Raw genomic sequence first — 72089 nt, forward strand, 5'->3', positions numbered from 1 at the left:
TTTACTCATTTTCGTTCTTCACAAACTACGATGTAATAGTAAATGTATGACTGTGGAGACTCCACAGTTTGGGCAGAGAAGTCACCACATAAAAAGGTAAGCCTGTCCTATCTTTTTATGTGCAGAGTTCTCTGACCCTAACTGTGAAGTCTCTGCTGTTGTAAAGTTACTACCAAATTATAGTTTGTGAAGACCAAAAAAGAGTAAACGTACACAAAAAATTAATGTATCTTTGTGAATCAGGCCTTATCTGTTTACCCAAAAAAGCATTATCCTCAAAGACTGCACCCCTTACATCATCATCTTAATAGTTTAAATGGAGTACTAGGTGTATGTGTTCCATTTTATGATGTGGTTTGCTGCTTCCTACCCAGAATACAATAGTGTATTATGGGAAGAGGTTTGATTGTTTCATTGGGGTCAGAGAGGGTTGATGGGTGGGTATTATTCAGACTGTATTTTGGGGTTAGGAGATAAGATGATGGTTATCTACAAAGGTATATGTGGGTTTTAAAATGGAGTAGGGTGCATTGACTGCAGTTGTTACGGGTGTACTATTAAAGTAAGCTGGCAATGGCTTCTTCCTAGTGTGTTTCTATGTTGGGTATTATGATACACAAGAAGGTAGATATGTTTCTGGATATGAATATTTGGTTGCACAACAAGCAACAGAAGACAACAATTTTGCAGGTAATTTTAGGGGAGTTTCACAGTGGACTGCCAATGAAGGCAAGCCACAAAAATTGTCATTTGGTTAGCCCAATTGCACATTCCATGGTGTTACAGAATTTGGAGGTGGTATTGTTTGTCTAGTGGTGATCTGTTGTCTTTCAGGTTGTTGAAAGGGGTCAATATTCATGGTTATAATGGGTATCCCAAACTGGAACTCTGCATTCATGCAATGCTTTATCAAATCTTTCATGTCTGCAAAAATCCATGGATTTGATGCATGATATTTAAAGACTGTGATGTTCTATGGCCATTTGCTGTGCTCATTATTTTCGGATGTATGTGTGCACTGGTTCGTTGAAGTCTGAGTTTACTTTTTCTCTACTTTTTTCCTAACAGTGGCAAGGTGTTGTTTTGTGGATGTGCTATCACTTAGATACTTTGCATGATAGTAGTGACTAATTTTGGGGTCAGGGATGGTGTTGACTTCAAGAACTATGAGGTAACAACATATAAAACAGCATTTCAAGTACAGTCGATGAGCAAGGACTGACTCAAAAAGGGAGTTTGAGATCCGACATATAGAAAAAAATATGAAGGTTTACTAAAATGTAAAGTGCAACACAGAAAATAGAAAATTGCAAATACAGCAATAAGCTCCTTGAATCAATACAGACACATAGAAATCAGTTGCCATGAAGGCTAGTAGATACAGGAATAATTTAATAATAAGCAAAATCAGGCATATAGGCTAAGTCCCAAAGTTGAAGCAAATCAAGATAGAATCGGACAGCATCCCTAGTAAAAGCTCAGTCTCAGAGTGTCTCTCTGGCTCACCCCCAAAATCCAGGGATTTATATAGCCATTTTCAGCATAGAAAATGGTGAAAACTGAAAAGTCAGCACGATGTGTCAAATCATACTGCAGTATTCTAAACCATCATATAACCCAACCATATTAGCACTAACCCACTACGTGAATATTGATTCACCCCTTGCAACTTAATGTAATCTGGAGATGTCGGAACAAACTAGTTACAAAAACAACAAAAAACATTCATGAATGAATGCAATACAATGTGCTAGAAGAAAGCTGCAAAAAGGCTTTCTCCAGTGAGTTCATTGAAATGTGTCATACAAAATAAACAGTGTACATCTTGCTGCATGTGATATTAAATGAGAAAATATAGTCATCCAATGAACAGCATGATAAGGCAGTCATTTCATGAATATGGAGTGAAGACCTAACTGAGGTCTAGTTTAGTTTAAGCCAGAAAAACACATTAAAACACATCATAATGATTTTGTTTCAATGACAAAAGGTTCATGTTAATACACATGTGTTAAGTCAAATGGGAAGCAACTAATATTAATACACATATATAATTGAATTGAGGAACGCTTTCCACAGTTTCATCCATGTAGAGGATTTATTCCAATTGAATTACATCCTTTTGATACAACAAGTTAAACGTCTTTTAACGCATTGGAACCAATTCCCACTATAAATACTAGGCTGTGTGGCACTCATGTGCATGTCTATCCTGCCTCTAATTAATTTTCTATTCGCAGCTGCTCCGTGTACAGTACAAGTGTCTTTTTTTAAGGAGATAGACAGTTTGTTTTCATCCTTTATATGGGCAAATAAAACACCTAGATTGGCACTTAGCTCTCTAAATTACTCTATTGAAGAGGGAGGGTTGTCCCTTCCAAACATGAGACTATTATCATGAAAATGTTACACACATTAGCCACAGATTTTTACTCAGTCAGACCCCCCAGAGTTAGATCATTTTTGTATGAATAAGATCTTAATGGAGTACGAAATCTTTGATCAAATGAGAATAGTCAAGTACCCCAGAAAGTACGGTATAAGGCTCTCCAATGGATTTTTGAAAAAAAAACAACTGTTGGCATGTTATAGCATCCCCAGAATAAATGGATCAACGAAGCTGTCTCATCTTTACACTGCGGAGAATAGATTGCTAGAAATGGGCATTTTAAGAATACGGGAGAACGGAAATACGCAAGTTAGAGATTTTGTTAAATCCAACTCCTGAAAAAAAAAGTCCGAGATAGAAACTCACTCCAAAAATGTGCTTTAATGGTCATTCATTAATATAAGGCACTTTTTGGAAAACAGTGATGCCAGAATTATAACAACACGTATAGGCATAAGTGAAGCTTTTGAAGGCCAGATTAATAGGCCAGTTAGCGCATGGGTGAAACTCTTTGGTGATAATAAATCTCTCCTTTTAGGAAAAAATATGAGACAGATGGTGTAGAAAAAAAGATCTACAGCTTCCAAGAATAACTTGGAATAGAATTAACAAATGGAATGCTACAGTAATAAGAGGCGCTAATTTTAAACGTATGCAATTCTTTGCAAAATGGCTAATTTATAGGACACCATTCTTTTTGCATAATATTTATCCACAAATTGAAGATAGGTGCTTTTACTCTGCTAAAGAAGGAGGACGCACTTGGTCACATACTGTCTGGGATTGTTGCAAAATTGGCAATCTTTGGAAAGAAATGGTAAAATATCTCAGAAATACCATAGACCACTCTATTTCCTTTGATAAATATACTGCAGTCTTGGGATGCTCCCCAAATATAATAGTAAGCAATATAGACGAGGAATGCTTATTTATTTTGGCCTTAGTAGCAAGATTTTTAATCCTCCAAAACTGGCGCAGTAATAAGATACATTCCTTTCAAGCTTGGAGAGCGAAACTTAGTAAAGTTAAAGAATTTGAGAGAAGATATGCATTAAGATCAGGATCGTCTAGGAAGTTTGAGAAACATTGGAGCTCTATTGGAATTTAGTCTGGGTCCTGGATGTAAAGACTGTTTGCAGATTGCCTAATATCTGAGTTTTTGGGACTGTAAGAACAGTAGTTAAACTTTGGAAAGTCTGCTTTATTTTTTTATACTATGTGGCTACTCCTATCTTATATTTGAGCATGTATGCACTTTAATATGTGTTTTTGTAACTGTGCAATTTGCCATTCTTTGTGGATTTTTCTCTGCTGCTAAGAAACACAACAGATGGATGTTTTTAAATTGGCATATTAGTGTATATTGTAATGTTGCTATTTGTTAGATATTTCGAGCACCTATGCACTTTGCACTTTGCATTTTAATCTGTATTTCTATATTGTATGTTGACCTGAACTCTCAATACATTTTTTTTAACAATTCTGAAAATGTCACTTTTAAAAAGTTGGTATTTTCTTCTCCTAATAATATGGTGTATGCAGTCGGATCCTGGGCCACATGACTAGGTAAAGCTGGTAGTTGGTCTTTGTGTATTGCTCTTTGTTAGACCTGGCACCACTGGTGTCGGTCTCCCTCCATTTTTGCTGTTGCCACATGTGTTTTAGCTGGTGTTAGATGCTTTGGGCACTGTGCCACTGCTGCCCAGTGCCACAGTGCGAGTGCTCCCGGCTGTAAATTAATGTATGAATTCGTTATTCCATAATTGGCTGGTTTGGTTTACTTGTCAGACCCTAGTACAGTGCACTAGGAGTGCCCAGGGCTTGTAAACCAAATGCGGCTGGTGGGCTTGCAGCACTGGTTGTGCCACCCACAGGAGCAGCCTGTAAAAGTGCACACAGGCTCTGCAATGGCAGACCTTAGACACAGTCTGGCACTGCCATGCTGACTGGGCAAGTGCACCCACTTACCAGTCCCTAAACCTTCCCTTTTCTTCATATCAGACACGCCTATGGTAGGCCCAAGGGCAGGGTGCATTGTAAGTATAAGAAGGACATGCCCTGGTGTGTGTGGCATGTCCTAATAGTGAATTACAGCCATTTTTTATTTTCACTATTGCAAGTCTACCTTCTCTATAGGCCAGAATGGGCAGTTAGATTATTACATTTTCCAATCCTAACTGACTCAGGGAACATGGTAGAAATTCGAGTTTAGTATACCTGAACTCAGAATGTTAAAATGCATCTTTTAGTGAAGTTGGTTTTAACATTCTGTATTTGAAAAGACCACTTTTAGAAAGTAGGTATTTTCTTATCTAACTATCCAAAGCCTGCATCTGCTAGGTTGTGTATTCCTTGTCCGGTGTTTTGAGTGACAAGGCTGGGGGATTCCAGGAGACAGAATGAGTCAGCCCAGTGGTGAATAGAGAGATCTGCATCTAGATGGGTGGGAGGAGTAGCACCTGGGACCTGAATAGGGCTGTGCCTGACTTCCACAATGCCGGCTCCACCTCCTGGGGTGCGGCTGATGTCCCTGCCCTGCACAGAGAAAAAAGAGAAGTAATCATGTCAACAAAGTGTTCCAAGGCTGTGCTTTCCCTCTACACTGCTGGCTCCACCTTCTGTGGGGCGCCTGATGTTTCTGCCCTGCACTGTGAAAGGAAAGAAGGAGTTATGTAAACAGAGTGCTCCAGAACTGGTTTTGACTGGGCAAAGACCCCTCTGCCCTCAGAGAACAAAGGATTTTGGGGTATAAATATTGAGACCCTGATCCCAAGAAATTAGATCACTTTTGGATAAACCAGAAGAAACCTTTGCTGAGGAGTGGAACCAGAAGAAATTGAGGGGAGACTATCCCTAACCTGAAGTGCTGCTTAGGGATTGGCCTGCAGTGGTTGCCTGACTGCCAAAGAGAGGAGAAAGGGACTTTGTGTACTTTAATCAACTTGTAAGGATCTCCAGAGTTCCTTGGGAAGTGCCTGCTGCTGTTTTGGGCCTTCAGAGGGACTGCGTGTCACAAGGAGCTTGAAGCGCGACTCAAGAGGAAAAAGCGTGTCGCCAGCGCTGCTGCTGCCATCGCATCCTGGATGTTGCCGCTGTAGCTGTCGTATTGCACTGCATCGAGAGAAGCATCTCGCAACGAAGAGGAAGCGTGTCGCCATCACTGCTGCTGCCGTCGCATCTTGGATGTCGCAGCTGTAGCTGTCTTATTGCACCGCATGGGGAGAAGCGTCTTGCAACGAGGAAGAAGCGTGTCGCCGTTGCTGCTGCTGCCGCCTTCGCAAGGTGGATGTCGCCGCTGTAGCTGTCCTATTGCACAGCATCAAGAAAAGCGCCTTGCATCCACGGAGAAGTGTGCCGCCGTCTGAGCTGTTGCTGTCGCATCTTGGATGTCGCAGCTGTAGTTGTCGCATTGTGCGGAAGCGTCTCGCAACGTCGGAGAAGAGTGCCACAGCCGAAGCTGTTGTAGTCACATCGCTGAACAAGGTTGTCGCTGCTGCAGCTGACGCTTCGAATCGAGACTTCTCGCATCATCGGAGAAGCGTGCCGCATCTGGAAGATCTTCACGTTTTTATTTCTTTGCACCAGAACTTTGCCGCATTTCCATCACTGCAACACTTTTGTTTTGGAAGCGTCACACATCGAAAAGTACATTGACTTAAAGTGTCGCATCTTAAAAACTGAACAGAACTAAGCTAAAGCTACAATTTTAAGTATAGTATTGTGGATTTTTGTCGGTTGTGGTCTTGTATTCAGTCTATATAAAGAATACTTATTTTTAATATACAACTGTGAGGCGTCCATCTGTAGTGTTGTCACTTGATTAATGTATGTGGTCGCAAATGCTTTACACACTGCCTCTGAGATAAGCCTGTCTGCTCGTGCTCAGCTACCAAGGGGTGAGCTGGGGTTATTTTAGGAGTGTACCTCCTTACCCTGACTAGAGGCAAGGGTCCCTATTTGTCATAAGTACCTACCTGTGCCAACTAGAGACCCCCAAATCTAACACTCTTGGACAGTGAGACACAGGGAAGTTAGGTGTTGGCTAAATGGGCTACTATGAGTAAAAGGGGGCGGCGCCATCACCTACCATAAGTGCACATCACAAAGGTTCTGCTTGAGCACTCTCCCAAGAATTGTTTCACTGGTCATTTGCGACCCCAGACAAGCTGGGGCTAGAATAAGGAGGAAGGAGAAACCCCTCAGGGGGTTGGATACCTCTAGAAATTTCCTCCACTTAAAAGTGGACACCAGGTATGCATACTGGACCCTCAGACAAAACTCTTCAGTACATTTCTTAACCTGTGGACTATGCCTGGAAGGACGTCTGTGCTGCTGAAAGTGCTAGCACTCTGCAGGACTGCTGCTCTTTAGAACTGCTCACCTGCTGCCCTCTTGCCTGAATTAGGAGGACTGGTACTGCATCTATTAACCCAAGACCCCAAAGGGACTCCAAGGGCTAGCTGGCCGGCCTTCTGAACAGAAGCCTCAGGGAGATAACAGGCTACCAACAAACTTGAACTCAGCCTCTAGTCTCTCTATCTCTCAATCCTTAACAGTGCAGTGTATTCATTGCTTTGTTCAGGGTGTGTTAAAATGCAGTTATAAAATGACATATGCTAGTGCCATAGCCTATTGCTATGCACCAGGAGTGAGAGTACTGCTGTCCTGGTGCTGTCATACTCAATGAGTGTCAATAGGGTTAGGGTAATCTCCGTAGCAGTGCTACAGACCATAAATACCTTACTGCTGCTCATGTTCAGTTGGTTGAGTTTTGGGATGTTCTCACTCATTCAGGGTTGGGCCGGGACAGAAAATATGCTTGGGCACAATAATAAAAGTGGACCCATGAGTGAATTAGACTGCTTAAAAAATTGCCCATGTTTGCAGACTAGGGCAGGTTTGAAACTAGCAAAGACTTGCTGGATAAGTGTTTTGGAAGACTCCAGGGGTTTGAGCTTGCTGCAGATAATGTTTGTTTTAATATGGGGAAATTAACCGTAACAACTTCCCAGCAGACCATAAAACAGACCCACAAATAGCCAAAAAAACAGTCCACACACTGACCTGTGAGATCAGTCCCCGGGCACTGCCTGATTGCCCTATGGACCTTCATTTTGGTAAGTCATTTTTGCTCCTTTTATTTTTTCCTTTCTTGCTGCCTGGCATGTTAGAGCTTTAAGCGAATTTCATTTATACTTAAGATGTTGCATTTACATCATTTGTCGCATGGGTGTAATAGATGTTTTTGTACTTTAATCAGGTTGTCAGTTAGGTCACCCCTACTCTTAAGGGTTGGAAAATCCTGGTGCTACATCCACTGTTATTCTCCACGTGCAGCACATCTTGAAGGTGCGTGTTTGCCCATACACACACATTTGTTGTGCTGCATTGCTGCTGCCTAATTAGTAATGACAGCAATAGCACACAAAAGTTGTGAATTTGGACCCCAAGTCTTCACTGAGAAATTACCATTTGTTCGTGAGGTACTTATACCACACTTTGCCACAAATAATGTAACGCTTTAAGTAAAGACAAAGGTATCTAGTCTCTTTGTAAAGGTATATAAGCAGGACTACCAGCAAACATATGTTGTAGTCATTTCACTGGTCATTTCACTGGTCGCTATGTTGGATTTCAAACTTTTAACTTGCGGGTCTCGTATATTTTTTGTTGCAGGTGCATTAACGCACTAAGTGAATATTAAGGCCCTAATTCTGTGAAGGCCAGTAATCCTGTTTCAGGCTCAAACCAAAGTAATAAAACGATGCTCCTGTAAACTTGAATAAAAGTAGCTTTATTTACACCCACCAGAGAGGCTTGTGGCAACAGCAAAGTGGTGGTTTCAACTGGCATCAGCTTGACCAATAACATTCTTGCTGATGTCATGTAGCATTCCTAACAGGGAATGCTAAACTTTTTTAATGACAAACTTGGTCTTTTGAGTGGTTTCAAACATAAAATAATTTTAAAGGACAATGCGGAACCTGTTGTGCATAAAGCAAGAAAGGTACCAAACCTTATGTTGAAACCACATCAGGAAGAAATTGACATACTACTGAACTTAGAGGTAATTGAGGAGTCCTCAGAGTGGCTCGCGCCCATCGTTTTAGCACCTAAGGATAAAGGAAGCAAAATTAGGATGTGTGTGAACTTAAGAAGTTTGAATGGTTCAATCTGGGTAGATAGACACCCCTTGCCGAATATCAATGAGATCTTGTCAAAGTTAGGAGGGGCTAGTATGTTTAGTGTGATGGATTTGTCGGCAGCGTTTCACCAAATTATGCTTCATGAAGACTCAAGACATTTAACCTCTTTTGTAACCCCTGTAGGAGCTTACAGATTCATTAGAATGCCTTTCGGTCTGGCAAGGGCAGCTGCTTGTTTCCAAAGGGTAATGAAAAATGTTTTGTCACAAATTGATTCTGTACTGTTTTTCCAGGATGACATTCTGGTACATGGAAGTGACAAGGGTAAGTATGATGAGGTTTTATTTGAAGTTTTGTCTAGGTTGGAGAAATATGGGATAACTTTGAAACGTGAAAAATGCAAATCCAGGGTGAACTCATGTGGGCAAACTTAACTCACGGGCCCTCTAATTCTGCTCCCCACACCCCGCCCACAAATTTCTCTAGGTAGAAGATGCATTGGCAAACCCATTAGTTCTGGCTTTGGCAGATTGGTGAGGTTATTCATTCATTCATTCTGACACGTTGGGGGTCCCCTAGAGGGCTGGTGCCCATCTGCACCACATGGGCTGCAGAGGCCTGTGTTATGCCGGTCAATAATCTTTTATTGATGTATGTTGGCTGGTGAAGTTAGCCTTTCTTTTCTGCCTATCAACCAGTGGTCGAAGTGGGCGGGATCTGGGCGGCAGGACGTACCCATGCGTTTTTAATTTAAGAAAAACAGTTCCCTTGTGTTTTTTAATGAAAAGGCAACTGTCCCAGGACAGGTAATTTTTGAACAAATGAAATGCTTCAACAGGAGTGTAAGGCAGGGTGTCCCCTGTGCTAATAAACAGACGCAGCAAGCAGCTAAACAGGCCTCTTGGCAGGGTGGCTGCTTGCGTGAAAGAAATCTATATGTGTACAACTGGTCCATCTGCAAATGTAAAGGGTACTTGGAAGTGGGTAATGGTCTTAATTAATGAACTCCCTTGAAGCTTCCTGTTGACACAGATTTATTCTTTTTGAGTGGTATTGCAAAGAAGTTATCAGCTGAGCTGTGAAATGTGTGCTTTTAAACAGTTATAAAAAATGCACTATGTACAGTCTCGGTATTGCTAAAGACCTTTATTATATTAAACTTTTTTGTAGATTTTATAGCAGGCTATCTTCTACTGTGTGCAATGCAAGTTTAGAATAATGACTTACATATTCACAGTGCTTTCTGTCACTGACTGGGACCTCGTGCCACTAAAGATACACAAGTCAATATTCTCCACTGCACCAACCAGGGCTCAGTGCTGAAGTTCTCTGGTTACAGACACAGACCACTGCAGTAGATTAGCTAATAGTGGTTTCAAAGTTCATATTATATCAGACATTCTGTACTTTAAAGGCGCGTTTCAAATTGAAGTGGAACACTGATGGAGTCCTTTTCATTTTCTTTATTGTTAACAGAGTAGATGGTAAAGAGCGGGAAATATTTTCCAGGATGGAGTTGTGGGAAGGCTCTGTGAAAAAAGGTACTCAATGACGTCTAAGTGCAGTGAGGGCATCTGCTTGCAAAGCGTTCCAGAGTCTGTGAGCTGCACTGGAAAACTGTAAGAGGGCTCCTGCATATCAAACCACCTTTATGAGGAAAGATGGTAGACATCAGTATAATCACACTGGACAGATGTCTATTAAAAAATAGAAATTTAAAGGGAAACCAATACTTTTCCACAATGTGTTGAGCTACTAGACTCTCATGGCTTGTCTATGCATTTCAAATATCGAGTTGGTGGCGACAGCCTCACCTGCTTGTGCTTTTAGGCCCCAATCACTCGGAGGACAATTAACTTTTGGTAGAAGGAAGGCTGCAATTTATTGCCAAGAGGTCCTCAAACCTTTCTTGCTCTGAGCCTCCCTAAGTACAATAATGTGGTCAGCACCCCTCCAAAACTTTATGGCAAGGACACCGGGGGCCATGGTTTATGAGATAATTTCAGTGATATATATATATATATATATATATATATATATATATATATATATTTTTCGAGCAATTCAAATAAACACCGCACTCTTCTCGGATTTTTCCAAGCTTCTTTATTCCATCTTGGAAAGAACTTCCTCACCTACGCGTTTTTTAACCTAAAACTACCCCTCCCACAATGCATCCTAACTGCTAAATGGGCAGGAGGGTATATATACTGAAAAGTAAAAACGGACTTGTTACTACCGTGATCAAGAACAGTAGTCTGTTCGAAACGCGTAGGTGAGGAAGTTCTTTCCAAGATGGAATAAAGAAGCTTGACAAAATCCGAGAAGAGTGCGGTGTTTCTTTGAATTGCTCGAAAAGTTACAACGAGTCTTGTCCTTGACTCGTCACCGGCACCAGCTGATCAGCCGCTCCTCCTCCAGCAAGGGACATTTGTTTTGACAATTTTCGATACGTGAGGAGAGAGACCAGCACCTCATTACTCCGCGTATCTGCATTTAATGACACCGGGAAGCGCGAGGTAATAAGTGGAAAAAAGCCGTTCGAAAGGTGCACAGACCAACTGAAATAAAGACGCCCTGAATAAATACGGACCAAACCTAAAATCGAGCGCCAACCACAAGCGGAGTATAAACAACCAAGTTACCGGCAGAACAGAGGACACACCCACCGATCACCCGGTTGAGCGCTGACGTGAAAGTGCCGGAGGGCATTCAACGTTCCAGGAGACTCCCGGGTAAGTGAACGCCGAAGTGTGTGTATGCAAGCTTGTAACTGACAGTGCTGCAGCGAATGTATTTTGCCAAGTACCAGACTACGTGTTACTTCGCATAAAAGAAAATAAACAATCATTTTCTCGGACAAGCGTCCATCTGGCAAAGGCAGCCAGCCTTGCAATTACAGTTGAAAAAACTTCCCACGTTTAGTAAACAAGTTGTTCGTCAACAACAGTAAATTAACAGACAATTAAATAAATAACACAGACACAAACAAACAGTGTTCTTTGTCTTGTTGACCCAAGTGATTCTTGACAAAATGGAAAAAAGAGCGGCTAAGCGCATGGAAAAAGCGGAGAGTTTATTTTCAGATTCCCAACAAACAGTGAGAAATCCAGCTTCGGACCCCAAAGCAACGACCTCCAAAACTACACACCAACATTAAAACAACTTTTCCAACAGCTAGAAAAATTGTTGCGCAAAGAGATATCGCGCTCCTGGGAAATAATAACATTGGAAAAATACTTGGAACTGGGACTTGTTCCCAGGGGTCTATGTATATTTACCCTACCCAACCATCCGGATACTAGCGCTGCGATGTTGGAAGAATGGGGGCATAACAATATGGACTGTTCAAAAAGAATGATAATGATAATCATAAAACACGCCAAAATTGGGGTAGCGGATCTACACACTAAAATAGAGGAAATAGAACAACAAATAAAAGCCTCACAAGAAGGGGAAGATGAATGAAAAAACTGAGAACCATAATGGAAAACAATTTGGACAAACACGAAAATGAGATAGAAGAACGTAAACAGCGCAAATTCAGGAGGGATCAATATGATTATGCGAATGGTGCAATATTTACATTTGCCAAGCGATTCGATGTTCTGAAGCAACAAGGAACCAATAAACCCAAACCAAAACCTGGGGCAAGTGAAACTGAATCTGACGCTAGTGAAGGAGAACAAAGAGGGAGAGAAAGAACAGCTACTTACAAACAGTTTTCTTTTTTAGAGGAGATGGAAATGCTGTACCACGATCAACAAACCCCGAAAACATCAGAGAGAGGACGTGGAAGGGGAAGACAGAGAGGGCGAGGAAGAGGTCAATCTTCAACTTCAAACCCAAGCGCAAAACCAGAAGAGCAAAGCGCTCCAAGATACCCACTACGCAATCGCACTCTGTCAAAGAAGTAATATCGAAGAACACAAAGAAAAACGATACTGGTCCAGATTTAATTATACATTTATCGGACTATACCCTAACAACCAATGAAAGAAAACTATTAAACAAAGGCTTAACATTCAGCCCAGAAAAACATCAGGATGATGTGGAAACCAAGATTGATATGTACAAATATATCAGAAAACTAAAATTGAAAAAGTTTTTTGCAAAATCAAACAAGAAAAGTGCAAATGAGTCCAGTGTCAATAACAGCTCAGAGGAAGAAGGATATACGATCTCAGATATTCCAGCACTAAAAGTAGCTCATGACCTGGCTAATGATGAAAATGACATATCTATAACTGAAACACAAATATTGAAGGAAATGGATATCCCACATAGCACGCATCCAAAAACAACCTTCAAAAATCCATCAAAATTCTGCCCAGTGTTACATCCTGGCAACAGAATAGATGCGTTCCACAACCTGATTACAACAGAACTAGAAAAAATGAAAAACAATAACAACAGAAGAAAGGAAAATCTATCCTGGGAAGAACGTCAAGCATTGAACTCTCTAAAAATGAACTTGAAAATCGAAATCAAGCCAGCCGATAAAGGCGGGAACATCGTGATACTGAATAAGATTGATTACATAGAAGAGGCACATCGACAACTGCAAGATGCTAACAATTACACAAAATTGAAAGACATTCCAATAGCGACGATGACAATAAAAATACATCAACAAATAAAAGTATGGCAGGAAAACGGTTTGTTGAGTCAAGAAGAAACAAACTTTTTGACAGTCGAGAATCCGATTACACCGACAATTTACTTTCTGCCGAAAGTTCATAAAACATTGCACAAACCTCCAGCCCGACCAATAATTTCCAGCTGTGGTTCGCTATATGAAAACATTGCCTCATATGTTGATCATTTCTCAGCTCCCATAGTGCCAACACTAAACTCCTTCATCAAGGACACTGGAGACTTTCTACGAATCATAATGGACACGGAATGGCAACCAACATATCTTCCAGCCACAATACATGTAGTATCACTTTATACATCAATCAACCATCAACTAGGATTAGAAGCAATTGCTTATTTTCTGAGGCAGAGACCAATAGGGGAACTCAAACATTCGGCTATGTTGTTAGACATGATACACATATGCCTCACGAACAATGTGTTTCTCTTTAATAATGGAATTTATTCCCAGAACCTTGGAACTGCCATGGGCGTTTCATTTTCTCCAAGCTATGCTAATCTCACCATGGGATGGTGGGAGAAACACATAGCTTGGAGAGAAGAAAACGAACCATACACTGCCAAGATAATTCTCTGGCTGAGATTTATCGACGATCTCTTCCTAGTGTGGAAAGGAACAAGAGAAGATTTGCTTGAATATATAATGATCTTGAACCAAACTGATGTTGGTCTACAATTCACGTTTAACATCCAAGAGAAAGAAATTGATTTTCTGGACACAAAAGTATACATTAAAGAGAACAAAATACACACGACCCTTTTTCGGAAAAAAACTTCTACTAATAGCATCCTCCATGGAACCAGTTTTCATCCGATATCTTTGAAACAGAATGTACCTTATGGAGAGTTTCTAAGGATTAAATGAAACTGTTCTGAAACCTTGGAAATGGAACAAAAATTCGCAGAAACGGCACATCGATTCTCCCAAAGAGGATATAGTATGAAAACAATAAAATTGGGAGAAACGAGAGCACGACAAAAGACAAGAACTGAGCCATTGATAGTAAAGAAAAAAGTGGCCAACACAACAACAATTGAGGAGAAGCCACGCTTAATCTTGACATATTCAAAAGAAAGTGCGAAAATCAGAAAAGTGGTCAGCAAATACTGGAGTGTATTGAAAAAAGATCCGGATATTGGAAATGTGATAGGATATGCACCACTGATCTCCTTTAGAAAGGCACCATCAATTGGTGACACTCTAGTCAACAGCCATTTCATAAGCAAGAGAGAAGAAACCTGGCTGGAAAAAAGATAGAAAGGTTTTACCCAATGTATATCGTGCAAGGCATGCAAGATTGGTAGAAACCTCAAATCCATAACGGATCCGAAAGGCCAACCATTTGAAATCCGGAACAAGATCACATGTGAGTCCCATTATGTTGTCTATCTTCTCGAATGTGATTGTGGAAAGAGATATATTGGATCGACAATATGTGCCCTTAAAAAGAGAATGTTAGAACATATTAGGGCTATTCAAAACAAGGACCAAACGTATACGATGGCCAAACACCTCATGACTCACAGAAACAAAACCTGGTTAAATGTAAGATATTCGGGGATAGCAATGATACCTGAAAATGAAAGAGGAGGCAATCGCGTACAAAGACTCAGACGTTTGGAATCCAAACTAATAATCAAATTCAAGACAAAGACCCCCCAGGGATTGAATGGGGACGAGGAATTATATGTACATTTATGAACAAACTGAGATAAATAATCCAAGACAATCACACAAAAGTAAAATGAAAGTCTCCATTGATCAAGACATCTATCTCATAAGACAAGTGTTTGATAGAAATATCGATAGACATATGATATGTTAACTTGAAGCTGAAACCAGACGCATTAGTTTCTTTGAGTACATATTGTCTAGATTTTTGAAATGTGAAAGAGGTCAACTAAGAATATAAGGAGAAATTTAAGTTTGTTGTTTGCAGCGTTGTTTTAAAGTATGTCAGGTTCCTGGACTTAGGTACAAGCCAATGACTTTGGGATATAGCACTCAGCTATCACCCTACATTATGTACACATAAAATTGTACATAATTCTGCAAGAGAGTTGAGATACTCAGCTTGCCTTAGAGTAATTCATTCCTCTAAGCCATAAGGCACTCAGCCCACAATAGTAATAGTGATACCATTATACTGTCATCTAACATATGGCTTGCAACCTGGGAAAAGTTACCTGACATTGGTTTTTTAACCTAAAACTACCCCTCCCACAATGCATCCTAACTGCTAAATGGGCAGGAGGGTATATATACTGAAAAGTAAAAACTGACTTGTTACTACCGTGATCAAGAACAGTAGTCTGTTCGAAACGCGTAGGTGAGGAAGTTCTTTCCAAGATGGAATAAAGAAGCTTGACAAAATCCGAGAAGAGTGCGGTGTTTCTTTGAATTGCTCGAAAAGTTACAACGAGTCTTGTCCTTGACTCGTCACCGGCACCAGCTGATCAGCTGCTACAGAGACCAGCAGGCGGCGCGCCTGTTCACGCCCACTGAGGCGGGCCTCGTGAAGATTAATAGGTGCGTGATTAGTGGTGCAATTGCTTAAAGACAGTGTTGGCCCATGATTAAGTGCTTGTCTTTGCACGAAACGCGTCGGGCACGAAAACGAAGGGAGAAAGGTTTCTTTTGCTACGCTACAGCTTTCCCCAATAAAAGCAACGAACCAGACCTCCAGTATGTGGCTTCCTTTGTTCATTGGATAACTTTGTTGGATATATATATATATATATATATGAATGAAACAAACAACCACCTCCCACAGAAGCTCTATGGAAGAAGGCACAGACTCGAGCCGGTTCCGGATTCAGATTTTTTATTTACTCAGGTCACCCTCAATCCCAAGCATAAGCAGCGACGCGTTTCAGCCTTCAAGAGGCCTTTGTCAATCTAGTTTGGCGTGGTCTTCCACCTGTATTAAGTAGCCCTTCCAACTGGGCTGATGAATAAACATAAACAACATACTATAAAGTATGTAATCAACTCACAGACGAAATACAACATGTATATACTGTCCACAGCTACAAAATCAGCATAAATGCAGGTAAGGCATATCTTCATAAATATTACGCACAATGCATGTATTTAGTTTGCTTAAAATACTGAAAATGCTGCCCGCATGGATAATTATGCATGTGAATCCCTAAAATTGTTTATCACAGTGGGATTGATGTGGGTATTTGAAAAATGCAGCCAAACTCGTAATCCTGTGTTGCATTAATGAAAATATATATTTCATAATTTAAAAATGCCACTGCTGTCAAACGTTATTGTTCATGTCCGCTTTTGTTAGCCAAAGTCCTGAAAGCTCACCTGAGCTGATAACAAGTCCGCAACAGCATGACCTCTGACCTCAAGTTTGAAATTGAAGTGTTTTCCTGCCATAACATCAATGTCACAATCCTGATGAAAACCGAGCACCTGGACTGGATAATTAAAGTCTCATCTCGGGGTTGCATGTTCAGATAATGAGTATACTTGCAACTCAAAATATGCTGAGCAGTGCTCCCAAACCCTTAGGTCTCCAAATCCCATAATGCCACAGAATAGTGAACTGTTAGGTGGATGATGAACATTAGATATTATTATTACAGGGTCAGTGTCAAAGGCGTCTCACACCGGGGCATAGGCATTGATTAATAACAAAAGGGACTCTGACAGTTGGCATACAATTGGTCACAATATGGCATAACCACAGGGGTGAGGGGGATCCATCATCAAAATTGATAACGCCAAAACCACCTCCCCACATCGACGTTGGCGTCTGTGGTGCACAGTCACCAGCTGGTACCAGTCTTCCGGGCAAGGCCTTTCTTGCTGGTGAAAACCAAGATCTCATGCTGGCAGTCGCAAAGACCGCCCGCTATGAGACCCTCATCCCCTGCTGCAGTCAACCTTGTTCCTATATAATTAAATACTAAAAGACCTACAGCTAAAGTCATGTTAGAATTGGTTATAACGCCTTAACTATGTTAAGAAGAATACTCTCTCTCTCTCTATATATATATATATATATATATATATATATATATATATATATATATATATATATATATATATATATATATATATATATATTCACTGAAAAAAACATAGGTTATAGACCATATATAGTTAGGAATTTGCATTTACAAAACCTTGAAAATTCACTGAAAAAACCATGGGTTATAGACCATATATAGTTAGGAATTAGCATTTACAAAACCTTATTTTACTCACACAAAACCATTGAAATTCCATATATAGTTAGTTGCACTAACTATATATCGCGCACCCGCAATCCACTGCTTATGATGTCACATATTACATCATTCATGACATGGTCAGTGACATCACTGATGACATCACTGATGACAACTCAAATGACATCACTGATGACATTATCCAATGACTGTATGTTTCTGTAAAGTTAAAATATGTCTTACATATTGAAGAATGAGTGGATGTATAAGTGTCTGGATGAAGAATTTATTAGGTGCATGACTGACTGTATGAGTGAGTGATTAAATGTGTCTCACTGAGTGCACGGGTTAGTGACTAACCTGTCTTAATTTGTGCATCATTATGTCTGTTGTTCTGTAAACTGCTGAATGTGTTAATCAGTAGCTATATGAGTAACTATATGGGATATTCATTGGTTGCCCAAGTATTTGTATGGGAGTCTAAGTATGTGTGTGAGTGGCTGGGAGGTGTATGACTCTGTGCATAGATGTGTGAGCAGTTGATTCACTAGATGTATGGGTTCAAAAGTGCATGTGGAAACAGCTGTATGGGCGGTTGACTGTGTGCATGAGTGTATTGGTGAGTGAATGGATATCTCAGTGCAACATGTCAAAGTAAGTACATATGTAAAACACAGTACATGTGAGAGTTGACATATATAACCGTGCATAAGAGCCAGTGAATGTGTGAGTGGCTGTATGGATCATTGTGAACTTGTATCAGGGATCGTATAGGAGATTAAATATGTGTTAGAATATGTTTGAATTAGTAAGGTGTGTATAACTGTATAGTTAAGGAAATGGAGGTGTGATTGATTCTTTGCATGACTGACTAGATGTATGAGTAACTCCATGGATGAGTGACAATCTGTGAGTGTCTTTTTACACTGATTGTATCTAAGGTTATATTAGAGTCTGAAGAGGTTCATTGTATTATCACATGAATGATATTAGCAGTGATGTTGTCAGTGATGTCATTTGAGTTGTCATCAGTGATGTCATCAGTGATGTCACTGACCATGTCATGAATGATGTAATATGTGACATCATCAGCAGTGGATTGCGGGTGCGCGATATATAGTTAGTGCAACTAACTATATATGGAATTTCAATGGTTTTGTGTGAGTAAAATAAGGTTTTGTAAATGCTAACTCCTAACTATATATGGTCTATAACCCATGGTTTTTTCAGTGAATTTTCAAGGTTTTGTAAATGCAAATTCCTAACTATATATGGTCTATAACCTATGGTTTTTTCAGTGAATTTCAATGGTTTTTTAATAGCAAATATCAAAAGCTTTAAAATGTCAAGTACGTGGTAGGTAAAAACATTTTTGTGTCTATGCACACTGATGTGCTTTGAACGCTGCCCCCCCTCCTCCCTCCCCCCCTCTTTTCTTTTAGGAGTATTCTCTCTCTGCAGATAGTGAAGGGTAGGTAACTCAGGCCTTTGCCCCCGTTGTAATCCGTCATGCCTGCTTCCCTCTCCATTTGATTTATTGTTATCCAAGCATTTACTGTTTTAGAATTGGTTCTCTTTGGTTCATTCTCTATTTACAAACAAGCACAGAGTCGCAATACTCTGTTTAGTCTTTGCAGATAGTGAAAAATCGTTAGAAACAACAAAAGGAATCAAGCAAAATCAGTAGGCCACTAATGGGATCTCTTTTTGACCTCGCTAAAATAGAAACATTAGGAACAACCCCTCATGAGAAATATGAAACTAGTGAGAGGAACTGAGCTCGACGCCATGATGGCTGCAAGACAGCTCGGCTCCGCCGCCCACCCCGCCCAAAACAACGACAAACACTATGCAAATATTATAAATATATACAACACACCAGCAAAGTAACAGGGTAAAACGTTTTATTAAATAACTATTTACATGGCAGCCTGCTGCAACATCGATCCAAATGCATGCCGCAGTTCCCGGGATTTCTCCCCGTCTACTCTGCGGCCTACGAGATGGAGAGGCCGGGGCGCTGACTAGGCGGGGCCTCCAGCCGCAACCACAGCGCCAACGATCGCTGCTAACAGCCACTGATCTGAAGAACCGCTGCCTGCGATGCTTCTCTGAGCCGCTTGACGGAGGCCCCCGAGGGGCGGTGTGGTGGCGCGGACTCGGAGGGGGCGCTTGACTCCTGCCCCCTCCCCAAGTCTTGTTGCCCTGGTGTGGCCTGAGATCGCCCCCGACATAGGCGGTCGGCTCCCGGGGTCAAGCGGAACTTGTTGCCTTTTGGTGACTCTTCCATTCTGGACCTTGTCCCACAATCCGTTTGACCTGAAGACACGTCCTGCGGTGCCCTGGTCCAACCATCACATATACCTGCGCCGGACACGGCGTGGGGTGCACTGAAAGGGAGAGGCGGCGCGAATGAGCCTCCCCCACCTCCCCAGGTGGAGGTTTCTCAGCTACACCCCAGCGCTTCACTCGGCCACCTGAGTTGCGCCCGCTCCTGCGGCACAGGGCCTCGCTCGGCCAGCTGAATTGCACCTACTCTTGTTATTGCAGCGTCTCACCCGCCATCCGGATGAATTACACCCACTCATGCAGTACAGCGACAGGCGGCTGCCACGGAGCTCAGGAAATGGCGGTCGGCTCCACAGACTTGGGCCTGGCCTGCAAGGATGGCTCTGGGCAACCCTTGAACTCGGATGCTTGATGGCGTGGGGTGCACTGAAAGGGAGAGGCGGCGCGAATGAGCCTCCCCCACCTCCCCAGGTGGAGGTTTATCAGCTACACCCCAGCGCTTCACTCGGCCACCTGAGTTGCGCCCGCTCCTGCGGCACAGGGCCTCGCTCGGCCAGCTGAATTGCGCCTGCTCTTGTTATTACAGCGTCTCACCCGCCATCCGGATGAATTGCACCCACTCTTGCAGAACAGCGAGAGGCGGCTGCCACGGAGCTCAGGAAATGGCGGTCGACTCCACAGACTTGGGCCTGGCCTGCAAGGATGGCTCTGGGCAACCCTGGAACTCGGACGCTTGACTGCTAGGGCATGGGCCCCATTCCCAAAAGCGTCCCCTCAGCCTTGAAGATTCTACAAGAGTCACCGGGGCCCCCGACTCCGGCAGACTTACGGTGGGGAGTGACTGCCATGATTGCTTGCGGAATGGCCACGATTGAGTCACGAGATGGTGGTGCTCTCATGCTGACGCCAGCTTCCGTCTGAAACATCCAGAAACACTATAGACTACCAATTCGATCAGTTCCGGTGGAGCCCCAACGTGACCCGGTAGAGAAGAACTTGCCCTCCCCTCTTTGACTGATGGTTCTTGTTGCCTGTCCCTTCTGTCATATGACGCGCCGCGTTAGCGCACCCGGAAGTGCTCCGGTGCGCGAGGCGCGAAAAGCAGCTACCCGGAAGCGATCCGGGGCGCGGTGCGGATCGCGTAACGTAAGCATAACAGGTCATGTGACTTGTTAATAAAACTTTTCATTGGTTCATTTCACTTTTGAGTTCCAAATGATGTAAGGCTAGGTCATGTGACCTAAAAATAACACTTTTCATTGGTTCGGACTGGGAGGGGGCGCTTAGCTCCTGCCTCCTCCCCAAGTCTCTCTCGGCCAGCTGAGTTGCGCCTGCTCTTGCTATTACAGCATCTCACCCACCATCCGGCTAAATTTCACCCACTCTTGCGATACAGCGACTCTTCCATTCTGGACCTTGTCCCACAATCCGTTTGACCTGAAGACACGTCCTGCGGTGCCCTCGCAATGCGGCCTGGTCCCTGAATGTGTGCAGAGGGACGGTATTTCTCGCTCGGCCAGCAGAGTTGCGCCCACACTTGTGGCCTACGACATGGAGAGACCGGGGCGTTGACTAGGCGGGGCCTCCGGCCGCAACCACAGCGCCAACGATCGCTGCTAAAGGAGGGGAGCCTTGCCGGTGAGAGCCACTGATCTGAAGAACGGCTGCCTGCGGTGCCTCCCTGAACCCCTTGACGGAGGCCCCCCAGGGGCGGTGTGGTGGCGCGGACTGGGAGGGGGCGCTTAGCTCCTGCCTCCTCCCCAAGTCTCTCTCGGACAGCTGAGTTGCGATTACTCTTGCGGCCTACGACATGGAGAGGCCGGGGCGTTGACTAAGCAGGAGCTTCCGGCCGCAACCACAGCGCCAACGATCGCTGCTAAAGGAGGGGAGCCTTGCCGGTGAGAGCCACTGATCTGAAGAACTGCTGCCTGCGGTGCCTCCCTGAACCGCTTGACAGAGGCCCCCCAGGGGCGGTGTGGTGGCACGGACTGGGAGGGGGCGCTTGGCTCCTGCCCCCTCCCCAAGTCTCTCTCGGCCAGCTGAGTTGCGCCTGCTCTTGCTATTACAGCGTCTCACCCGCCATCCGGCTAAATTTCACCCACTCTTGCGATACAGCGACTCTTCCATTCTGGACCTTGTCTCCCCAGAGGTACATCACCTTACACAGACATGCACTCTGATCTCCTTGGTCTCAGTCAAGCATCAATAGTAAGATTTTCATAGGTGAGTGTAAGTGGGGGCTGTTTGAGGACCTGACTGCATTGGAAAGCAATGTGATGCGGTGCCTCCCTGAACCGCTTGACGGAGGCCCCCGAGAGGCGGTGTGGTGGCGTGGACTGGGAGGGGGCGCTTGGCTCCTGCCCCCTCCCCAAGTCTTGTTGCCCTGGTGTGGCCTGAGATCGCCCCCGACATAGGCGGCTGGCTCCCGGGGTCCGGCGGAACTTTTTGCCTTTTGGTGACTCTTCCATTCTTGACCTTGTCCCACAATCCGTTTGACCTGAAGACACGTCCTGCGGCCTGGTCCCTGAATGTGTGCAAGGGGACGGTATTGATTGGATCAAGATGGCGGCTTCACACAAAGCTGACTCAAGTGTTGCTGCTGATGCTATGCAAACAAAAACTGGTTTTCAGTTTGTACATTCTTCAGGATTTTTCCATCCAAGGCTGGTTGAGAGTTTGTAGAACGATGGCTTCAGATTTTCAACATACTACTCTTCAACATTCTTCATAAATGTAACAATGTGAGACTCACTAGGAGAACGGCCGTTTATCTTTCTTTCAAAATGCTGCCAACAATATTTTCTGAACGGAAGATACCATCTTGTAGCATAAAAGGCTGTGTCAAGGGTGGTATTGCCCAGAATGTCTTGTTTTCTAGTGCTCGTAATGACGAAGCCAGAACTGCCGAAAAGGATTCTGGTCCTGCCGCTACTTACTGGAGACATTGAACTATACTCTGGACCTGCCTGGCCTCGACCAAAATGGCGCCAGTATGTGAGCGACTTGCAACTCCTTATGACGTACTAGTTACTTAGCCTTGACGTTATGGGGGATGTATGCGGTCTTTGTGCACATGGCGGGCGGGGAAGGGTACTGACTGGGAATACGGACAACCCTATTGATGTCGATTTTTCATTAATAATTATTGCAATAATAAAGGTTCGAAGTAATGTTACCCATGATACTCGCCCATGGTGTGCGTATAGACGATTTTATTGTAACTGATTCTGTTATACTTTCAATTAAAAAATCAACCTTCACTGATCCTACAACCGTTTGTCACGTTTAGTTTTTTCAATTAAATGGCTCGCTTGTTACATACTCCTATACCCCTGGCTTTTGAAAGACACCATCTTGTACAATAAAGGGCTGCGTCAAGGGTGGTATTGCCCAGAATGTCTTGTTTTCTAGTGCTCGTAATGACAAAGCCAAGACTGCCGAAAAGGATTCTGGTCCTTCCGCTACTTACTGGAGACATTGAACTATACTCTGAACCTGCCTGGCCTCGACCAAAATGGCGCCAGTATGGGAGCGACTTGCAACTCCTTATGACGTTCTAGTTACTTAGCCTTGACGTTATGGGGGATGTATGCGGTCTTTGTGCACATGGCGGGTGGGGAAGGGTACTGACTGGGAATACGGACAACCCTATTGATGTAGATTTTTCATTATTGATTATTGTATTAATAAAGCTTCGAAGTAATGTTACCCATGATACTCGCCCATGGTGTGCGTATGAAGGATTTTATTGTAACTGATCCTCTTATACTTTCAATTAAAAAATCAACCTTCACTGATCCTACAACTGTTTGTCACGTTTAGTTTTTTCAATTAAATGGCTCGCTTGTTACATACTCCTATACCCCTGGCTTTTGAAAGACACCATCTTGTACAATAAAGGGCTGCGTCAAGGGTGGTATTGCCCAGAATGTCTTGTTTTCTAGTGCTCGTAATGACGAAGCCAGAACTGCCGAAAAGGATTCTGGTCCTGCCGCTACTTACTGGAGACATTGAACTATATTCTGAACCTGCCTGGCCTCGACCAAAATGGCGCCAGTATGGGAGCGACTTGCAACTCCTTATGACGTTCTAGTTACTTAGCCTTGACGTTATGGGGGATGTATGCGGTCTTTGTGCACAGGCGGGCGGGGAAGGGTACTGACTGGGAATACGGACAACCCTATTGATGTCGATTTTTCATTATTGATTATTGTATTAATAAAGCTTCGAAGTAATGTTACCCATGATACTAGCCCATGGTGTGCGTATGAAGGATTTTATTGTAACTGATCCTGTTATACTTTCAATTAAAAAATCAACCTTCACTGATCCTACAACTGTTTGTCACGTTTAGTTTTTTCAATTAAATGGCTCGCTTGTTACATACTCCTATACCCCTGGCTTTTGAAAGACACCATCTTGTACAATAAAGGGCTGCGTCAAGGGTGGTATTGCCCAGAATGTCTTGTTTTCTAGTGCTCGTAATGACGAAGCCAGAACTGCCGAAAAGGATTCTGGTCCTGCCGCTACTTACTGGAGACATTGAACTATACTCTGAACCTGCCTGGCCTCGACCAAAATGGCGCCAGTATGGGAGTGACTTGCAACTCCTTATGACGTTCTAGTTACTTAGCCTTGACGTTATGGGGGATGTATGCGGTCTTTGTGCACATGGCGGGCGGGGAAGGGTACTGACTGGGAATACGGACAACCCTATTGATGTCGATTTTTCATTATTGATTATTGTATTAATAAAGCTTCGAAGTAATGTTACCCATGATACTCGCCCATGGTGTGCGTATGAAGGATTTTATTGTAACTGATCCTGTTATACTTTCAATTAAAAAATCAACCTTCACTGATCCTACAACTGTTTGTCACGTTTAGTTTTTTCAATTAAATGGCTCGCTTGTTACATACTCCTATACCCCTGACTTTTGAAAGACACCATCTTGTACAATAAAGGGCTGCGTCAAGGGTGGTATTGCCCAGAATGTCTTGTTTTCTAGTGCTCGTAATGACGAAGCCAGAACTGCCGAAAAGGATTCTGGTCCTGCCGCTACTTACTGGAGACATTGAACTATACTCTGAACCTGCCTGGCCTCGACCAAAATGGCGCCAGTATAGGAGCGACTTGCAACTCCTTATGACGTTCTAGTTACTTAGCCTTGACGTTATGGGGGATGTATGCGGTCTTTGTGCACATGGCGGGCGGGGAAGGGTACTGACTGGGAATACGGACAACCCTATTGATGTCGATTTTTCATTATTGATTATTGTATTAATAAAGCTTCGAAGTAATGTTACCCATGATACTAGCCCATGGTGTGCGTATGAAGGATTTTATTGTAACTGATCCTGTTATACTTTCAATTAAAAAATCAACCTTCACTGATCCTACAACTGTTTGTCACGTTTAGTTTTTTCAATTAAATGGCTCGCTTGTTACATACTCCTATACCCCTGGCTTTTGAAAGACACCATCTTGTACAATAAAGGGTTGCGTCAAGGGTGATACTGCCCAGAATGTCTTGTTTTCTAGTGCTCGTAATGACGAAGCCAAAACTGCCGAAAGGGATTCTGGTCCTGCCGCTACTTATTGGAGACATTGAACTATACTCTGAACCTGCCTGACCTCGACCAAAATGGCGCCAGTATGGGAGCGACTTGCAACTCCTTATGACGTTCTAGTTACTTAGTCGTCAAAAAGGAGGGAGAGAGATCAGTTGATCAGACAGGCACTAATTACCACCCAAAACAAGGGGGGAAGGTCCAGTGTCAGCTTGTGCCCGTGCGAGTCACACGTTCAACAAAGGAGAATGCTGAACTGTTCCTAAGGAAGATTAAACAAACTGGCGTGACCGTAGGTGTCTGTCTTACACCTTTGGGCATCCATTATGTTGGACGTGTTTGCCTCACACACCCGAAAGGGTGTCATGCTTCATCATAGGTGTTGCTCCTCGTCGGGGAGGCGGTGCAATCCCCGACGGGCTCACCTCAGAGAGGGGCTCTTTGGCGGAGATCTTTTTGTCCAACAGCCTATTGGTGAAGTGCGGGTATGTGGGTCAGGGCAGTAAGTTTCCTGAAAAAAAGTGATTAAAATGTAGCAGGGGGTGCCGGAAAACACTTTATTCTGGGGGTCCCCCTACTGCAGTTAAAAAAGTGGAACTAGCTCGCTGGGTGACGGCAGATTAGGTAGCGTAACCCTAGACGAGACTAGAGTGAGGGTTGGTCAACATGTTTCTCGCCTGGGAAATTTCCCGCGATTCGTCAGGATCGTGAAGGTGAAGTTTAAAAGAAAAGAAAGAATAACATGCTGGTGTCATGTGTTTCGTGTAGTTTTACCTCAGGGGTTAATCCTATGCCTAATGGTCTTGGACTAATTACCACCTGAGTAGTCGGCGGGTCGGTACAACGGGGTTGTGCCTACAGTTCTGGCTCAAGCTTCCCATGTCCGTGCGGAATCACCTACCCATCACCGCCGAGCTCAAATAGGTTCTAGTTACTTAGCCTTGAAGTTATGGGGGATGTATGCGGTCTTTGTGCACATGGCGGGCGGGGAAGGGTACTGACTGGGAATACGGACAACACTATTGATAACGCAAAAAAACGTTTTTTTGGGGGTTTTTTTTGCCCCGCGGGGCCCTCTTAAAGCCTCCACATCAAACCTAGGGGGTCAGGGAGGATCTACTATGCCCCCTTATGGTCATTTCCCCCTTCGTTTTGGCCTCCTCTTGTCTCTCGATCCTACCGAGAGACAAGATGGCGGCCGCTCCGGACTGTTTAGAATGTTGACAGACACCGAAGAGCCAATCAGCTTCGCTTCGCAAAGTTCCGTTACGCGAAAAGTATGGGAACCGGAGCGCTACCCGGGACACTGTTACAGATATATATATTTTTTTGAACGTTAATTTATCAAAATCCACTGGAGCACATATATTGAGACCTAGCAAAGGCACAATGGGCTAACAGTTCCTACAATTTTGCCAAGTTTCGTGCAAATCCATTCAGCCGTTCGAGCTAAAAGTGAGGCCAACCGCCCTATGGAAATTAACATGGGACCCCCCTTTTTTCTCGGCCCCCCCTTGATGAACCCCCCCAAATTTTCAGGAGCTGCTCAGAAACAAAATGTGCAATTTTCCTGAAGATTTCAGCCAATTCCGTCCACAAACGCCAAAGTTATTAGACATAGAATTTTCAAAAATCCCATAGAGAAAAAATCCTAACTATATATACCTACTGGCGACCGCCAGTAGGCAATATATATATATATATATATATATATATATATATATATATATATATATATATATATATATATATATATATATATATATATATATTCACTGAAAAAAACAGAGGTTTCAGGAACGTTATAGTTAGAAATTAACATTAAAAAACCATTGAAATTCACTGAAAAAACAACAGGTTTCAGGCACGTTATAGTTAGAAATTAGCATTTAAAAAACCTTAGAAATTCACTGAAAAAACCATAGGTTTCAGGGATATTATAGTTAGTTGAACATTTCCCTTGTACAAAACCATAGAAATTCCCCTGTTATAGTTAATTTAGCTAACTATAACTCGCGCCCCTGCAATGCCCTGCTAATGACATCACATATTACATCATTCATGACATGGTCAGTGACTTCACTGATGACATCACTGGCCAGGGCCTGCTTTTTAAAAAAAAACGGGAAGGGGGCTGCGCGGCCCACCTCCCGAGGCCAGTTTCGGCTCTGGGGACCCCATCCCCTGGGGCATGGCCACATTTAGATTTTTTTTTATAATTCTTTTTAAAGGAGAGGTCTGCGTAGCCCCCCTCCTTACACCACTCAATGCCCCGGGGACCCCATCCCCTGGTGCCTGGCCTCTTCGTTGGGGACCGTGGGGGAGCCCAAATTTATCAGAAAGAGTCCAGAATACAATCGACCGATGACAGTCTGCTAGGTGCACTGGAATTATTTAATAAGGGCATCAATCCCCATTCATACGCCCTATTTGTTTATTAATCAAGTCTATGACTTGTATTTAATGTACTTGATGCATGATCTTATCCATCAATAACAAGATTTTACATTTTTATATCTCCTTTCATTTGTTACGCACGAAGGACATTATATCTCACTACTATTACAGGGCTAAAATATACCAAGATATCCGCAACTGCGTGTTGTCCTGCAGACCAATCATCCATTAAATACAAGGTATCACCTAGTACAGAAGCGGTTAAGCAGCCTATAAAAACTCAGGCTCTGTGTCGCAGTTATACAGTATTTGTGGCCTTACTTTCCTGACGAAGGCGCTACACACGCCGAAACGCACGTCTAACAATATACAGCTCTGCCACAGCTCTGTTTATTGTTTTGTATCTTATGGAATAGAATTGTTTTATATATATGATTTGTATTTTATTTTCTCTAACAGTGAATAGATTGTATGAAATAGTTGTACTGTTTTTATCTTTATGAACAAAGTATTGAATAAAATAACCACAGAACCTTTTTTTTTAAAAACTGTTTCAACTTTATTAATTTTGTTTGTTTGACATTTTTTGTATGAATTATGAGACGTATTTTGCATTTGTTCATTTGTTATTTAACTGTCTAGGAAGATATTCACATGGTGTCCTCCTGCGGGAGCCGACATTGCTTTTCCACTAGGGAAGCTGCTAACATGCAGATCCCCTTGTGGAAGAGCAATGTGGTTTGGATTTTGTAAGCGAGAGCAGGAAACGTGCTGTCGCTTACAAAATCCAAATCAGAGTTTGCTATGACAGGGCAGGAGCGGCACGGCTCCAATCCTGCCATAGCAAACAGCAGTGTCCCGGGGGGTGGGCACCCTGGGACACTGCAGGAGGGGGGTGGCGGTCCCCAGGGCCATTGAGGGCTCCAGAAGGGGGGCCGCCTACAAGTGCAAAGCCCCGGGGATGTGGCTGTCCCCGGGACATGTGGGGGCTTGAGTCCCCCTCACACAGGTTTATTTATATACATTTTAAGGGCCCGGGGGTGGTGGTCCCCGGGCAGTGCTGGGGCCTTGAGGGCTCCTCACACATTTAAAAATTAGCCCCAGGGGATGGCGGTCCTCGGGCTGCTGGGGGGTTCGTGCCCCCGCAACTCATAAATCAAGGTGGAGGTCTGTTGGCAGTGTGGGAGGATTGGGGGCCCCCACACATTTATTTCAGTGCCCCCTGGGACCTGGTCCACTCGGGGGCTTCAATACAATGAAGTTCGGAAGCCCGCGCTTTGTATTTTCTTTTTCTTGCCTGGAATTGCAACATAAACAAATTCTGCTGAGTTAAAAAAATGCTTTTTTTGGCACTAGGAGTCCTTGTGGGACCCCCTGAGCAGACCTAGGGATCAGGGTGTTTCTACCATGCCCCCTTTTCTTGTTTTTGGCGTTTGTTTAACTGTTTTCTACAGAGTCACAAGATGGTTGCCAACACTTCCTGGTTTGGAGTGTTGACAGCCAATTAGAATAAAGCTCGTGGTCAGCAGGGTACGCGGATCCACCGCACCTCTAGATATCGATAATATTTTTTGTTTAATTTCTCTGCAACTACTGGACAAATTTACACCATTTTAAAAAAGGTTACTTTCTGAGCCAAACAGTACCTTTTTACCAAATTTGGTGTAATTCTGTTCAGCAGTTCGGGATGTAGCCCTGGCTAAGGTTTCCTATTGGAAATTGATTTTTTGACTCTTATGTTTTTAATTTCTCAGCAACTACTGAATGGATTTACACCATTTAAAAAAAAGGTTTCTTTCTGAACCAAGCGCTATCTTTTTCCAATATTTGGGATAATTCCGTTCAGCAGTTCGGGCTGTAGCCTCGGCTAAAGTTTCCTATGGAAATTAACATGGAGAAAACACTTTTTGGGACCCTACTTTTTTCTCAGCCCCTGCTTGACGAATCATCCCCAAATTTATAGTATAGGAGCTGACCTGGATAGACTTTTGGTCCTGGACAATTTTGCGAAGATGTTTTAAATGACGCCAAAGTTATTAGCAAATCAAAAAATGCTTTTCCTATGGAAACTAGGTTCTAAATATAACTATGTGGCAGTCGCCAGTAGGTGATATATGTATATATGTGCACTTGTGTGTGTGTGTGTAGATATATAAATGAATAGATAGATAGATAGATAGATAGATAGATAGATAGATAGATAGATAGATAGATAGATAGATAGATAGATAGATAGATAGATAGATAGATAGATAGATAGATAGATAGATAGATAGATCCTAGCTGATAGTAGCTATGTTCTGCTTTAAAGAGCCTACATTTTGTGGGTATATTCCTATGTATCAAGTGGATGACAGACAACCTTGGAGAAGCAGCTCCCTGGATGCTTTTGGTACTAGCTTTCCCCAAATGAACACAGGAGTGCACTGTTTCTGTCATAACATGCATGAGAAGGTGAGTGTCCTCCACCTTTGTGATGTGTGGGCAGAACAGCAACCTGAAAATTATGACCAGTGAAATAAGCAAACGTAATACTCCTGGTAGTCTAGTGCTTTTGTTATGTGCATTTTATAAGGGCTGTGCCAGATCTCTATCATAGATAATTATTATAGTTATACATCAATTGTGCATGTATGAAAAATAGGCATGCCATAGTTACTACAGCAGCTATTAATAGTGAACACAAGCATATCAGTGCAGGCCTTGGAAACTAGAACTTGTCAACGGCTTTACTAACGGAAAACCAGTCACCTGTAAAAAAAAAAGTACTGCACCGCAGATGACAACAGGCAGTACATTTAAAACAGCAGTACCACTCATTTTCATCAATTTGACTCAGCATAATCTGAAATGATTAAATATTAAAAATGATATATCAGCACCCACAGGAAAGCAAAGGCTGTAGTTAAAGAGCCATATGGCTGCAACCCCCTGGATATGACTGTTCACCAAGATCACCTGTATTAACGTTAAAGCTGACTTGATGCCCGCCTTTCTCACAAGACCCATTTTACCTCCTCCCTCACAATGCTTACTGCTTCATTACAGAAAGTATCTGACCCAAAACAACTCCTCCTATCTTGGTGACGATTGACAGGTGCACCCGTCTATAAAGCTGACTTGCTTCCTTTTAAAAAGGCCCACAACAATATCTTTTGTTTTACACTTTTTCTACAAACAGTCGTGGATGATCTGTGGCAAGTTTCACATCTTCTGCCATGAAACAGGCCATTATAAGGGATGGGAAGCTTTCCTGGAATCAACTCACTAAGAAATCTGCCTTCTATTTGTTCCCCAAAATTCTTAAAGGACTTCACTAGCTCCTTAATAATAAAAGGGGTTGGATGTTCTCTGGTAAATGCCTCTGCGCCTTGGCTACCACTGTTGTTACCTAACCTCTGACCTTCTTGCTGCTTACCTGTCTCCCTCCTTAGAGGTCTTATTTGCCCCTGGCTGTCCTATTCTAACTTCTTGGCAAATCCATAGAAATGCAGCGGCTTGCCACATATTGAATAAAAGAATGAATGAATGCAATGCTACTTATTTTAGCACAAAAAACAACCTAAGTAGTCCTGGTCCTTAACATGAGCATCACAGCACACTAGATGGTGATTGAAGTAGTAAAAAGGCAGGTTTTAAGAGCTTTAAAAACAATAAATGTTTGGAGGTGTTCCTTAACCAACACAGAAGGAACTGCCATTTAGGAGCCAAATCGGAAATAGAGCATCCACCAGGACAGGCACAATGACACAATGGAGACCTGGAATAATCAAAAGACTAGGCGAGGTAAACCAGAGTTCTTGCCTAAAGTATAGCGCTCCAAAAGATTGCACAAGAAATTAGGGCTAATGTTGGCAATGATCCTGTGGCAAATACAAAAGCCTGATTTATTATTTGGTGGATGGCCTATCGTTCCACCAGGGGGATAAAGATAAAATAACTCCATCACCCTGGTAGATGTTGAGAAACACTCTCTCATCGAGAAATACTCAAAACTAGATGATAAACCATATTTTTCAGTACTTTGGGTCAATAAATAATGTATTTCACTATTCCGAAATAAATGTATGCCTCTTGAATTTAACAGCAGCATGTTGTTTTACCATAACATTGAAGTCAAAATATCTGAAATACAAAAATATAAAGTTTTAAAATATTGGGAGTAGTAAAGTTTTTTAAGGTAAGGTTGAGGTTTGAAATATTTTTATCAAAATACTGTGGAATTTAATATCATATTTATAGGTTTACATTGTGTTAATTTGTGTTATATATTAGCATGTATATATATTTCAATTATTATCTTTCAATAATATCACTTTTGCTAAATGTTATGTTTTGTGAGTTGTGTGGTTTATTTTGGAATTGGCTGGGAAGTGTTTCTCTAAGAATGTACTAATTAATGTATCATTTTTAAGAATTCATAATAAATATTTTAAACTGTGTTGTTTTATTTACTTGTTTATCTGTCTCTGGTTTGTTCAGATTGTGTGGCTTATTAGGGAATTGGGTAGGTAAAGCGTTTTTAAATTATAGGTTTTTTTTGCAAAGTTTAAAAAAAAATTACATTGTTGATTTAGATTCCTAATGTTGTTTGTTTAATACATCGAAATACATTTACATAATTAAAAAAAATATTATTTTAATATATTTTCTTTTTATTAGGTTAGGTTGCAACTTCTTAAAAAATCAGTTGGTATTGTAGGCTTTTAATGACATTTTGTACCATTAATTTATTTTTTGAAATTACCAAATTAAGTAAAGTGATAATAATTGTTAAATTGTACATACATATTGCAACTATTTTTAAAAAGTGAGGTTCATAATGATTTAATTTTATTTGCTTATTTTTGTTTTAGTTTCTAAGTTTAAATAACATATATGCACCACAGTTATAGTTTTAAAAATGTTTAAAATATTACAACATAATATTTTAACATGATTTATAATTTTGTCAAATCTACTGTTTATAATATTTACTATTTATTATAACATTTAAATACTTATTTTTTTCCAACAAATTTTAAGTGTGATGGCAAAAATGTGGTAGTAGGTAAACATTAATCTTTACTTCCCTAATGAATTGTGCTTTGCTAGTACTAGAGTTTGAATAGTCATTCTGACTCCCAGCATATATTCCATTTCTCTGAAAAAGTAGGACTGGAGTTTGAATATTAACTGTGAACCTGCCACTAACGAATGATATGAATGAATTGTTGGTAGGGCTGGAGTTAAAATAGTAAACCTGCCCCCAAAATATATTCACGCTCCCCAATTTTAGAGGGGCTGGGGTTAGCCTATTGAATTTGAGTCTGCATCATCCACTAAAATATATGCATTTTCAACAAAGTTAGTTGTAGTGGAGTTAGAATAGTATTTCTAACACTAGCCTAGGAAATCTGCCCCCCCATCCCCCACCCTCCTATGTTAAAACTTTATTTGAAAAATGCTTTAATTATATTTTTCAATTAATATTTTTGTAGTAGTTGTTTGTTAATATTAACTAAAATGTTATTTGACAAATATCACATTATTGTTGTAAAAATGTTGTTAGTAGATATTAGTATACTTTTGCTGCTATTTAAAGTCAATATCTTAAAAGCTGTTTGGCTCATTTAATTTTTAGGTATAAAAAGTCGATTTTTGTATTAGATATTTTGACAGCAATGTTTTTGTGAAAACATATTTTTGTAATAGATATTTAGAAGTAAAGCCCTACATAATTAGCATTACTCTATGCAGCATTAAGGAAACAAGGCCAGGACCATTGGCTTCCAACATGCAAAATGAGCTAAGGAAACATTTTCTTGTGCACCTTAAGGCTCAAGAAGCTGGTTGAGTCAGCTTAGTTTATTGGAAAATAAATGTGAATTGAAAATATAAAACGATGCCCAGATTGTGTGCTTTGGCGACAGGAATGAGACTAGCAAGATATCAATCCTCCAAAACATTAACCTCAATTTTGTTGGTGTTATGCTTCAGCTGAATCTAACCCATCCAAATAGAAATTGCAGGCAAACATTACAGAAAGTAGGTATTAGAGATAAAGAGGTGGATGAGTAATGAAGATAAAGAATCAACTGAGTGTCATCAGCTTAGAAATAGAAGACAATGCAATTATTTTTAAAATGAGTGGAAAGCAGGGCAGACACCTGCATAACTTCAAAGGGCACCTAATGAAATTGTGATTTAGAGAAGAACAAGAAAATGTTTGCATGCTGCCCTGCTGGTGGCATCCACAGCATCGCACACTTCTGGCATCCAAGATAGATTACAAGGGTAGAAGACAGTTTCACATTTGGCAGACAAAGTTTTCCCTGAATGAAAGCCTCTACATTTGCTTTACTGGTGGAGGAACCTTCCTGTATACCTTAACCAGTTTACAGTATACACACATCACTTCCCTTTTGTGCTTATAAAGTTTCCTGATGTCATGCTCATTGCACCCTAACTAAGAGCATCATTATGAGTTTGGCCGTGTGGGAGTGGGGTGGTATGCCACCGCCCACTCCTGCACCCCCAAACTCGACTGCCGCTCACCAGATTACGAGTTTCCTCGTTATCTAGTGGTCAGTCCTTTAGCGTTCCCACTGCAGTTCTTTTGAAAAAGGACTTGCAATAAGAACAAAAAAGCAATTTCCTGCAGGGTATGGACTGTTATGTCCATGCTATGTAGGAACTGGGCATGCATGCAGACAGGGGGCACAACATGTGGCCCCCTGAATGAATCACCATGGCCTGAGTCACTAGTCGGCCCTGTATGGCCCCCTTAGTTTTCTCACTACCAGCAGTTTCATGACATGAACACTGCTATGAGATCTCTGGCAGTGAGGAAACTTGTAATATGCTTGGCGGAGCCGCAGCGAGGATCGCGGATCCCTGGTGGCTGTGGCGGTGCCATCAAGGTCTGACCACCGTATCTGTAGTACGGTGGTTGGACCACTGATGAGGCAGGCTGCAACTGCCACTTCACCTCCACTACAGATACGAACCGCTGAACTAATCAGGCCCTAAATCGGCAAGTGTGATTTCTACTTGTGCAAAAAATGTCTCATGATGGAAACTTAGACGAGTATCTTTCCTCTCCCGCCTCACAAAGATTTTCAAATATTGAAAAGAACTTAAGCCTCCGTATCTTCTTCATTTGCTCTTGTAAAAAATGCCCCTTTCCTCTCTTTGTGTTCTGACCATGATAGAATGCACCCCTGTTTGTCTGACAACCTCAAGTTTATTTATTGTATCAGCCGGTCATAAACAGGCTATACAATACACATAACAAATGTGCATGCTTTTAAAATTAATAGCATACTTCAGTGGTTAAAAACCTACCATAGCAATAAGCCATGCTGGTGCTAGACAAATGAAATAAAAATACATAAACATACATTCCGTAAAAATGATCAGAGGGTGACGAATAAGGCGTCATATAAGTTACTAAAGGGACACCAGATTAAAATGAGACAATGTTAAAGTTCTTGCATTAATGGCACTACTACTAGAAAAAGTGCTAGTGCCTAGGGAAGTGTGTAGTCCTTGAAGTGCTAGGTCCTAGGCGACCAAATTATTGCGACGGCCAGAAGTACATCAGTTCCTGGATCACATCAAAGATTTTATGCATACAAGGATTCCCTCCTAGGGAGCATTTCACGGAAGCTATAATAGTGTAACTTAAGAGCAACTAGCCATAACAATATTTAGGTAAAATGTCACAAAAATAAGAATAGAAATTCATAGAAAGTGAAAATTCTTGACAAAGTGGCCCTACCACTTGCTAGTGTCTGAGCTTGAATCAGTCCTTGAATGAGGAGATCTTGTAAAATCATTTTGTTGCACATGCCAGAGGCGATACGGTGAAAATTCCTGGGCCACATTGATAATTTGTGTTTTGTGCCGGCCAAAGTGACCCTAGTACTATAAAATTGTTACAGCTAACCAAACTACATCTAGTTAATGGGTCATAAAGACTCATTCAACATGATTGTGCTTGTCCTGATGATGCTGCTGCTAATAAAGTGCAAATGTCTAGAAGTTAGGCTGATCTGAAAGCATTAGATCGTATGAGAACATATTATTACAATTGGCCAGAAGTGCATTGATTGCTGGTCCACATTTCCTTTACCTGCCAGGACTCGATAAGTAAAAACATTTCAAAATGATCCTAATGCTACAGGTATCTTATAAATGGCAGAATCAAGATTATTCAATTCAATCAAATGTCCCCACCTTTTGCTGCAGATGAATAATGGTGGTTGTGGGACAGTCATTAATATATACATTTAAATTGAGGAACGTAAGAATTATAATAAAATCTCCCCAGTAGCCTGACTAGTGCAACTGCCTGGTTTACTTGATTAATAATTTGGTCAAGATCAGTACGCATACACAGATTTCTGGCATCGTTACAATTTCTTGTGCCGTGGGCTATAAAAAGTGGGCAGAGATATTCTCTTCTGGCTTCCATCGTAAAGTGCAAAGCATCCTAAAGTGCATTATAGATTAACCATCCTGGAGGCTACACTAAGTAGCATGAAAATTCCGGTTAACTCTCAAGGAAGGCCCCCTGAGCTCATCGCCACCCCAACAGCCCCTAAACAGCCCCCAAAAAGCGTTATGAGTTTAGGCCCGACGCAGGTTGCGCTTGTGGCTGCCCCACCACAACCCCAGAGGAATAACCCTGCTCCAACAAAGTCATCTAATCCCATTGGGCCTACCCCCCCTGTAAACTCTGCTCCCCCAGCACAGCCTACAGATAGTGCCGCACTAACACCACTAATGAAGCTTCCCCCCAGGCCACGTAGTCCTAACTTACCACCAGAGGCAAATGACTTTACTGTAGTCATGGCGGGCGTTCCCCCGCTAGAGGTGGGTGAAGCTGAGGATTTTTGTGCCCTAAAAAGCAGGGTAATTAAGTGGCTAAACTTGAACAGACCCTTACCAGTACATCTAAATAACGAAATTATAATGGTCAGAAGGGTTCCATGGGTGGGGAGAACACGCAAATCCATTATAGGGGATTGCATATTGGTGAGCTTCAGGGACGCTGGAACTGTCTCTCACATATGCCAGGGAAAGAATAGATCGCAGGTGTCAACCATTCAAACCCTTCATGTGTCTTTCTTCTTTCCCCCTATCCCTGCCCCTGTACATACGCTTCGAACCTATGATAACTGGGAAAGGGTTGGTCGGAGGGGCGATCGTCACGAATTTAACCCCAGGCCAGTATTCAGCCGCCCAGAGCCACCTCTTCATACATTTAACCGGTTCCATTGTCTGGATGGCCTAGAGGGGGTAGATTGACAAATGGATAATGGTGCTCGGGGAGAAGGGGGTAAAGGGGTCTCGAAAGAAGAGTTGGAGGAGCACAGTCCTGCGGCAAAGCAAATGCCATCGAGTTGGGGTTTGACGCCTGCGCTGGATGAACCTAGGGCTGTAGATACTGGATGTATAGGAGGGGGACATGGGCCGGACACGGAAACGTCAGGGTGTGAGGTACAAAGGGGGCACCATGGGGGAGTGGAGCAGGGGGGCGAGGCATTGAGAATTATCTCATGGAATATAGCTGGTCTGGCTGGAAAATTTAATAACAAAGAGTGGCTCGACTATATTAGGAAATTCCATGTAATCTGTCTGCAGGAGACTTGGGCATTGGAGAATAACTTCCACTTGCAAGGGTATAAGTGTTTCTTTGTACCTGCCCAAAAATCAAGGTCAGGGAGAGCCATGGGAGGATTATCTATTTACATAGACCTGGGCCTTCCGGGCAGTTGCTCTTGCCTAGACTGGAACTCCCATAGGATTCTGGCAGTTAGGTTCTCCGGGAAGGGGCTTAGATTTGTAGCCTTTAATATCTACAACAATGAGACAGCGGGAACCCACACCCCTCTTGCCGCTGAATTGGATCACAGGTTGGGTCAGGAAACAACGGGCCAAAAAAAGGGGCAGCCACATGCACTGTTAGTTATGGGAGACTATAATTGCCCTCTGTGCCCGGCACTGGTTCAAATAAATACAGACTGGTCCCAATGCCCCATGGAGAAGGGGCCGCACTTTTCCCATACGCCGACAGGGCTAGCTTTCAGTACGCTCCGGCTCAAGTATGATCTTGAGCATACTATTAACCTGATGGGGACGCAGGAGGATGGTACACTCCCACCCACATTTAAGGGCAGAGGATGCTCATCCTTCATAGACTATATCCTGGTCTCAAGATCTCTGATAAATAAGATAATTAGTGCAGGGATAGAATGGAGTGGTTTCAGTGACCATAACCCTCTTGTCTTGGAGTTGTTGTACAGGGTGGGCTCAAGCAATAGAGTCCAACGCACAATCACTGAGAGGGCAACAGATCAAGGCAGGAGACTAAAGTGGTCCAAAATTGACGGGGGAAAGTTTTATAAGGACCTGGTGGACGCCGGCAAACTTGCCATCAATGACTGTTTAGACACAGAAGTGCACGGATTGAGGCTACTGGATGCATTCGATCAGATTGCTAATCTGATCTACTGTCTACTAAAGACTAGTGTGCCCTTAAAGAACCACGGGAATCCTCAATGGTTCGATAAAGATTGCTCCAAAGCCCTGAGGGAGTTGAAAAGCTGTCTTAAATCTAAACCAATGGTCCCCCATAAAGTTAAGGCGTGCAGAGAAAATTATAAAAAAGAGATTAAGAGGAGGAAACTTGTCTTGCAGGCAGAAGCGTGGGCAGATTTAAGAGAAGCAGGGGAAAGAAAGGATCTAGCGGGTTTCTGGAAAATTATTAATAACCCAACTTTCCAGGAAAAAGACACCCCGGAGATAGGGGCTAATATCCTCCCAGAACAGTGGGTCACCCACTATAGGAGTCTGTATAACCATGAGCCTGGCACTACTGTAGAGTTATCAGCTATTCCAACTCAGGCTCCACCGGTTGAATTCACCATCAGGGATAGAGGGTCTGACTAAAAATAAAGCCCCGGGGCCCGACGGAATTCCCCCAGATCTGTTTTTGAGTAGCATTGAACTTTGGGCCCCGCTAATGACAAGGGTCATCAACACTGCTATTTCCTATTATGATATAACGGACACAATGTAATAGCCCATGACTACAATCAGTCAAACCTTCTCCATTAAAATATCCATGCATTGCTTTTATTTAGACAAACTCGAGCGATTTGAAAAGTGACATAAATTGGACTAACCGCCAGAACCTGTCCACTGCAGCACTATATTCATTACGAGGTAAATTTCTTTGACCTTGAACAATACGCCAACAGTCACGCCTTGTATTGCAGTAAAGACAATAGTTAGATACGGTGGCCAAGATGGCGGTGTAGGCGGACGTGCTTTGCCGAGCTCCCGCCGCCGGACACCGACTTAAGCACTAAAACAGCATCTGCCCGGCTGAGAGCGGCACCGCGAGACGCCTGACACCGGCGCCGCTTCAGCGGCAACCCTTTGAGCCAGAGCTGTGACCGGAGGCAGCCCGACCCTTGCGGAGAGCGGCCGCGGAGGCAGCGGCAGTTGGGGCCTAGCGCGATCCACAGGCCGAGAGCGAGGGCGGGAGTGAGGCCGCAGTGGGAGGAGCCACGAAGCCACCTGGGGTCGTCCACGGCGGGCAGCGGCACAGGGGGCAGGTCCGGCCCGCGCGGCGACGCGCGAGGCTTCCAGCGACCTAGCGTGGAGGCTTCTGTGGACCTGCTACCCCTAGCAGACGATGGTGTGGCCCCTGCCCAGATACCCGCCGACACCCGTCACCAGCCTCGGCAACAGCGCAAGGGACCGGGCGACGCACGGAGGTGAGGCGCGAGGGAGCAGACGCCTGGCCCTGACTCACGGCAGACCAGCACGGCGGAGAAGAGGTAACGGGGGGGAGAACCAGCGACACCAGCCCCCCCCTCCCCTCCGCAGAACACCCGCTTCCCGCCCCGCCCGGCCAGAGAAGGTCGGTGCTGGAGACGCGACCCACAGCAGAGGTCCGCCATCTTGTGTGGCCTAGTGCCGAGGCCGCAGTGGAGCACGCCGCCGGCCTGGCCCCCAGCCCTGCAGCTGCTGGCGCTAAGCGATTCACTAGGGAACCAGCGCAATCCTGCCCACCCGCCCACGTTGCAGCCCCACGTGGCGGACTCCGCGCTGGCCCGGGTGCCGGCCGGGGGCCACACCTGAGTGACACGGCGAGTGAGGGGCCCCCACACCTGACACAGCTCCTGCCTGCTTGGGGAACCCCTGGGGGAGTGTTGACCCCAGGCCTTCATCACTGGGCCGCATTGTGACGCCGGACTCCGGCTTGGCCCATAGTCACCGCGCCTGGCGCGCCACCCACCCCACTACCCACGTGCCGGGCGCCACGGGACATAGCCATGCTTAAGGCCTGGGGCCGCCGGTACTAGTGGCAGCCAGTCGCCGGGCGGGGGAAAGCCGCACGAGCAATGTCCAACGCTAGGACAAGGAAGGAACGCTCCATTACGGAGCTCTTCACCCCCGGCGCGATGGGGAAGAAGACGGATGTAGCGACGACCAGCCACCGAGCGGGCTCCGAGAAGAAAGGCCAGACCTCTCCATCCCAGGGACAAATTGACCCGGAGGGCCCGATCACGCGCTCCTTCCTGGAGTCACTCTTCATGGGACTGCGCGAAGACATACAGGCCTTGAAGAAAGAACTCCAGGATGAGATAAAGGAGGTGCGCCGCGACACTGACGCCATTGGTGAGAGAGTGGCGGAGTTGGAGACGAAGAGCGACACACGGGATACGGAAATTGAGGCACTGCGACAGGAGCTTGTACGCATACACGACCAGCAAGTGGACCTCCAGACCCATGCTGAGGATTTGGAGAACCGCTCCAGGCGGCATAACATCAGAATCCGGGGGGTGAAGCAATCCCCGGACACGGAGGACCTCTTTCTGTTCACACAGGGCCTGTTCAATCACATCCTAGGCCGGCCGACAGACTCTCCACTGGGCCTGGACAGAGTGCACAGAACAGGCCCACCTAGAGCGACGACGGCCCACCCGGCCGACATCCTGGTGTGCGTACAAGACTTTCGGACCAAAGAGGAGATCCTCAACAAAGCGCGCCAGATGGCGCCGGTGTCCTACGGCACGCACTCCCCTGCTCTATATCAGGACCTCGCAGCCCTGACTCTGGAGAAGAGGCGCATCTTCCGACCTGTCACAGCAGAACTGCGTAAACGCCACATCTCCTACAGCTGGGGGCACCCCTTTAGACTAGTGTTCAAGATGGGCAACAATCTCCACCAGCTGCGATCCCTCAGGGAGGCCTGTAGCCTCCTGAACATCGAAGAGCCGACTGAGGATGAGAACCCGGGGGTTGGGGGCACCGCCAGCGAGGAAGCGACGGGACGATGGCGGCAGCAGCGACGGCGCCACAGGCCGCGGCATCCCGCCACTAAAGAGATAGAAGAAGGCCAACGGGCGGCAGTGGAGACCGTCGCACAAGGCCTAGTGAACCAGGAAAACGATTGACCCCCCAGCCGGGGGCACACGGATCTGCGGGGTTGCAGCTCGGCCGGGACTGCTCACTCCGGCGGCGGGGGCGAAGCCTCTCAACCCCGCACCTTTTCTTTGCAATCCCATTGATGGCCGACCCGGACAGGGATGTGCTCTGTCCGCCAACACTGTCGCCATCGCCTATACTCCAAGTGACTACCTTACCACGGGTCCAGCGGACGATCACCTGGATCTGTGACTATAATGGATCAGACTTCTTTATGGTTGGGTTGACATGGGTAGAGGGTGGGACGAGGGAAGGGAATTACACCGGTGCTTGCACCCTTTTCAACGTTTGGACAATGGGGCAGCGGGGGTTCTGGGAGGGGGGAGTTGCACCAGTTGGGGTTGGGGCTGGGGGGGAGTTGGGGGAAGAAGGGGAGGGTTGGGGGGGCTCTCCTTGTCCAGGGGGTTCTACCATCACTGACGGAGTCGGTAGATATTCACGCGCAATGTCTGTCATGGTCTTTCAGCTCGCGCCCATCGCCTTCAGGTGGGACCTGGCATCTCCCCTATTACTTCAGACATGACACGTCACCTAACGGTACTCTCACTTAATGTGCGGGGTCTTAATAGTCCAAACAAGCGCAAGGCGATACTATCCTTCCTGGAGCGCTCCAGGGCGGACATATGCCTCCTCCAGGAAACACACCTTGTCCGCAGTGACCAACACAGACTTAAATCGCGCGCCTTTCCCTGGCAGTTCTTCTCCTCCTCCCAGAAAAAAGCAGCCGGGGTGGCAATTCTAGTAGCCAAGTCGTTCGAGGGGAGGGTCCTCCAGAAAGCAGCTGAAATTAAAGGGCGGCTTCTACTTTATAACTTCCAGGTCGCAGGCCATACTCTGCTTGTGGGTTCGGTCTATGCCCCGAATGAGGGACAGGAAAAGTTTTTACACACGGCGCTGGAGGCCGCTACATCCACCACACACGCGCACTTATTACTGGGAGGAGACCTCAACATTGTATTTCACAACACAGCAGACCGCTCAGGCCAGAGATCCGGGCAAGTAGGGGCACTTACGGCTGCAGGACACGCACACATAGCTGACTTGGGCCTCATAGATTTATGGAGACATACTCACCCCCAGACGACGGCCTACACATACTACTCAGCGGCGCGCAAGTCCTATGCGAGGCTGGACTATTTTTTGTGCTCCTCTCAACTGGCGCTGCAGGTCAAGGAGGTGGAGATACTACCAGCCTCGCTATCGGATCATTCCCCAGTAGTGGCGACATTTCGAGTGGGGGCCACGCCAGCTCCACAACGACACTGGAGGCTGCGTGATGGCCTTCTGCAGCTGCCCGACACCCAAACACGCCTCAAGACCGCGATTGACCACTTTTTGGAACACACCGCTAACGACGACACCACAAAGGCCACTCAGTGGGCAGCCCTCAAGGCGGTCCTGCGCGGTGAACTTATTTCCATTGCCACCGCCAACAACAGAGAAAGGGCTCTAAAGCGAGCCGAACTTACCCAACGGGTGGCGGAGCTGGAACAAATGCACCAACGCACAGGGGCGGCGCGAGCATGGCGCCAATTATGCGCCGAGCGGAAAATGTTAGCTGCACTAGACCAAGACGTGGCGGAATACGCCGCCATGCGCCTCAAACACGCATACTACACTGGAGGCGACCGCTGCGGGAAGCTACTGGCGAGCAGACTACGGGCGCAGACCCAACGGCAACAGGTGCGCTCCCTCCAATCCGCTAGTGGCAGCCAGATCACGGAGGATGCGGCTATAGCGGCAGCCTTCGGCAACTTTTACGCGGCACTATACGACGCGGACCGCCTACACCCTGATGCCGGACCGGCCTATCTGCAAGGGGCTGCGCTCCCCACCCTTAATCAAGCCCAAGCAGACTTCCTAGAACGGCCTATAGGCCTGGAGGAAGTCATCTCTGCAATTGCCCGCCTCAAGGTGGGGAAATCCCCGGGACCCGACGGCTATACTGCGGCCTTCTACAAGACCTTTTGTCAGCAGATTGCCCCCCTCTTGCGCGACCTGTTTAACACCTTCGACACGCCTGGGGCCATACACCCGGACCTGCTGGAGGCATCTATCTCTGTGATTCCCAAACCGGGCCGCGACCCAACGACTTGTGGCTCATACAGGCCCATCTCGCTGCTGAACGTAGACCTGAAGCTCTACACAGGCATACTCGCAGGTCGCATTGCGCCATACATGCAGCAGCTGATAGACCCTGACCAGTCAGGCTTTATCCCCCAACGGCAGACCAGTGACAATACTAGGCGGGTGCTACACCTCATTGAGGCCGGGTCGCGCACTAGACCGGGTTGTATGCTCCTCACCATCGATGCTGAGAAAGCATTCGATAGGGTGCATTGGCCCTACCTTGACCAAGTAATTCGCCACTTCGGGTTTGGGGAGAAACTCCGCCACCGCATCTTCAATTGCTACCGCCTGCCCAACGCCACGGTGAGGGTGAACGGTCATACCTCCCCGAGATTCGACATTGGCAGAGGTACGCGCCAGGGCTGCCCACTATCGCCACTCCTATTCGCGCTATACATGGAGCCGATGGCTCAGAGGGTGCGACAACATGCACTCATCTCCGGCATTCAGTTTGGTGCTGACACGCACAAAATCAGCCTTTACGCTGACGACATTCTACTGTCCCTCACCAACCCGATGCAATCCCTGCGTGCTCTCTTTGTGGAGCTTCATGCCTTTGCCCTGGCCTCGGGTTTTAAAATCAACAAAGCGAAATCGGAAGCCCTAAACATCTCACTGCGTCCAGACGTGGTGGACGAGATCAAGACCGAGTTCAAAATGCAATGGTCGGACGCATCCGTCTCCTATCTGGGCATCCGCCTGTCCCCAACTGTGCGGGGCACTGCACGAGTCAACTATGAGGCACTCACGAACAAACTCCGGGAGCAGCTATGGCGTTGGAAGCCACTTACGTTATCGTGGCTAGGCAGAATTGCCGCAGTCAAAATGACGCTGCTGCCGCAGATCTTATATCTGTTCCAGACGCTCCCCTTGAATCCCCCGGCTGGGTGGCTTCAACAGACCCAATCGGAGCTGTCGCGATTCATTTGGAATGGCCGCCGATCTCGGTTTAAGCATACCCTCGCCACTTTGCCCCCTGCTAACGGGGGGGTCGGTGTGCCTGACCTCACCCTGTACTTCCAGGCGGCACAACTGCGCACCTTCGTGGAGTGGTTTCAACTGGAGTCAGGCAAGCACTGGCTCTTCCAGGACCAGGCAGTGGCAGGTCGTACCCTTCAGGGCGTGCCCTTCCTGCCACGCCGGCATAGGCCCCCTAACCTATACGCCTCTGAAATCACGAGCACCGCCCTGAGGGTGTGGGATAGAGTGGCCGTGGTCAAGGGACTGACCACCTTTCCCTCGCCTATGACCCCCATTTTCGAAAATCCTGACTTCACGCCAGGCTTGGACACCGGAGCATTTACGACTTGGCGTGCGACGCCCTGTAGAGCGGCGGGCCACATGTTCGACCTCAAGGGGATCCTCCCGTTCCATCAAGTCAGGACAGACTACGGCGTCGCCGAATCGGAACGCCTACAGTACCTGCAAGTGCGACACTGGGTGCTTCACCCCTCGATCCAGCCTGGTGCCCAACGACACCTCACGCCTTATGAAAAGTGGCTGCTGACACGCACCTCGGATAAAAAACTGATCTCGGACCTCTACCAACAGCTGCTCCTCACTCAGGCCCACACATACAACGCGGGACAAGTCAGGTGGGAAAGGGATCTGGGGCGACAACTCACAAGGAAGGAATGGGAAGGGGTGTACCACAGGGCCAGACATTCAGCACACCACACCGGGCTCACCGAGACACTAACCAAAGTCGCCACATACTGGTACCACACCCCTGAGAGATTACACCAATGGGATGCCCGAGTTAGCGATAGGTGTTGGAGGGGGTGCGGGGAACTAGGAACGCTGGAACACTTGCTATGGAGTTGCGAGGCGCTTTGCTCCTATTGGAACCCTATCCTGGATCTCATAGACGCACATCTAGATACACAGCTGCCGCGCTTCCCAGCCTACATCATATTAGGCCTCCCGAATGCTCTCATGTATCCTCTGAAGTCCTGGAGGGGGCGGCTGATCGCACTTGCTCTGGGGGCAGCGGTCCAGAATATTGTAGCCCATTGGAGGGCCGTCCAGGCTCCGCAACAACTGGGGTGGCTGCACCGGCTCTGGGCAATCCTGGGGATGGAGAAACTGTCACTGGCGGCGGCGGGGAGGGGGACGGACTTTGCGGAGCTCTGGCGACCATTCCTCGCCCTACTAACGGGGGAATTCCGTGAGGTGAGCTGTCCGCGCTACCTGCGACTGCTGCGCCTCGCGGACACACCTCTCCCGGAACCCAAGACACGCACCCACAAACGCACAGCCCCGACACCCGCAGCGCTACCTGACCGATAGTGGACGACAGTGGCCTACCACTTATTCCCGATAATGGGCAAGGAGAGGGGAGGGTGAGGGTGGGAAGGGTAGGGGGGGTTGTTTAATGTTCTACGTTTCTTTAATGTTGCACTAGTATTACACAGCCTGCACCTCTGTAGCACCTCTTTTGACGCGGCCGGCCCGGTTGGGTTGTAGGCGGCTTGCTGTGTTAACGAACAGTGTGCCCCGCTGGCCATGTGATGGGTGACAGCGGGGCCTTAGACTTTGGCTTCCCCAGATCGGCTCCGGCCCACATGATGTTTCGGAGGTGCATAATGCTTGCCTGTGCTCAATAAAAGATTTAATACATAAAGACAATAGTTAAAAAACCGCTTTTCAATTTTTTTCAGTGTTTGCTACGCAATATTGATTTAGTTCCTTGCCCTAGTTCTACGCCACAGTTGGAGGTGCGGGTGCCGTCACAAATTTCAAATTGACGTGCTTTTGATTCAAAAAGTGAGTGTAAGCTATCATTAGTTGAAACACCTTAGATACTATTTAAACTGGGATCCAGCTGACCTATTGTTTTTTAATGCATATTGCCCCAGTCGCCACACAGACTGTTTTAAATTACCTTGCGATTATTAAAATGTAAATACTGTTTAGATTTGTATAATAAATAAGTAACTCTATGCTAAGAGTTGTTAAACCAGGTACTCAAATATAATTGTACATATTATAATACATTGTTGTTTTCTTTACAGAGGGTCATCAATTGTATATACCACTATTTTGCTCCTCTCAACTGGCGCTGCAGGTCAAGGAGGTGGAGATACTACCAGCCTCGCTATCGGATCATTCCCCAGTAGTGGCGACATTTCGAGTGGGGGCCACGCCAGCTCCACAACGACACTGGAGGCTGCGTGATGGCCTTCTGCAGCTGCCCGACACCCAAACACGCCTCAAGACCGCGATTGACCACTTTTTGGAACACACCGCTAACGACGACACCACAAAGGCCACTCAGTGGGCAGCCCTCAAGGCGGTCCTGCGCGGTGAACTTATTTCCATTGCCACCGCCAACAACAGAGAAAGGGCTCTAAAGCGAGCCGAACTTACCCAACGGGTGGCGGAGCTGGAACAAATGCACCAACGCACAGGGGCGGCGCGAGCATGGCGCCAATTATGCGCCGAGCGGAAAATGTTAGCTGCACTAGACCAAGACGTGGCGGAATACGCCGCCATGCGCCTCAAACACGCATACTACACTGGAGGCGACCGCTGCGGGAAGCTACTGGCGAGCAGACTACGGGCGCAGACCCAACGGCAACAGGTGCGCTCCCTCCAATCCGCTAGTGGCAGCCAGATCACGGAGGATGCGGCTATAGCGGCAGCCTTCGGCAACTTTTACGCGGCACTATACGACGCGGACCGCCTACACCCTGATGCCGGACCGGCCTATCTGCAAGGGGCTGCGCTCCCCACCCTTAATCAAGCCCAAGCAGACTTCCTAGAACGGCCTATAGGCCTGGAGGAAGTCATCTCTGCAATTGCCCGCCTCAAGGTGGGGAAATCCCCGGGACCCGACGGCTATACTGCGGCCTTCTACAAGACCTTTTGTCAGCAGATTGCCCCCCTCTTGCGCGACCTGTTTAACACCTTCGACACGCCTGGGGCCATACACCCGGACCTGCTGGAGGCATCTATCTCTGTGATTCCCAAACCGGGCCGTGACCCAACGACTTGTGGCTCATACAGGCCCATCTCGCTGCTGAACGTAGACCTGAAGCTCTACACAGGCATACTCGCAGGTCGCATTGCGCCATACATGCAGCAGCTGATAGACCCTGACCAGTCAGGCTTTATCCCCCAACGGCAGACCAGTGACAATACTAGGCGGGTGCTACACCTCATTGAGGCCGGGTCGCGCACTAGACCGGGTTGTATGCTCCTCACCATCGATGCTGAGAAAGCATTCGATAGGGTGCATTGGCCCTACCTTGACCAAGTACTTCGCCACTTCGGGTTTGGGGAGAAACTCCGCCACCGCATCTTCAATTGCTACCGCCTGCCCAACGCCACGGTGAGGGTGAACGGTCATACCTCCCCGAGATTCGACTTTGGCAGAGGTACGCGCCAGGGCTGCCCACTATCGCCACTCCTATTCGCGCTATACATGGAGCCGATGGCTCAGAGGGTGCGACAACATGCACTCATCTCCGGCATTCAGTTTGGTGCTGACACGCACAAAATCAGCCTTTACGCTGACGACATTCTACTGTCCCTCACCAACCCGATGCAATCCCTGCGTGCTCTCTTTGTGGAGCTTCATGCCTTTGCCCTGGCCTCGGGTTTTAAAATCAACGAAGCGAAATCGGAAGCCCTAAACATCTCACTGCGTCCAGACGTGGTGGACGAGATCAAGACCGAGTTCAAAATGCAATGGTCGGACGCATCCGTCTCCTATCTGGGCATCCGCCTGTCCCCAACTGTGCGGGGCACTGCACGAGTCAACTATGAGGCACTCACGAACAAACTCCGGGAGCAGCTATGGCGTTGGAAGCCACTTACGTTATCGTGGCTAGGCAGAATTGCCGCAGTCAAAATGACGCTGCTGCCGCAGATCTTATATCTGTTCCAGACGCTCCCCTTGAATCCCCCGGCTGGGTGGCTTCAACAGACCCAATCGGAGCTGTCGCGATTCATTTGGAATGGCCGCCGACCGCGGTTTAAGCATACCCTCGCCACTTTGCCCCCTGCTAACGGGGGGGTCGGTGTGCCTGACCTCACCCTGTACTTCCAGGCGGCACAACTGCGCACCTTCGTGGAGTGGTTTCAACTGGAGTCAGGCAAGCACTGGCTCTTCCAGGACCAGGCAGTGGCAGGTCGTACCCTTCAGGGCGTGCCCTTCCTGCCACGCCGGCATAGGCCCCCTAACCTATACGCCTCTGAAATCACGAGCACCGCCCTGAGGGTGTGGGATAGAGTGGCCGTGGTCAAGGGACTGACCACCTTTCCCTCGCCTATGACCCCCATTTTCGAAAATCCTGACTTCACGCCAGGCTTGGACACCGGAGCATTTACGACTTGGCGTGCGACGCCCTGTAGAGCGGCGGGCCACATGTTCGACCTCAAGGGGATCCTCCCGTTCCATCAAGTCAGGACAGACTACGGCGTCGCCGAATCGGAACGCCTACAGTACCTGCAAGTGCGACACTGGGTGCTTCACCCCTCGATCCAGCCTGGTGCCCAACGACACCTCACGCCTTATGAAAAGTGGCTGCTGACACGCACCTCGGATAAAAAACTGATCTCGGACCTCTACCAACAGCTGCTCCTCACTCAGGCCCACACATACAACGCGGGACAAGTCAGGTGGGAAAGGGATCTGGGGCGACAACTCACAAGGAAGGAATGGGAAGGGGTGTACCACAGGGCCAGACATTCAGCACACCACACCGGGCTCACCGAGACACTAACCAAAGTCGCCACATACTGGTACCACACCCCTGAGAGATTACACCAATGGGATGCCCGAGTTAGCGATAGGTGTTGGAGGGGGTGCGGGGAACTAGGAACGCTGGAACACTTGCTATGGAGTTGCGAGGCGCTTTGCTCCTATTGGAACCCTATCCTGGATCTCATAGACGCACATCTAGATACACAGCTGCCGCGCTTCCCAGCCTACATCATATTAGGCCTCCCGAATGCTCTCATGTATCCTCTGAAGTCCTGGAGGGGGCGGCTGATCGCACTTGCTCTGGGGGCAGCGGTCCAGAATATTGTAGCCCATTGGAGGGCCGTCCAGGCTCCGCAACAACTGGGGTGGCTGCACCGGCTCTGGGCAATCCTGGGGATGGAGAAACTGTCACTGGCGGCGGCGGGGAGGGGGACGGACTTTGCGGAGCTCTGGCGACCATTCCTCGCCCTACTAACGGGGGAATTCCGTGAGGTGAGCTGTCCGCGCTACCTGCGACTGCTGCGCCTCGCGGACACACCTCTCCCGGAACCCAAGACACGCACCCACAAACGCACAGCCCCGACACCCGCAGCGCTACCTGACCGATAGTGGACGACAGTGGCCTACCACTTATTCCCGATAATGGGCAAGGAGAGGGGAGGGTGAGGGTGGGAAGGGTAGGGGGGGTTGTTTAATGTTCTACGTTTCTTTAATGTTGCACTAGTATTACACAGCCTGCACCTCTGTAGCACCTCTTTTGACGCGGCCGGCCCGGTTGGGTTGTAGGCGGCTTGCTGTGTTAACGAACAGTGTGCCCCGCTGGCCATGTGATGGGTGACAGCGGGGCCTTAGACTTTGGCTTCCCCAGATCGGCTCCGGCCCACATGATGTTTCGGAGGTGCATAATGCTTGCCTGTGCTCAATAAAAGATTTAATACATAAAGACAATAGTTAAAAAACCGCTTTTAAATTTTTTTCAGTGTTTGCTACGCAATATTGATTTAGTTCCTTGCCCTAGTTCTACGCCACAGTTGGAGGTGCGGGTGCCGTCACAAATTTCAAATTGACGTGCTTTTGATTCAAAAAGTGAGTGTAAGCTATCATTAGTTGAAACACCTTAGATACTATTTAAACTGGGATCCAGCTGACCTATTGTTTTTTAATGCATATTGCCCCAGTCGCCACACAGACTGTTTTAAATTACCTTGCGATTATTAAAATGTAAATACTGTTTAGATTTGTATAATAAATAAGTAACTCTATGCTAAGAGTTGTTAAACCAGGTACTCAAATATAATTGTACATATTATAATACATTGTTGTTTTCTTTACAGAGGGTCATCAATTGTATATACCACTATTTTGTCCTGATGATGGTCTTAAGAAAATTCGAAAAAAGACCGAAACGTCGACTTGTTTAGTCCAATTCTGCTTACTTTTGTTTCATGTCAGCTTTTGATTTTCTTCTGATTGGTAGTTGAAATCAATTAATTACTGTGACTCAGCAGTCTGGACTTTATTTTTGGATATGTCAAAGGAAAAGCAACCAACACCTTGAATATCCAGATTATATCTATGTATGTACCCTACCCTATGTCAATGTTCATTTTTTTGTACAGAAATTTATATCCTTTGCCTTGAACTTAAATAATAATTTTCAGACAAACAGAAATCCTGGTTTCATGTTTTATTAATCATTCATTGTACATATGATGTTAGTGTGGTAACATCCTGTGTTCCTTGTCTTAGGAACTTCTTTCTTTTGAATGCAATAGAACAGCCACTGATTAATCTCAGGTTTAGGTACTTTGATTGCCCCTAAACAAGTCCTAACAGTGCTGAAAATGTACATAACAAATAAAACCCCTTGCTGGCCATTCTCTATTATAATAAACTTTGCTCGAGCCCGCAAGGGTATATTGGGTTGCTCACCTTCTTACACATTATATTTGCGCAGAAAACCTCTGCTGTGAGCCATTTTTCTAAGTGGTAAAACTGTCATTGAACAGTTCATCTAACCAACGTGATCTTTTCTTTTTGGTCTTTAACTGTACTTCTATGTCTGAAGCAGAGACCTTGTCATATACTGATGACTACATTCAAAAAATTGCCTCTGGACCATCTTTACTAGGCAATAGAAGCACACCAGTAAATTCACCATTAGAGTCTGATTTAAACCAATTAGAACGCCTAAAGAAAAAATTAGTCAGAACCGAACTCCATGCTAAGTTCTTGACAGACTGCCTTAGCGCTAACATAATCCCTACTGGTTTACAGATTCGTAATATTCCCATCATCTTCACTGAAGACGGTGAATTTAAAACCAGTTTTAGTCACGCAGCCAATAAATGCTCACGCACCTGGATGGTGCTCAGCATTGAGACTGCGGCAAAACAGATCAAACTACTTCTAAAAGAGATCGAGACACTAGAAAATAAAATCAATAGTGACTCGAACGTTACCAATGCAAAAGCACTTTTAGACAAAATAACACAAACAATAAAAGAATTTGAGGAATTCAATTCTATGAAAAAAACAGACCCTCTAATAGAAAAGGAAATCAAACAACTTAGTGACCAAGGACGAGAGGGTGGATGGCTAAGCACAAAAGAAGCTACCTTTCTTATCAATGATTCACCAACTGTGCCAGCCATATACATCCTCCCTAAAATTCATAAGCATGCCACAAAACCACCAGGGAGACCCATTGTTGCCGGTTGTAATTCAATTCTCAAACCGCTTGCCCAGTATGCAGACTTCTTTATTAGACCCTTTGTAACAGAGACAGACACATACATTAGGGACACGACTACTGTAATTACCAAACTCGAGAATCATATATACGATCCTGAACAGGAATATCTTGTGACTATGGACATAAACAGTCTATACACGAACATTCCGCAAAATGAAGTTCTCGAACTAATTACAAATCTTCTAGATAGTCGCGACAGACCTCATCCTGTCCCTAGTGAATTTATTGTTGAATGTATCAGGATTTCTATGTGCCAAAACTTTTTTCTTTTCGAAAAAAAGTTTTATCAACAACTGAAAGGCGTGGCAATGGGGGCCCCCGACATAGCCAACATTTATGTTAACCACTTTGAAAATGAGTTCATCTATAACAACCTCAATCCATTCTTAGCCAACATATCTTGTTGGCTAAGATACATAGATGACGTGTTCCTTATATGGAAAGGTTCACAAGAACTATTGAAACAATTTCATATATGGATCAATCAAAGAAATCCACACCTACAGTTTACCTTGGACTACCATGCCCATGAAATGAACTTTCTCGACCTAACAATCAGAGCTAGTGAGGAAAACACAATTTATACAACCTTGTACACTAAACCCACTACCCGCAACACCTTGCTCAAATACAATAGCCACCATCCGAAATCCCTTCGCGATGGGTTACCCTTTGGGCAATTTCTACAATTACGTAGAAACTGCTACAAACGGTGTGACTATTTTCATGAGGCGAGAATTCTGAAGAACAAATTACTTGAGAGAGGGTATCCAAACAAACTCCTCAAGAATTCCATGAAACGAGCTTGGTACAACGATCGAGAAGCTCTGCTGCAAACTAAGATCAAAAATAACCAGGCACCATTAGTTTGTGTAACCACATTCGGAACATACAGCCAGCAATTAAAAAAGATTGTGACAAAAAACTGGTCTCTCTTGCAGGAATTACCCGAACTCAGAGAAAAACCGATGTTCTCATTCAAACGTGGGCCGAACCTAAGAGACCATTTGGTACATGCCTATGATAAACAGGATGTCAACACGGTTGACAATATGAAACAGCTATCCCCAATCCTCGGCCACTACAGATGCAATAAATGTATGGCCTGTAAAACAACCAAAAACATCAAAACGTTTGAGATTAATGCACGCAAATTCACCATCAGACACTTTTCCAACTGTCGAACCACCAATGTAATCTACTGTATACAATGCCCGTGTGGCAAACTATACATAGGAAAAACCACCCAAATGATCAAGCAGCGAATCCTTCAACATCAATCACGGATTCGCTGCAAAGTGGAAAATGCCCCCCTAGTAGAACACTATTCCTCTGTTAAACATTCAGAAAAAGAAATGATCTGGTGGGTAATTGATGTTGTCAAACCTTCTATCAGACAAAAGAACTGCGACAAAAGTCTGATCATTAAGGAAAACCGCTGGATTGAGATAGCTAAAAGTGTAAAAAATGGATTGAACTCATGCACTGAATGGCATACCCTTGCGTGCCTGACGTAATCTGCTTACTCTTTTCTGTTATTAACGCAACCCAGTTCCAATTGTATACATTAACATATGCTGTCTACTTTTCAACTAGTAAATATGTATACTGTACTTGATGATTTGCACTTGTTTGATATAAAGGACTATAAGTGGCTAGACTGTGAGCACCTTATTGGTGACAGAACTGACAGCCACTTGTTACACTGCATTTTTCTGATTTTGCTTACTCTTTCATGTTTGGAAAATAACTGTTCATGATTCTTTATAGGAGTGATTCGCCATTCGTGACAATCAAATTATTTTCCTTATTTGAATAACGCTACATTGCACAATTGCTATATGCTTCCAAACTAAATAATTTTGTTAAGCCATCCTCTTTAGATATAGCACCACGCAGTAATTTTGAATTACTAATGCATACCGCACGAGTTAGAATTCAGTTAAAGAATGACTAATGTTTTAAGTTAATTTGCCAAAAAATATATTGCTTTTTGACTTATTGTTCCGAAAGAATAGATACATAATCTTATTCAATCCCCAAATAATGGGCAATTGCCAAAGCTTTGTAACACGAAAAACATATGCTAAGATGGCCGCCTTGGATGCAGTAAACTCCTAGGCTCCTAGCACCACTACGTAACATCGCGAGATTACGCGACTCGTTATTTGCCGAACAATGGTATATAAACACAGTGAACCGGTAACACTGTTGCAAACCTGATCGTGCCGATTTGACGTTCTGTAAAAGAAAAACTTCAAGTAAGTAAATTGAGCGCTTAACTACCGCTAATGCTTGCCAACTCGGTAGCTTCTGTGTTTTTACCCAATTTTTTCGGCCAAATACTCTGTCGTAGTTGTACTGACCTTGCATTCAGCTACAATACCTACCTCTAGTCTAAAAACGTGTATTTAACTCATTGACCATAACGCAACCGCTGGTGTATATTTATCTCGCTAAGATTAGCTTGCACCACCACCATTTCCATGCAAATACTTTTTGCTGATGCACTACCTTTATGGTCAGCTACAATACCTACTTTTATATAAATATTTGGTTTCGAACCTATTGCCCATAATGCAACCCTTGGGTTTGCTTAAATTCTTTTGGCTAAAATTCACTTATACCTTTACGAATATTATGTGTCTGGCATAACATTTCCTTCAAGGCGAACACGCTTTGGTCTCAGCCACTTGAGAATTGCAAAATGTTTTGTTCAACATTGTTCTTATGATATAACGGACACAATGTAATAGCCCATGACTACAATCAGTCAAACCTTCTCCATTAAAATATCCATCCATTGCTTTTATTTAGACAAACTCGAGCGATTTGAAAAGTGACATAAATTGGACTAACCGCCAGAACCTGTCCACTGCAGCACTATATTCATTACGAGGTAAATTTCTTTGACCTTGAACAAATCGCCAACAGTCACGCCTTGTATTGCAGTAAAGACAATAGTTAAAAAACCGCTTTTCAATTTTTTTCAGTGTTTGCTACGCAATATTGATTTAGTTCCTTGCCCTAGTTCTACGCCACAGTTGGAGGTGCGGGTGCCGTCACAAATTTTAAATTGACGTGCTTTTGATTCAAAAAGTGAGTGTAAGCTATCATTAGTTGAAACACCTTAGATACTATTTAAACTGGGATCCAGCTGACCTATTGTTTTTTAATGCATATTGCCCCAGTCGCCACACCGACTGTTTTAAATTACCTTGCGATTATTAAAATGTAAATACTGTTTAGATTTGTATAATAAATAAGTAACTCTATGCTAAGAGTTGTTAAACCAGGTACTCAAATTTAATTGTACATATTATAATACATTGTTGTTTTCTTTACAGAGGGTCATCAATTGTATATACCACTATTTTGTCCTGATGATGGTCTTAAGAAAATTCGAAAAAAGACCGAAACGTCAACTTGTTTAGTCCAATTCTGCTTACTTTTGTTTCATGTCAGCTTTTGATTTTCTTCTGATTGGTAGTTGAAATCAATTAATTACTGTGACTCAGCAGTCTGGACTTTATTTTTGGATATGTCAAAGGAAAAGCAACCAACACCTTGAATATCCAGATTATATCTATGTATGTACCCTACCCTATGTCAATGTTCATTTTTTTGTACAGAAATTTATATCCTTTGCCTTGAACTTAAATAATAATTTTCAGACAAACAGAAATCCTGGTTTCATGTTTTATTAATCATTCATTGTACATATGATGTTAGTGTGGTAACATCCTGTGTTCCTTGTCTTAGGAACTTCTTTCTTTTGAACGCAATAGAACAGCCACTGATTAATCTCAGGTTTAGGTACTTTGATTGCCCCTAAACAAGATTTTTAAGAAGGGCAACAGGGACGACCCCAAGTGCTACCGCCCGATTTCCCTGATTGATGTGTCAGCAAAACTCTTGGGAAGGGCAATTCTTAACAGACTGTCCGAGTGGACCGAAGAAAATAACATCTTCTCGGACACTCAATATGGAATTAGGACAGGGCGGTCCACTAGTGACCAATGCCTGAACCTTTACATGCTGACTGCCAAATATACCATGGCTAGTGATGAATCCATTTACATGGGTTTCATGGATTTGGCAGCGGCATTTGACCACGTCAATAGGGAGAAATTGTGGGGCATGATGTTTAGTATGGGGATAGAGAGTGGCCTAATTAACATATTGAGGGAATTGCACAGCGACACCACGGCTAAGGTCCGTTTCAATAGGGAGAGGGGACTGACTAACTCTTTTCCCTGTATGAGTGGAGTCCGACAAGGCTGCATTCTTGCCCCTTTTTTGTTTTCCCTTTACATTAATAATTTTCAGCAGTTTTTGTTAGGTCTAAAGGCAGATTGCCCAAGGGTCGGGCCGCGTCATATTCCTGTTCTGCTTTACGCAGATGACGCGGTGCTGATTGCACGTACACCCAGGAGCTTACAAATCTTGATCGATGGATTCGTCAAGTTCATGGGTGCACTGGACCTCTATGTTAATTTGGGTAAATCCTATGTGCTCCTGGCGGGGGAAAAAACTACCTCCAAATTCACTTACACAATAGGGAGTCACATTGTAGAAGAGGTTAAAACGTTTCCCTATCTTGGTGTAACATTTGATGGCGCCTTACAGTTTGATTCCTTGGTGGAGGAGCGTTGTGGTAAAATGATTGCATCTAACGGGGCAATAGCTAGCTATGGCAGGAGGCTAGGAAGATGGTCCCCGGAACAGGTGATGAACTTGTACAGTTCTGTATCATGCTCCAAAGTAATTTATGGGGCAGAAGTATGGGGCTTTGTCAATACCACAAGAATCCAACGGGAAGAAAACAAATATTTGAAATCAATCCTGAGGGTACCCCAAAGTACTGCTGGATTGATTGCCCACAGGGAGTTAGGGAGGCCATATATAGAAGACCTGGTAAAACTGAGGCCCATTGTAGCCTGGTTAAAAATCTGGGTCAATCCTGATGCGTCACTCAGTAGAGAAATCTTATCGGATTGTTTAGTGAGGGACAAATGCATGCGCATTCCCTGGCTCCATTATGTGAAGAACACCCTAGAGGAACTAGGCTTTGAGAACCTCTTTACTAACCCTGCAACAATTGTAGCCCAGAATAAGTTGCAAGTAGGGAAAAATTTTCTAGAGCGGAAAAACCTATGCAGAGCTGAGGCTGAAGGGTGTAAAAAGACAGTGAGGGCCCATAACCTAGTGAAGAGCGTGGAGGGTATGGAGCCATACTTGTACCTCATGCATAATGCACAGGATAGGTTCTTGATGTGCCGTTTCAGACTGAACCTTCTCCCATTTATGTTGGCATCACCAGCAGGATTTGCTACAACAATTGAAGAGAAGGGGCCCTGCGGCTGCGACAACAGGTCTCCGCAGGACTCCCTTCACTTTGTTTTACTCTGCCCCTTTTATTCAATGCCCAGGCGCAGATTTCTTGTAAACCTCTTAAAAAAAACAAATTGGTTCACGCTAGGGAGGCACTAGTATTTCTACAGAAAGCTTCAGACCCCTTAACATTGTGTAGTATCATGAATTTTATTAAGGTAGCGATCCGTTTAAGGCTTACTAGGGGAGAATAATGAAATGCTTCTAATTTTATCCCTTTTAAGTGTCATACACTGTTTCACTGCTTGTATTTTATGCTTTGTTAATACTCTGTACAAAGGATCTTGGAAATGTTTAATGATTTTTTACTATGTATATATGTGTGTGCTTTTATGGTGTTTTTTAATCACCGAATAAAGATTCTTTGAATTGAATTGAATTGACTCTGCCCCCTCCCCAATTCACATCTACAATTAAGTGAGCTACTCCTGTCTTTATTCCAGGACCTAGTGTACTGCTTCACTGGCAAAGTACCAAGTTTCAAATTAAAATACAATGATCTTTTAAATGGTGTGCTTAATTGATCCAAAAATGGTTCAAAGATAGGAAGGGGCTTGAGTGTCTGAAGCTGGTCTAGCTTCTGTCCTAACAGATTTCTAGACATATTTTGCCAGAACCTTTCCTTCACATCTTGCCCAGTGACTTTTGTCTTTCTTCCAGGTTCAGAACATCCTATGGTTTGCAAGGTGATAGCCACATGACTAAACCAGGGTAAATTGACTTTGGTTTTAAACTTCTTGCACAATATCCAGTTAGGGATTCAACTCAGGTTTTGTTCATATTCTTACCCAATATAGGATGGGCCGAAGTGCCCTCGCTTCAGTTTGATAGATTTAATACCCAGCTAATTTCTTAATGAACCCATAGGAGTCCCAGGACCAAACAAATGAAGGTGAGGTAGGAAGCGGTTCTTAGCCTTAGCTAACCCTTTCCCATTTTCTATAGCCACATAGCTTTGCCCCATACAGGCCTATTGTAAGGGCATACATTCTATAGGCTTCAAGGGGGGGGGGAGAGGCAATCAGTTTGCTGCCCTGACTTCTGGTAAAAGCAAGTATCCTGCCAACATTGATACTCAATGTCACCTCACCCTTAAATAGTTGGGCCGACCAGGTCAACTTGGAATCAAACCTTACTCCTAAGTAGTTGTAGTCATCAATATGATCCAAGGGTGCGGCATAGATTTTGAAAGAGTTTCTCATTTATTTTGTTTTATTAAACTGCAGGTCCTGTTTTTAGTAATAGTTTTTGAAAGCTTACAAGCTAGTTCTGTATGAGAGAAGAGAACAGCGTCATCAGCAAAAATCAAAATTGCCAGTTTTTGGCACCCACATACGGGGACATAATGATTTAAGACCCCCAAATCAGCAACATCATTGATGAAGATATTAAACGAGGCTGGGGCCAGTACACATCCTTGTTAGACCCCGATATTCATGCTAAAGCTTTCGGGTACTTTGTTTTTTAAGCCCTACCTGACCGATGAAGTGTTCCTTTATAGCCAACACTAGTTTTATTGGACAGCCCTGAGCAAATAAAGTTTTCCTGAGAAGCTCATGGCTTACAGTGTCTAGGCTGTTTTTAAGTCTATAAAAGTCAGGTATAGTTTTGACTTTTAGATGCTGGTATTTTTCAGGCAGATTTTAAATAATCACATTGCCTGATCAATTGTTCCTTGCCCTTTCTGGAAGTCTGCTTGTGAGGTATTAAGAATCCCATTTTCATATAGCCAGTCATCTAAGAGGGAATGCAGAGTTTAGCATATATTTTCCCCGCTGCATCAAGCAGGGAAATTGGTTGATAATTTGAGGGGTCATTTCAGGGTCCTTTCTTGTGTAGGGAAACAATTATTTCAGATTTCCAGGACAATGTAACTTTCTTCTGGAGCCAACTCACATTGTACACTGCAGTCAATCTAGGTACCCAGGAAATGATCTCCAATTTGCACCTATATGTAGTAATTCGATCAGGACATGGGGACTTGTTTTTTTTCTGGCTGAGGAGTGCTAGTCGTACTTCACTCTTAGAAAATTCCTTATTTGCTAATTTGCCTTCTGACATCATTAATACTGGGGTGCTTCGAACGTCCTCCATAGGACAGACATTATTCTGATGTCCTACTTTCCCCAGTATTAAGCCCACAATACTAGGGGTTCTCAGACTAGGAAGATAATATGGCATAGAAAAATGGTTAACCCAGGAAACAGGCATAATAGCATTTCCAGCTGTCTTGGAGTAACCTGTGATCCCCATTGGGTAACTGTGTGGCGCTGCAGCCAGGGAAAGGGAAGAGGTGTGGCGCTGCATCCAGGGTGACTGACACCGGATGCTGGGGCTCACAGTTTGATCCCCGGCACAGGCGGCAGGTCAGCCCAGCACCATGTGACTCTGGGCAATAGCTCGCTTAATCTTCCAGATGGCCCCTAGTGCCGGGATGCCTCCGGGTAGCTGTGCACTTTACAAATACTGGATTTACATATTTTACACTGCACCAGCTCCTAGAATCTCGTGGTGTTCATGTTTCCCATGGCTTTCATAAGTGCCTTACAGGCCTTTATATGGACCTGGCCTTTCTTGCATTTAATGAGGTGCTTGTATTTTTGCCTTAGCTTTTTTAACTGATTCACGCCATCAGAAGTGACATGTCTTGCTTTTAATGTCAATTAAAGTTCAGATTTTAATTTGCGGAACTCCTTGTCGAACCTCTCCATATGCAAGATGTTACAATTAGCGGCATGCCTGCTTACACTATCAAAAATGGCCGACCAGTGAGGATCTCCGGCCGGGAGCTCCTGGCCAGGCATTTCCTTTCTGGCTTAAATCCCCGGATTTCCACCTTTCTCAGGGGTTCAATCTACTCACCTGAGGTCCGGATTTTCCTGCGGTCCTCGATGCTCCAGTCTTCCGCCTGTTGACCCGAGATTCTTCAGAGATGTGTGCTTGAGGCTTTCTCCAGTGGAGTCCGAGCAGGCATGTCCGTTGTCCAGTAGAGCCACCCGGTCAGCTGTGAGGGATTCTGACCTCCGGTGTATCGCCGTGGCCGACGCCTGCTCAGCCGGGCAGTGGGCACAGGTCCCCTCTCGTCTCCGCTGCCTGTTTTCATCCACCCCACCTTTTCTCTGCGTTCGCCTGGTGACGGGCCTTCCGCGGGTCCTGTGGCGGCGATGACGATGTCTCCGTGATTTCTCTGGATGAACCAGACTGGGGCTCCCTCCTCCTGATTCAACGGCCACTGCTTTTCACTACCGCTAGCCCGCCTGTCTCTCCGGAGGTTTTGGCGGGGTGGGAACTGAGGCGTGGAACTCCAGGACTCTCTGAGCCTTGTGAACTCCATCCCGGCCGGTGAGGCGACCCCTCTGATTTGGATTCTTGCGCGTCCTGTTCTCTCGACTGTTGCCCTGGAGCCTGTGTTGGTCTCCCTTCGACCTGGGAGAATGGATTGAATGAATGAATGAATGAATGAATGAATGAATGAATGAATGAATGAATGAATACGTGCTTTATTCGATAAAAACATATCTTATAGCAAATTAAAGTACATTTAAAATTCATTTTTTGCAATACCCTAATAAAACATTGATACTTCAGTAAAAACAGGCTTTAAAAATCCAGTTTAAAAACAACTATTTAAATAGATAACAAGAGCCTTTTACTTCGGATAAACCATGCCCGGCTTAGTAATTTAGAAACACCACATAAAAACAGAGTCCGAGTGTCCGACTTCAGGATATGTAGGGCCACAATATGTTGCCGAGTGCCCAATTCACGACCTGGGAGAATGGATTGGACATTGTTGCCCCCGCTGCCTGGGTCCTTTGCACATAGACGGCACGGCTGTGCTTCGGAGACCGCCTGCCCCCCCACCCCCTTTTTACTGTCTGGTGCCTTTCCCACTCTTGTTTCTCCTCCGTTTGGTCGGCTCTCTGGTTTTCTTCAGACTTGGACCTCCTAACTTTTGGACTGGGACTCGTGTGCGCCCCGCTATTTAGGGACCGTCTCCTGTTGTCGCTCTTGTCCTTGGACCGCCATCTTGCAAAAGTGGTCTGTTCCCCCATCCACACTGGGCGACCTATCGATCGCAATCCTTCTCCACTGATCTGCTCCCTGTTTGTGACCATTGTTTATACTTCTGGTCCCATCTCTGTTTTGTCTCTCTCTCTCTTTCCTGTCCCTATCTGCTTTTCCTACTTGTTTCTCACTTAAAATCTTGTAAATGCCATGCTCTGTAAATTTGTAATATATAATTGTCTAACCCTAATCGCTTTTTTAATGTAATCTTGAGTGTTTTGCAACTTGTATATATGTAATTCTAACCACTAGTATCTGTAGTGGACGTATTTACTTATTACCATTCTTATGTAATTTTAGAGGTTTTTTTCTGTAGGTTTCTTCTCTTTGAGTGAATCTACAACTTATATATATGCAACTCTAACTTCTAGTATCTGTAGTAGGTTTATGTACTGACTAAAATCGCAAAAGAACAGTAGAGTTGTTCTGTCTGTATCTTTTATGTAACTCATGTTCTCCGAAGTCCTAATGTAATGTAACTGGTCCTTTTGTAAAGCGCTCTGACACCTTTAGGTAAAGTTTGAGCTATATAAAATCGCATTAAATAAATGTAGTTGTCGACCACTGCACCCACTTGACAAATTAATTAAAGTCTTAAATCTTTTAATAATATCTGGATCATTTAAATTACAAAACTCGATGTAATCCCTGAACGCTTTTCGCAGGAGGTTTTGGGCTTTATCAATTCTGTGCCACTATACGTGTGCAATACAATTGATTTCCTAATGGCTATTCATTGTAGGGCACTTTTCCTGAGCACAGGAATGCATGTAGTGATCGATTTTTTCCTTGATGGGACCTTTAAGCAATATATCAATGGGTCATGATCACTCTTGATTCGTTGCCTGTAGCGGCTGCTCCCGGGATGCAGCAGTCCTCTTCCTGGTTTCTTCTGTGGAAACAGAAAGCAGGAAGAAGTAAGCACCCGGGCTCCCGGGCTCCCCATAGCCAATCACAGCTCGTTGGTCCAGTGCTTAGCAAGGTAATGGGGCCCTGGGCAAGTTCTCCATGCATGCTGTAATGCAGCTTGCATGGAGAACATGCAAAGTGTGCATGAATGTTTGGCGGGCCTGAGAGGGCCGGTAAAACATTCATGCGCACTCACACATTGCCCACCACTCATCCTCCTGCTCTGAGAGCAAAGCGGATCTACCATGCCCTGCCGAGACGCTGCAGCTGGAACAAATAAAATGTAAGTAATTATCATTATATTTTTCTGTTTTTTTAACTGAGAAAAAAAGTGGGAGAAGTTCCTTCTCCTTAGCGGAGTAGCCGCCACTAAACATTGCTCTATTACGAAGTCCTTGAACAGCTGCCAAGATTCCAAGTTGATTAACATATCATATTTCAGGCTTGTGCGGCCCCTGATTAGAAGGTGTAGTGAGCTGGTGAATCCAAGGGCATAGATCCATTTAGAGGATGAGTCCCTGGAGGTCAAACAGGAGTGACGACAGTGGGTGCGGGGTCTTCAGGGCCTGGAGCGGCAGAGCAGGGAGCGTCCTGACTGCTCAGATGCAAGAGACCGGGGATGGCTGTTGTTTGCTGCGAGGTTGCGTTTCTCCATCGTCGCCAGTTTGACAGGGGAGGTTGGGTAGCCACCAGGCCTAGCTGCCAATGGCGGCTCCTCCACTAGAGCTGAGGAGGGTCTCCCCACTGCTTTCTGGCAGTGCATGCAGCAGAAACATAAAATGGTAATAACTTTTAGTTATTACTATTTTATGTTTGGTTGCGGTGGACGGGGCTGCTCTGTGAGCAAGGGAGGAGTGTTGTGCCCACTCCTGAGTGTGCAAAGACGGTTTGGTCAGCCCTCTGGGGCCGTCCAAACTAGTCATGCATACTCTTCCCTTCTCCATGCAGGCAGCAATGCAACCTGCATGGAGAACAGGGCCTCCCCATAAGCCCCAGGCTGGGTGGCACCCTGACCAATCACAACACTGCTTGCAGCATTGTGATTGTCCTAGGGTAGGGAGCCTGGCTGCCTGCTTCCTGTTCCTGCGGGAGGCAGGTGAGCAGGAGAGCAGGAGCAGAGAAGATGCAGTACTCGGCCGGCTGAAAGGTAAATGTATTATTTTTTAAATTATTATTATTAATTTATTTATTATTAAATTAAACCTCCCCGTGCGACCTCCCCGCGCAATTCCCCTCGTCCGCGAGCCACGCAAGCCGCGACTGCTAACTGCAGCGTCTAAAGGGAATGAGGCACTCCCTACTCTTGCATTTTTGGGTAGTGGTCACGAGCGACCCTAGCCCCATTATTTATACCTTCCGACCAAGCCTGGGGATGAGGAGTGCATGTTGATGCATCTTAGCGGAGAGGCCGGGTGGGTCTCTACAAAACTGAACTGCTGCCACCTGGGCTCGCGTTCTCTGCCACACCCTCTGCACGTGCACTTCTCAGCACTACAGGTGTGGATTGGCTCAAAGTACGTGGATCTGACAAGTTGAACTCACACAGCCCTGCCCCAGATCTGACACGCCACACCTGGCGTCCCGCCACCATATCCTCCCCTCTAAGGCCTTACCTCTTCTCTATTTGATACCAAACTTTCCACTATCAAAGTGAGTGCAGAGAGCCGTGGTGTTCTGTCACTCGTAGTGTGGGCAGCGATTTCTTTACACATCTGTGGATGACTAGGAGGTAGTGATTTGTCTCCCTCAGGTCTGTGAAAGCCCAAAAGAGGCAAGAAAAGGCAGGCACGACAGGTAAATGTTACCTTTCATTCCACTCAATAAATGCATTTTGTTCCATTTCTCTAAACTTATTTTAATAACTATTTAACCGAGCAATAAAAAATGCTAAATCTTTAACAACCTCTTTTATTTTCTCCCCAACTCTTGTAAGGCTTGAGTTACCGCTTTAAGCAGTGTTTTCTGGGAGCCCAACAAAAGAAAAATAAGTCATTTTTTTACATTGGCTTATTTTTTTCTCAACTTTCTTCGTTCCATCAAGCCTCTTTGCTATTATAAATCTTGTTACTTAGATCTATTTTTCAAATTCACTTAGACGTCATGGCTTTCTTTCTTTATAGTCTTCATAGTTTTCTGCTTCACATGAACCATACATTTGAAACACTTGACAATTTCAGATCATACCAATGGATGTAGAAAAAAATGATAGTTTACAAGAAACAATAAAGTATGCATTTGAGATACGTCACCTTATTATCTTAAGATACACAAATAGCATTTAGACATAAGTAACAGCCACAAAGCCCACATGGCATGCTCCATCAGCTACTGCCTAACAGTACATGTTCTCCATTATCTTCACCTTCAGCCTACCTCAGTTTCATTATAAAATGTAACCATTTTGTGTATGTGGCTACCGGTCTAAATGCAGGTGACGAGTTTTGCATAGACACATTTCATTAAAGTGCATTAAAGTACCACGTGCACTTTGCTCTGATCATACTTGCATATAAAGAAAACCTTTTCTCATTGATTTTAGACGAAATGTGCCTAGCTTTTATATAATGCAGTAACCAATTCGACTTGGTCAGTCCTACATTAAGCAGACGTCAAGTGTCCTGTAACTCCTGCTCACAAAACGGGACAGTAGCGGCTACCAGAATTCCACATTCTGATTGGTTGCTGATTACTCAAGATCAACAGTGCTTCCTATTTGTCAGGGTAGAGCTATCATTAGGGCAGCAGGTGTGGTAGCTCCAGGCCACTGGCATGGGAGGCCCATTGCTCTCAAACGATGCCTGCTTTCTATTACATGACCACAGGACTTTGATCCATTTTCCTTGCATGAGGTCGCCGAGCACCTTTGCTACACCACTGAAATGGTGTGTTATACCTATGTATACATGCCAGAGACTGAGAGAGTAGAAGTTCCTTCTGGCACCCTGACCTCTCCACCTGATAGTTTGTAATTTCCCTCTGAGGTTGCTCCTGTGCTGCACCAGGGCTATAATCAGGCAGCCACAGGAGAGAGGTACAATTTCTTTCTGTGACCTCTTTTGAGGCCTGCCTGTATTAACAGTGTAGCTGTGGAAGAGGTGTTGTTACCAGTTCCTTAAAGTGTACATAATGTAAGCTTGGGTTGCACCTAAAGGAGAATTATTCTCTCAGCTCATGATATTGGCTGTTTAGTGTATCCGTCCCCTTTCCAGTAAGGCCCAGTTAATTTCCTGCCTGGGTGGTAAACATTGCAAAACCTTAAAAAAAATGAATTATAAACATTTGCTGAGGGGTGAAATGAACTAACAGTTGAGAGAAACCACATTTTGATTTTATATTTTTTGTTCTTTATTGGACGGTTCTAATTGTAACAATTTTCAGAACAAAATTGTATGAAATTCGCTACACATGGTGCAAAAATGTGAAATGTGAAGAAGTAATGGACCTTGCATTGTTAACTCTTCAATTTGCCCATAATACATGCTCCATTGGGGGGCTGTGTTTAACATGCGCAGAGGTTGCTCCAAGTCTGTTGTAGTTATGATTACACTTCGGCAGTCACCTAAACATGAGGGGACAGATTTATTAACATTTTGCATCATGATTGCACTTTTGTGGTACATCCATGGCGCAAAATGCTAGTATTTACAAATTCATGAAAATGGGCAATTTGCACACCCCCTTGCGTGGCTTTGTGAAACAAATGTAACCAATGCAGTGGGTTGCGCTGCATTGCGTAACATTTAACTCTGGGAGAATTTCAATGGATGGTACATGAACGTTCCCCGGCATCTACCCATGGATTACACACATTCCCAGATTTACAAAGCTTTGTAGTCATAGGATTGTATGAAATCACTACACCTCCCAGAGGATGACTGTTAGAAATGGAACTCCAGTTGGCAGATGTTTGCGCTCTTTCAAAATAGGGACCACAATCCTACTCCGTTGAGAGAAACCACATTTTGATTTAGTATTTTTTGTTCTTTAATCCTAGTCAGATACCAACCTAAATTAACCTGTGCTCACCTTCTGTTAGCTTGCCACAGAGCAGTCAACACCACAAAAGTCTCCACACAAGTTTAGCCAAATATAGAATATTTATCTGAGTAAAACAAGACCAAAATGACAAAAATCCAATACGTATAACTTTAGATATTAATTTTTAAAAAAAGAAGAAATCCAAAAACCATGTTTAGGAGTCAACTGTACTAAAAGGTTACTTGAGGTCAAACTAGACTGGGGTAAATTCAAAGTTTCAGGCCAACCGCGATGGAGGGCAGGACTACAGGACGCAAACGGGACTTGCTGAAAATGTACCTTGGATGGAGCAATTAACGGTGTCGAAGAATCGATGTGTTGGTTCCGATTCATGCAGTTGAGTCGATGCGTCATCAACCATTGCAGTCAGGACCTCAGATCGGCACTGCGTCATCATCGCACCAAGCAGTTGGGTTCTGCGTCATTGTCGAGCCATGCAGGATTGTCTTCGGACCATCACTGCATCAGCATTGAAGGGCGCTACATCATTTCTTATCAGCATAGAGGTGACGATGCGTCGATTTTGGAGCGAAACAGCTATAGAATCTACTTCTGAGGCCCAGAACTGGATGGGCACCTCAAGCAAGGGATGACTCAAAAATGTCCAGCAGCTGAAGCAGAGTTGCAAGACGTCTTTCGAGTCTCTGATGCTTCAGAGAATAGGAGGCAAGCCAACAAGCCCTTGGAGAAACTTGCGTTCAAGTATGTAGAGAGCAGGTCCAGTTCTTATCACTACCAGGCAAGAAGCAGCAGGCAGCAGGCCAACACAGCAGAGCATGTAGCAAAATGTCAGTCCCTCCTACAGCACAGCAATCGGCTAGAAGCAGGCCAACACAGCATTGAAGTTAGCAAAGTGGCAGTCCCTCCTACAGCATAGCAATCAGCAGGCAGCAGTGAAGTGGGGGAGACTTCAGAGAGGCCTTTGAGGATCCTAAAGCCTGCCTTTTCTGACCTGACTTCAGCCTCACTCCAGGGGGAGGGAATGCAGCTCTTTGTGTTGGGACAGACACAGCCCATTTCAGGTACAAGTGTCAGCTCCTCCCTCACAATCTACCTCAAGAAGGCCCATCAAGCAGGTGATGGGACATCAGGATGCAAATGTTACACCACAGCTCCCTTTGTCTGTGACTGTCTAGAGGGAATTCACAAAGCGCAGCCGTCACCCAACCCAGACATGTATTCAGAGTCAGGCAGAGGCACAGTGAGAAAATACCAACTTTCTAAAATTGGCATTTTCAGGCTTACAATTTAAAATCTGACTTCACCTTAAATTGTGATTTGAAAGTCCGAGTCCATAGATCCCAAACTCTAAACATCTATCTTTTCTCAATTTAAATTTACAATTAAAAGGTATTTAAGGCAATCCTACGGTTAACCTATAGGAGAGAAAGACCTTGCAGTAGTGAAAAACGAAGTTAGCGTTTTTTTCACTACCAGGGCCTGTAAAAATCAAAAGTACATTTCTTACCTTTTCAATACACTGCACCTTGCCCATAGGGCTGCATGTGGCCTATCTTAGGGGTGACATCTATGTACTGTAAAAAAAGGGAAGGTTTGGGCCTTGCAAGTGGGTTAACTTGCCAGGTCGAAATGGCAGTTCAAAACTGCACACACAGGCTCTTCAGTGGCAGGCCTGAGACATGTTTAAAGGGCTACTGAAGTGGGCATCACAATCAGTGCTACAGGCCAACTAATAGCATTTTCTACAGGCCGTGGACACCTGTGTTGCACTTTACTAGAGACTTATAAGTACATTAAATATGCCAATTGTGGAGCAGCCAATATTACTATGTTTTAAGTATAGAGCATATGCACTTTAGCACTCATTAGCAGTGCTAAGGTGCCCAGAGTAGGAAAGCCAACAAAAAAGAAGTCAGGAAAACGGGGAATAAGAGGGAAAAAGATGTAAGCTTGGGGATGGCCCTGCAGAAAGGGTCAGGTCCAACAATGGCGAAACAAGGAGAAAAAATATTTCTTTCTCCATGATATTTTCTCTTTCTACGTGTGCTGCAATCTGCAGCACTCAGAGAGGAAAATGCCTTGAGAGATTGTATTTGCTCACGAAGGTATGCTTTCCTGCACAAAAACAATTATTCTTGTTACGCAGGGATCCTGGCACCATGGTGAATGTGCGCCTGCATTGGCACTAGACCTCTTGACATGGTGTTAAATATGACACAGTCCTGCCCTTTTCCTTTCAACCAGCTCAGCAAGGTGGTTTGCTGCATGAAAGTATGTTAAATATGCTCTGAAAGATATAGGGAATTTGAGCTCAGTGCAAGGATTTCGACTTCTAAAGCTCTTGCTTTTCCAGATCATCAATGGAGATTGGAGAAAGACAGTAAAATGCCCTGAAAGGCTTCAATAAACTGTAATAGGAAAACGTATTCAACTTTTTAACACTACATCATGAAGTCGAGGAAAGGTCCACTCCTAAACTAAATAATCCCCATGCAGCTCATAAATCAATATTCTCATTTCATCCTCTTATGATAACTCATGATGCTTAACACCTTCCGTGCTCATGACAAGCTCAGCTCGTCATGAGGCACGGTTGCGCTGTGCTCATGATGAGCTGAGCTCGTCATGGCAAGCGCGGCGCTCGCACGCTGGGCTAATTCCCCCGCTGTGCTGAGCGTTCCAAAAAACGGGCATGCTGCTCGTCATGAGCACAGCGCCATGGTGCAGCATGACGAGCCGAGCACGTCACAAGCACTGTGGTGCTGCGCGTGCCGCCCCACCCCCAGCGCCGCGGGGGAATTAGCCCTGCGGCGAAGGGGTTAAATTGTCAGGCCAGATGTCAGCTATTGTCAACCCCTTAGGGACAGTCATAGGTCAAATCTACGGAGTGGCTGTCGGTTTAGGGAGTGGCTGTACAGCCTGATTTGTTTGGAGGAGCATTGCACTTCCGTTTTGTTGGACAAGTATTGAGAGTATGACGCTATTGGTCAGCAAGCTAAAACAAGCATTTGTAATGCAATCGGTCTAGCCTTTATGGCCTTGTATGTATTTAGCTATGCAGCACATTAGCCTGGGTCCTGAAACATCTACTAATCTTTAACATGGAGGGAAAATGATGGAAGTTGGCAAGACCACCTGCATTATACACCTGACATAGTGAAATGTTACGTTGGGGGGAGGGGCTGACAGTGCAGCTATCCAATGGGAAGAAGCATGAGGTGTGCACAAGAAACAGATATCTATAGACTGGGATGTTATGTTGGAAACCTTTAAAGGTAAAACCCCGGACCATACATCTTATACCCCGAGCACACAATAGACCATCTTAGTGCCATGGTACACAAGAACACACTGTGTAGCGGTCTGGGTAAGGGGACATGATCATAATAGCCAGTAGACTCATGTTAGTAGCATAAGACGGTAATAACAATTCAACTTGGAACAGAATGGTGAGTGGGGGTTTGGACTTTAGTTAGTTTATGTTAATAAAGCATTTATCCGTAGTATAAATAGATGGACAAATTAGATGATTTCATGTAGATATGTACCAGATGCGAGATTTACAGATTGTATAATGTATACTATGCACTACATACAGTCAATGCTATATCTCCCAATAAGATGTATAACAATGTAATCATGGTACTATGATAATACCTTGTACTGGAAGTCAATAGAAAATTAATTAAAAAAAATTTAAAACATGGAGGGAAAATAAGCACCAAACTGCATGACACGCCAGGCATGGGAACACATGGAGAGTAATATTGCATTTCAGCGGGAAATGGTATAGTCCAAAGCTCTGTCTTTAATATAAAATCAGGGCCTTTGGTGGTCTTATCACTAAAAATACAAGATTTGGAAAAAATATTATTGTCTACGGGTGCCCATGGAAGACAATTTCTATGGACTAGAATTTAGAGAATGCTAAAGTGGGTCTGGTATTTTACTAACCTCTGCTGGTCGTTTTCTATCAAGAAAGTTAAATAGAGGCAGTTACCAGAAAAATTAAAAAAAAAGAATGTCCCTCAGCAGAAAGCAATTCTGGTATTTTACTGACCTCTACTGGTCGTTTTCTATAAAGACAGTTAAATAGAGGCGGTTGAGCAGAAAAAAGAGTCCCTAAGCGGAAACAGACAAGTCCTAGAGCTGATCTCCAGAGCCCACAAAATACATACACATATAAGTATATACTAAAGTATATACAAGAGGTCTCCTTTGCACGGCCTGAACAGTAGAGTTGTGTGAATAGCAGCAATCAATGGGATCCTAGACAGGACACCAGAGTGCAAAAGAGAGCTAGGGAAAGTGCCCCGTATTCGGCAACATGCCTGCAGAATCTGAAACCATACAGAGAAAGCGACATGAGCCTCTCCCTTGCCCCCAGTTCCCTGCATCCACTTCTTTCCTGTAATTCAAAGGCTAGGTTTAATGCATATGATCATGAAAACACGCAAAGGCTCTGTTATTGTTTTCCTGATATGGGGTGCAAGCGAGATGTCATTCCATATCAATCTTTAAATGTTTACTTCAGGAAGTCAATAAAACATAGCAAGCACACAGATAATATGTACTGTTGCTTCCATAAAGGACACACATTAGAAAACAAACAAGTTACAAACATTCAGCTTTATGGGGGAAGCTTTACAAGTGTACATATTTATTCAGTGTAGATCCACCATCGTTTTTACAGCCTCCCTAATGAAGAAACTGATAACAAGCAAGCAACTATTAATTAAAAAAAGCAATGCATATAAAAATAAAAAGGTGTGCAGATTTATGACTTTTATGACAGTCAACTATTAAGTGCGCGGTGTGTGATCTGATGACGAGTCTGTAGTTCAGTTCATTGGATCATATTTGGTAAATTCGCTAGCGTTTCTCTCTCTCTATCAGCAATGAAAGAGGCAAACAGAATATGAAGGGTCTCAAAACCAAAAAGTGAAACTCAAACACGCAAATCGAGAAAGAGGGACTATTTTTGTGGGAAGAATTACCAGCAGTTGTTAAGGAAAGAGACTGTCAGCGTCTAATATGTCATATGGTGTATACCTAGTCATTTCATTTGTATAGATCACTCTAGATTTTGCTAAAGAAATTAATAGCTGAAATAAAAAAAAAGTAAATGTAAGTGAGAAAAAAGGGATATTGGCAACACGTTTTCCATCTGTAACTTTTAGCACTCAAGGCCAATGTGAAGAAGTAATAAATAAAATGCCCACCAGCCTCTTCCAGTCTCAGTTATATATACTGAGGAGCGGGTAAAAAAACATGTTGGATACCCACAGCCATCAACTATGCCATGGTTAATTTTTCATAGTGTTCCAACCATGCATCACGCGTCCATTTTAATATTGGACATGGAATATTGTCAAAATATGCGCGTAAAACCTGTACACTCTCTCTGGATCACGTTGGCACCACCCGACGGTTGCAGGTGGCCTTGAAGGTTATTTTAGAGCGATTTATTACATAATAAATAATCAATAAAGGCAAATACCTTAATGTTTTGTGTAACCGGAAGGCATCGTTTTCTACGTCAGAGAAGAGAGTCGGGTTGCTAAGTTTGCCTGGAGACAGAGACCGAGGGCTGCTGTGAAGCAGTAGGTAATGGTCAGACCGGGAAGAGAGTCTCCATGCTGGGCCCACCCACTTAGCAGTCGCTTAAAGGAGCTGCTCTGCATGCACTAAATTAAAGCATGCCTTGTCTTGTGCATTGATTAGTTAGACTTGCTTCCCTTTCTCCTTTCCCAAGTCTTGCATAGTCATTGGCCCCTGAGCTAGCTGTGAAGGCAGAAAGGTGTCCCCCCCTCCCTCTACTCCCCCCCCCCCCCACCTCCCCATCGGAGAATTACTGGTGGCTTGGAGATATCTTCCTTATCACACAGATCGGCCTGGACTTGCTGTACCTTCGGTGAGAAGCAGGGTTTTAATTTCATCAAACCATGACCTGGGTATATCTACTCAGGAGCATACCACACTTTTTCCAAGGCC

The sequence above is a fragment of the Lissotriton vulgaris genome, chromosome 10, assembly GCF_964263255.1.
Source record: "Lissotriton vulgaris chromosome 10, aLisVul1.2, whole genome shotgun sequence".
Lineage (NCBI taxonomy): Eukaryota > Metazoa > Chordata > Amphibia > Caudata > Salamandridae > Lissotriton > Lissotriton vulgaris.